The sequence below is a fragment of the Triticum aestivum genome, chromosome 7A (assembly GCF_018294505.1).
Source record: "Triticum aestivum cultivar Chinese Spring chromosome 7A, IWGSC CS RefSeq v2.1, whole genome shotgun sequence".
Taxonomy (NCBI): domain Eukaryota; kingdom Viridiplantae; phylum Streptophyta; class Magnoliopsida; order Poales; family Poaceae; genus Triticum; species Triticum aestivum.
The window spans coordinates 220,658,227-220,730,315 of record NC_057812.1 but is presented as its reverse complement, the minus strand read 5'-3'; positions in this window follow the sequence as shown (position 1 = coordinate 220,730,315).

The window sequence follows — 72,089 nt, the reverse complement described above, 5'->3', positions numbered from 1 at the left end:
CGGTCGGATTTCATATAAACATGCCATATTTCATTACATTTCATACATTCTTCAACTAAAAAGGGGTGCGCTGGAGGTATAATTAATTAACCGAAGCTACCCACCTGTGTCCGGCTGAGCCGAACAGAAGCTTCAGTGACTTAACTGCAGGTGCAGTTGCGCAACTCACATGTGGCCCAGATGCCTGTTGGGCCCACGTGTCAGTTAGCCAACTGCACCAGCAGTTAAGTAGAAGCAGCGTCCTTCTCCAACATAGCTCTCCAACTCCACATCGCCGCCAAGAAGCTAACCGGCCGTCAGTGGTCAACCCGCCTAGCTTGTCATAGCGATTAGGGCAACTAGGAGCCCAATGACCAGGATCCCCACATGACAAACATCTTTCTTCTTGTCATTCTTCTTCTTGAAGTTCGTGTGTTTCACATCCTTGTTCTTCCCATCAAACTTTGCTTTACCATCAAACTTGCCCTTGTTCTTGAACTTGTGGGGCTGGAAGTTCTGCTTCTGTACCAGATTGGCACTAGAGCCTCCCTCAATTCCTCGAGCACGTGTGTCCTTTGCTCTCGCCTTTTCTTCCACATCAAGAGTGCCAATGAGATCGACGAAGGAGGAAGCTTAGTGATGATACCTTTGGCAACAAACTTGTCCGGTAGCATACAAGTGAAGTGCTCAAGTTCTCTAGCAAACGACTGTATCTCATGAGCTTGCTCAATCACGGAGTGCTCTTCAATCATCCTGTAATCATAGAATTGCTCCATGATGTACAGCTCAGTGCCAGCAACCGAAGGGTAGCAGCGGTGGCCTTACTTGGACCTGAGCGGCGGCGACCTACCATGTTCTACTCTTCCTCGTTTCTGTGTGGTGACGCCTCGTTGGCAGCGGGGTGGGGCCTCAGTGGAGCCGGCGATGTCCTCCCCCTCATTGCCGGCGGGCAGCGCTTCGGTGGAGCAGGGGAAATCCTCCCACTCGTTGCCGGCGGGGTGGGGCCTCGGTGGAGCCGGCGGTGTCCTCTGCCTCGTTGTTGGTGCCACGGGGCCTCGGTGGAGCAGGGCCTCGTCGATGCCGGCGGAGTGGGGACTCGTCGGCGCCGGCATTGTCCTCTGCCTCGTCCTCGATCTCGCCAAACAGCGCCTCGCTCGGTTCATTGCCCTCTTTGTAGGCGGTTGCAGCCTCCGCCACCCGCATGCAGTACCGCCCGCGCTCGAGGCGGCCCTCGCGAGCGGAGCGGTACGAGTCGAGCAGCGCCTCCTACTCCGCCCGCTCCGCGGCGATCTGCTCCTCCACTTGCAGGTGCTCCTGGAGGAGATGGTGGTTGTAGGCAGCGTCGGCCTGCGCTTCCCGGAACTGCTCCTTATGCTTCTGCCTCACTGTGTCCATATATTGGGCACGGGCCTCACCGATGGTCATGCTGCAATGCACCGGCGAGGATGGCGCGGAGGAGGGGGTTGGCGCTGGATCGTCGACTACCATGTTCTCCATTAGGACGTCGTCGTCCTCCGGCTGCCTGCCGGCCAGCCAGTCGGCAGCAATGGCTGCCATCTCCTTGTGGTCTATCGTCCGCCCGTCCCGAAGAGCGCTGGAGCGCGAGGAAGCCATGGTGGGCAGTAGTGGTGTGGACAGGAGAATAGGAACGAATGCGGATGACTGCGGCTATGGCCGGCGCAACAGTTTATATAGAAATGGTGGGCGGCAGAGGGATGGATGTGTGGCGCCAGAGTAGCTGCCTTGGCAACTGCGTATCATTAATGTGGGCGGCAGAAGGATGGATGGATGACACTTGTGTCATTTGAAGGTGGAGCAATCGCATGCACCGGGAAGCGGGGCGGGCGGCGCTGACCATTTTGGGCGGAAAGCTAGCATGGGTGAGGGAGGCGGTCTGGGTGGGCCAGGGCAGTCAGACTCGTGCTTGGCAGTGGGTCGGTCCAGCAGCCAGACATGCTGGCTCGCTAGCTACCTCGCCGAGCTGAGCGGCAACAATCAGACGATGGACGTAGCTTTCGACCAGGAGACGGCGCCATTGTCCAAGCCGGTTCATGCCGTGTTCACCATAGAGCATGTGCGGCCGCACTTCGACACCCTAATGGCGAAAGAGCTACCAGCGTAGGAGGACATGTGCTGCAACCTCCGTCTCCTCAACGAGCACCGGTTAACAAGCGAACGACAATGCCATCGCAGACATGTGTCCCTACGATCCTGGCTTCCCGAATGAGTAGCAGGCGTTGTATCAGACCATCCGTAGGGCCCGCGAGGCCCTCTCCGTCGTCCTTCGAGTTGTTGTGCTCATCGTGGTGCCGCTGTCTCGTGTTGTCAACATGGTCAACGGACATGAGGATGAGGAGATGAGTTTACTTGGAGAGGATGACAGTGGGGACCCACCAGGGCCATAGCCGCATGTACGCAAGTGTCTCCTTATTAGTATATAAAACTATGATTTTTTTGCTTCCTCCTGGTTTCCTGACATCACGGTCCCACACCATTGTCAACCTATGTAGTCAATAAATGAGAGAATTGCACAAGAAGCGGCCGACAGCTGGGACCAAGCAGCTCGAGTAGTATTTGTGTTTTTAAGGTGTGAGCACCGCAGAGTTTTTCTTGAGCGATGTTTAGCCCAGGTATTATTTTTTCTCCTCTGAACAACAACGAAAACATTGCTGCAGCTATTAACTAGGCGGGTTGTGGCCCGTCTAGCCCAGGCCAGATATCCAGCCCAGATCTTGATTTTTTTCAAGCCAAAAATGGCTAGCCCAGCTATACTTTTTTTAGGAATACCCAGGCAAGGTCAAGTTGTTATTCTCCGCCCCGCTGGGCTGCAAATCTTTCCTAGGAGGGATGCATTAGGCTTAACAGGAAAATGGGCTTTAAGAAATAATAAATGGGATGTAATTATAAAAACTGGGCAGTAACTATAAAAAATGCACCAAACATATAATTACTTTATAAAATATTATTTTTGGATATCGAAAATTTTAATTTCATTAATTGTTGCGAGGGCAATGTCTCATTAGATTTTTACGTAATATAAATTTATATTGAAATTGTATTTAATATGACTAGAAATTTCGGGATAAAAATATTTCGGATCCCATCAAAATGTGGGAAATTGAACGGTTGGTTGAAATGGGCTGTACTTTTAACAAACTGTAAATGGGCTACAGGAAATTCCATTAGAATTCAGAAATTGGCTACACATTATTACAAATCTCAAATGGGCTATAAGTTCTCTGCCATACACTTGTGGCCTTACTAAGTTGACACGTCCCCTAAAAAAAGAGTTGACGCGTATGCAAGGCTTTGTGGACTTATAGTCAATACACGGTTCTAGCAGTAGTGGTCGCTGGATGTCCATCCAACGGATGCCATGCTTCTTCTTCAATTTCGGATATTCTAGCTTCACCCGCCCAAAAAATGATTCCTCCCCCTGACATCTGGGGCGCACCGTTTCGAAAGCTGACATGTGGGCCTACTAAGTTGACGCGTACCAAGGGCTTTGTCAACTTAGTCAATATAAACGATTCTAGCTGCAGTGAGCGTACGATGTCCATCCAACTACCGGCGTGCTTCTTCAACCTCTGGTCTTCTTGCTCCAGCCGCCCAAAGCAGCACCGGTCGTGCCGCCTTCTCCTGCCTCCCGTGGCCGGCTGTGCTGCCGCACAGGCCTCACCGCCCCCTACTACTCCCACCGCTGGCCAGGGCATCCCTCCACTCACCCACACCCCCTGTTATTCTGCGGCGACAGCAGCCTCACACCGCAGCCGAACTAGTGAACCCTCGTACTCCTCTCTGCGTGGGCATCCACTGCCGCGTCTTCCCCGGCTCCGCGTTGTCCCCTTCCTAGGCCTCGCCGTCGTCCACCGCCCTGGTGCTCTCGGTGCGGCGTGGTCAACGTAGTCAAGGAACGACTTCCATCGGAAGAGTACTGTACATGGAGAGACTGACAGCTGGGTCCACGGCAGCCACAAGGAAGTTCCTCCCTATTACGCAGAAAATAATTATTCCTCCACCTGACAGCAGGGACCCTCTGGACGGGCCACCATATTTGACAAAAAAAGTTTCCCCCTGACTGCTGGGACCCACCAGATGGGCCAACGTATTTCGTGAAAAAATGTTCCCCCCGCTGTCAACTCGGACCCACCGGAGGTGCCTCCTTATTACGCACAAAAAAATGAATACTCCCCCTGCTAGTTGGGACCCACCTTGGTGGGAGGATGACTTGTGGGCCTACTAAGTTGACGGGGACGGAGTGCTTTGTCAACTTAGTCAATATGAATGATTCTACCTCCAGTGACCGTATGATGTCCATCCAATAGCCGTAGTGCTTCTTCAACCTCTGGTGTTCTTGCTTCAGCCGCCCAAAGCAGCGCCGGTCGTGCCGCATGCTCCTGCCTCCCGTGGCCGGCCGTGCTGCCGCAGAGGCCTCACTTTTCTCGCCCCTACTATTCCCACCGCTAGCCAGGCCCTGCGGTGACGGTAGCCTCACACCACAGCCGAACCAGTGAACCCTCGTACTCCTCTCCGCGCGGGCTTCCACTTCCGCGTCTTCCCCGGCTCCGTGTCGTCCCCTTCCTAGGCCTTGCTGTCGTCCACTGCACTGGTGCTCTCGGCGCGGTGTGGTCGAGGAACGACTTCCATCGGAAAAGTACTGTACGTGGAGAGGCTGACAGGTGGGTCCAAGGCGGCCATAAGGAAGTGCCTCCTTATTACGCGCAAAATAATTATTCCTCCACCTGACAGCAAGGACCCACCGGACGGGCAACTATATTTCACGAAAAAAATGTTTCCCCCTGACTGTTGGGACCTACCAGCTACATCTTCGCACGCAAGGAAGTGTGTCCGGGCAAAAAAACGATTCGCCCCCTGACTGCTGGGACCCACCAGCTACATCTTCGCACGCAAGGAAGTGCCTGACAGTCGGGACCCACCTGGTCGAAGCGTACGTAGCGTTGTCATTCTGTTCGCGAACGTGTACGTACATACTGGTCAATGTAGAGGCGTGCATGTGTCGTAGTAGAGGCACGCACGTAGCATATACACGTACGTACAACGGGCCAGTGTGCAAGAAAGAAAATACGACCATGTACGTACATACGGGCAGGGTCTCGAACGCCTACTCACGCATACATGTGGCCAGGGCTCGTGTACATGGCTGGATTGGAACGGAGAAACTGCTCGTCTTCATGTTCCTGGGGAGCCAACCGGCTGGGTCGGAACGGAATGCGTCGTCGTGTTCATCAGGAGGGCTTGGACGGAACAGCCGATGGAAATGAGGCATGGCGTACCATAGAACTGAGGAAACAGCCTTGTGTTCGACTGGCCACGGTCGAAACAGGATCCTGTTCATCCGGAGGGGTCTGGCGTACCGCAAAACGGAGGAAACGGACCTCCTATGGTTGAAACGGGGGCCCTGTTGATCAGGAGGGGTGTGGCGTACCGGAAAATAGAGGAAACAGACTTGTGTTGGAGCGCTACGGTTGAATCAAGCGTCCTGTTCATCGGGGGGGGTGTGGCGTACCACAAAACGGGACTCCACGGGATACTGTTCATCTCCACCGTTGACCCCCTCCAGCCTCCACGGGCTACTGTTCATCCACCGTCGACCTCCTCCAGCCTCCACCTATGACTGTTCATCCACGGGCTCCTGTTCATCTAGCCTCCACCCCGCGCTACTCCACTGACTACTGTTCAACCAGCCCTCTTCATAGGCTCCTGTTCAACCACCCCTCCATGGGCTACTGTTCATCCAGCCCTCCACCGTCTACTGTTCATCCAGCCCTCCACGGGGTGGTCCTGTTCATCCAGCCCCAACCGGCTCGATCGATTGGGGTCCTGTTCATCCAGAGGCAACACCACGGGGTCCTGTTCATCCACCCCCACCGGGAACTGTTCATCCAAAGCCCCCAGCAACGCTCACTGCTCATCCAGAGGCAGCATCGACCGGCTTCAGTTAGCAGCAATAGCGAAGGAATCGCTCGATTGGGTTCAGTTAACAGCCATCGATCGCTCGCTCGGGTTCAGTAATGCGCAGCCTGCAGTGCAATCGCTCGGGTTCAGTTAGAGCCCAACGCCTCGCACCCACGCGCGTGCGTGTACAAGAGAAACGCGCACCGCTCGGCCCCGACCACCCACCGTAACCGAGAACACCCCGATATTTTCCTCGCTCTCGCTTCTACCATGGTTTTTTCCGTCGTGGACGGCCCAAAGAATGTCATGCAGCTGCGTCTCCGGCCCACCCAGGACGAAAAGCCCATTTTCTGTCATGATTTTTTGTCATAGAAGTAGGACCCCACCACATCTATGAGGATACCAGGTTTTGTCACAATTATTGTCATAGAAGTGTCATAAGTATGACAGAAAAAAAATTCGTTCGGCCCAAAATGTCACGGATGTGTCTTTTTTTGTAGTGTAGCCAACGCGTGGCCAAACTAGCCGGGCGGGAAGCTTGCGCAGTAAACAGCGGGGTAGCGTGGGGACAGGCTCAATGACGATATATTTGGCGCCTCTTCGAGCCCACGCGTGCGGTGTGGTGGTGTCAAGCATGCACTGGAATCCTCCGCTATGAACGCCATGAGAAGACGTGATGATTACAGGCCGGACGGCCCCCATTTATTACAGCGGCCATTTAACCTACCCTTGTGTCTCTTCAACTTTTCGATCGCGCCCCAACATTGCAACAAGCACACCCACCACGAGAAATTCTTAGAGGGTATCCTGCACGGCTCCAATGGCGCTCCGAGTGGCTGCCGATGACGAGCAGCAGTTCACCATACGTGCCGTGGTGGACACCCATAGAAGGTTCATGGACCTCTCGGTGGTGTACACCAATGACCCGGTATGGGTAGAGCACTCCATCCACATCATGGAGATGTTGCTTGTCGCGGAGAAGTACAAGGTGGTCGGGTTCGACCTCGAGTACACCCACACTCGTGCGGGTCTCGTCCCAAGGTCGTCGTCGCCCAGATGTGCGTGCGCCACCACGTCCTCGTCTACCACTACTGCCTGGCCACAAGGCCTTGTGAGCATTTCGCTAGGTTTGTCAATAGCCCCCACTACATGTTCGCTACGGTGGACATCACCAACGAAGTAAAGGCGCTCGAGAATTCGGGCATCGCCTGCCAGAATCTTGTCGACATCCAGGGCCAATACAAGATCTGGGGCAGCAAGGAGCATGAGAAGGACTCACTGGTTCACCTCGCCGAGGCCATCATCGAACCCTACTACAGAGACATGAAGGATTCGTGCAACAAGGACAAGCGTGCCTGACACTCGGTCTGGATGGAGAAACTCGACAAAGCTCACGTCGTGTACGCGACCAAGGAGGCGTACACGAGCTACAACATGTACAGGCGGATCATTGACATGAGGAAGTGTCTCCTTCCCCAAAACGGCCAGGGATCCAGCCGGAAGCAGAGCAACGGCAAGCGTCGTCGCAACAATAAGTAGATGATTAGATCCTCGTTTCTCCTACTTTAGTATGCATGTAGTTGCTTTCTTTGGTGTGTGGAAATGTTATGTGTGTAGTCACTTGTGTAATTGTATGCTTAATTTGGTTATGCAATGCTGTCATTTTAAGTATATATGTTGATGCTCTATAGACAGAGCGTAAATGTTGTGCGGACAAAGGAAATCACATAGCACACAAACTAAACTATGGAACCCGTCGGTGATGTTTTCATCAATCACTCACAATTGTATACCAGTAATAGTTTGCTCACAACACACACGGCTTGTTAGCAGTAATCGTCTGTGTTGTTATAAGTCTTCGCACATGTTTCCGATTATAGACCTGTTTGCCTCGTATCACACACATCTTGTTCATTTGAACCACTTCTGTTCTCATGTCTCAACGCAAACAATTCATCCAAGTGAACCGCATGTCGTATATCACACACACCTTTGATCTGGATGACCATTTCTTTTGTGTTGCCTAATCACAAATAGTTCATCCGAGTGAACCGTATATTGCACATCACACATAGCTTCATCTGGCTGCCCGTTTCTTTTGTTCCTCCTCATCGCAAATGGTTAACTGAACTGAACTGTATGCCCTCAATCGCACACGCAACTAAATCTGAACCGTGTTTGATGCATCCTCCATCGCAAACGTTTTGCACCTTTTTTGATGGTTTTTTTTACACCACCGTTTGCGATTATGGCATCGCACACAGTTTCGTCGAAGGGTCTCTGATCATAGTGTCGCGTTAGCAGCATCGTGCAGTAGTGGCCCTACTACACTGGTCATTTCTGATGCCCCAACTCTGCGGACCCCAACTGCAGCAAACAGTATGATGATGCCAGTTGACATAGCACCAGCTCTACGACGCAAAACCCCCATTCCAGCAAAGAGTACACCAAACACAGTTGCCAAATCCTTTTTGAACTAGAGAGATCCCCAATTGCAGCAAATAGGACCCCTGTTCCATTTCTTCCCAGTTTAGAAGACGAAGCATATATTGTTGTTAGGAACTTTGTGCGCATCTTTCCTTCATGGAAAGATCATACCACAGACACGGAACAATTTCCAGTCTTCCTCCGCAACTTACCTAAGTAATGTACTAATGTTATTCATGGTAATTACTGCATATGTTTCTGCCGACAGAAGACACAAGATTTCATTCTTTTAAATAGGCGAGGACCAAATTGGATTGTCAAGATGAGCAAGGGTTGGTTGCAATTTTCAACCACTCGTTGATGAAGTATCGTTCCTACCTGAGGCAAGCGCACTTCGATGGCAGGCCTCTAAACAAAATTTCTGTAAAGTCTCCGGTGCTACATTTATCAAACAGTGACTGGAATAATATTGTTACACATTGGTCTCGTCTGCGGCGTAAGGTACTGTCTATGATATCACATCACAATTTGAACTACTTTTCTGCATTTTCCTTAACATCTCACTTGTACGAAACTGCTAGCAGAAGAACATTCATTCTCAAGGGACCACAGAATCTCGCAACTATTCTGCACACTATATTGCTCTTGTGAGTACCTCTTGCCCTGTATGACCATACTTACTTTTATAGCTGTTTGATTATGTAGCATCACTGCACATGCTAGCCTCGTTATCATCCATTTGGTGGACATTATAAGATCCCTATGGACTCTTACATAAATTTAGAATTAACCCAATGCTTTCGAAGAGGTTTAGCTCTGCAGTCCTCTTGTAAGGACTGAATGTCGTCTATCATTGTACTCACATTAACAGCTACTCCCTCCGTCCCATAATATAGGAACATTTTGTACAGTACACCAGTGTTCAAAACACTCTTGTATTATGGGAAGATGGATTGGTTCATTGTGTAGCATTCTGCATCTTATCTCCCTCGCCAACCATTTACTAAAAAATATCAGATCTATATTTAATCTTACCAAAAAGTTGAATACACAATCAATGCCAGTGCAGAAGTGTAGCTCGTTGCTCTTGTTAGTACATTTTGTCCTGTAACACTTGTACTTCCAGGGATTGGTAGTTGATTATGTAGCATCAATCTGCATCTTATCTTCATTATCCTCTATCCCTTCGAGTATTATCATATCTATAATTACTCTCTACAAAATGTAGAGTATAGGCAATGCTTATGAAGAAGATTATGTACTGAAATTCTTGAGTTATCTTCCCTTGACATGGAGAAGGGCATTATAAAGCCGGTGTTAACTGTTAATGTAAGTCAGTCCTTCTAAAGCCTTTATCCTCAACTGCTGTTTAATTTGCTCATACTCCCTATCGTTAATTGTTGTTTAGTTTGTTATTTCTATCAAAATGCATGTTCGCAACAAACTGTTCCAAGTTTTACTTCTAAAACAAAGTTCCTTATTCATATCATGCACATTACTCAATACGCCCTATATGTATGCTTGTTTTTGTGGATCTATAATCCAGTGTGTGGTGAAGCAGCCCATGTTTGCACCTTATCATCTCCTGTTCTATCTTACTGATGTAGCTGATGATATGAAAAACATCCATGCACATTAACCAAAATAGATACAATGATTGTCTTTGCCCTTCATCTATGCTTGTTATGTTGACATGGTAATCCAGTCGTGTGGTGAAGCTCCCCGCATTATGAACAATGCCAAATTATGCTATTGATATGTTGAACTTACTCTTTATTTTCTAATTTGAAATTGGGTAGAATTGACATCACAATTATCATCTTTGTTTATACACATGCAAAACCTGTCATCTCTCTGCTTGTTTCAGGGTGATATGCCTGATGGCATGCACAAGTCTGCTGAAGGCTGTGAAACAAACCCAACATATATTGCAGCAAAGAAGGCAAAACATCTTGAAGATAGCAAGACAACCCTGAAGTCTTGTCTTGATGCAGTTTTCAAGTTACTTGAGACTAGCAGTCAGACAAGCTCACAGAATTCACTGTCTGAATCAATTCGACTTCTTCAATCCCAAGTTCTAGCAGAAAGGCATTATGCAACTCAACTTCGACTTGAAGTCCTATCTCTAAGAAAGATTGCGGAGAACACCAATGAGAACCTCATTGCTAAACAACTACACCTGGAAGCTATGACCGACATGCTAGGCCGATCTCATAGCCTTGCTCAGCAGCTTGTGCAGCAGTTCCCGTGCAAGGCCGACCATTCTTGAACTATCTTGCAAGTGGTCTCGGTTCAGTATTATTTTCTTACGCTGCAGTCGTGTCCAGTTTTTGTAATCTGCTTCTTCGTTGCGCTTTATGATCACTGGTGGCGACCTTCGATGCCCAGTGGATGTAATATACCATAAATCCTTTATTGTATTGTGTAGGTTTATTCTAAGTTACTATGTCGTAATATCTTTATTGTATAGAGTAGGTTTGTTCTTAATTCCTACTAGTTACTGCCATCATTCGCTATTTGAAAACAAATCTGATGTAGTCGACCGGGCCGAAACATTCGCCTCTAACGGGCCTGGTTTTTAGCGGGCCACAATTGGGACGGCCTGCAACTTTCTTGGGCCATAATGGCCATTGGGGCCTTCACACTTTGCGCCAGGCCCACAACTTACTCCTGCCTATATTCAGCTCAAATTTTAGTTGGGCCTTTTGTGGACCCAGCGCTAAGTTTGGCCCATGTAGCTTTGGGCCATTAACAGGCTGAATATTCTGCTGGCCTCTTACGACCCAGAAGAAACAATGGGCCTTTAGCAGCCCGAAATACATGTTGGGCCTCAATTTTCTCTGTTTGTCGATGGGCCTTCAGCAGGCTGAAGTGTAGACTGGGCCTTTTTGGCCCAGTTATATGACGGGTCGTTACCAGGCTGAAACATATCTCGGGCCTTAGTTGGCCCACTGATATCATGGGCCTTTAAGAGGCCGAAAGCTTAGTACAGGCATCAACGGGACTAATTATACGACACACCTTTAACAGGCCCAAAGTCACGTTGGGCTGAACTGTTGCCACCTTTATCATGGGTCGTTGATGTCACTTGAAGCTACGTTGGTATTTCCCCTAAGAGGAAGGGATGATGCAGCACATCGGCGATAGGTATTTCATTCACATATGAAACCAAGGTTATCGAACCAGCAGGAGAAACAAGCAACACAACGTAAACAACACCTGCATACAAATAACAACTTTTTGTAACCTGATGTGTTAAAGGGGTTGTCAATCCCTTCCGGGGTACGGCGCCTCAAGATAGGCAAACAGACGTGAGGTAAATTTGTAGTAGATTGATAGATCGAACGCCAAACGAATAAATAAGAATAAATTGCAGAAAAGTATTTTTGGGTTTTTGGATTAATAGATCTGAAAATAAAAGCAAATAAAAGTAGATCGCAAAGGCAACTAATATGAGAAAGAGACCTGGGGGCCGTAGGTTTCACTAGTGGCTTCTCTCGATAAAAATAGCAAAGTGATGGGTGAACAAATTAATGTTGGGCAATTGATAGAACTTCAAATACTCACGACGATATCCAGGCAATGGTCATTACATAGGCATCACGTCCAAGATTAGTAGACCGACTCTTGCCTGCATCTACTACTATTACTCCACACATCGACCGCTATCCAGCATGCATCTAGTGTATTAAGTTCATGCTGAAACGGAATAATATAATAAGAACTATGACATGATGTAGACAAGATCTATCTATGTAGAGATAGACCCCATCATTTTATCCTTAGTATTAACGATACATACGTGTCGGTTCCCCTTCTATCACTGGGATCAAGCACCGTAAAATCGAACCCACTACAAAGCACCTCTTCCCATTGCAAGATAAATATATCAAGTTGGCCAAACAAAACCCAAATATCGGAGAAGAAATATTAGGCTATAAGCAATCATGCATAAAAGAGATCAAAGAAACTCAAATACTTTCGTGGATATAAAAAGATAGATCTGATCATAAACTCAAAGTTCATCCATCCCAACAAACACACCGCAAAAGAGTTACATCATATGGATCTCCAAGAGACCATTGTATTGAGAATAAAGAGAGAGAGAGGAAGCCATCTAGATACTAACTACGGACCTGAAGGTATACAAAGAACTACTCACGCATCATCGAAGAGGCACCAATGGAGGTGGTGAACCCCATCTGAGATGGTGTCTAGATTGGATCTGGTGGTTCTGGACTCTGCGGAGGCTGGATGAATATTTCGTCGACTCCCCTAGGGTTCTGGAAATATTGGGGTATTTATAGAGCAAAGAGGCGGTCCGAGGGGCACCCGAGGTGGGCACAACTAACCAGGGCGCGCCTGGGCCTCCTGGCGCGCCCTGGTGGGTTGTGCCTTCCTCAGGGCACTCCCCCAGGCGCAGCCAGGGCCTGTTGTGTTCCTTTTGGCCCATAAAATTCTCCATAAAGTTTCGTGGCATTTGGACTCCGTTTGATATTGATTTTCTGCGATGGAAAAAACATGGAAAAAACAGCAACTGGCACTTGGCACTATGTCAATAGGTTAGTGCCAAAAAATGATATAAAATGACTATAAAATGATTATAAAACATCCAAGATTGATAATATAACAACATGGAACAATAAAAAATTATAGATACGTTGGAGACGTATCAGCATCCCTAAGCTTAGCTCCTACTCGTCCTCGAGTAGGGAAGTGATAAAAACAGAATTTTTGATGTGGAATGCTGCATAACATGTCATATCACATTTCTTTCTTTATAGCATGGACATTTGGACTTTTATATTGTTCAAAGCAATAGTCTAGTTTTGACCTAATAATTTAAATACTCAAGCATATCAACAAGCAACCATGTCTTTCAAAATATCAACGCTAAAATAAGCTATCCGAAGCCCATCATGCTCAACCATTGATCCATTCATGAAACACACTCGCATATCAGCTATGTCCAATACTCAATACGATTATATTTCCTCCTAGTTGGTGCTTTTATAATAGAAGATGGAGACTCAAATTCAAAATAAAAATTGCATAAAGTAAAAGAAAGGCCCTTCGCAGAGGGATGTAGGGATTTGTAGAGGTGCTAGAGCTCGAAGCGAAAAACTTAGAGATAAAAACATTTCGCGAGGTGTATCCATCCCACCAACGAAAATGATTTAGAGTTCCCAATACTTTCCATGCTTATATATCATAGGCGGTTCCCAAACAGAAAATAAAGTTTATTCATTTTTACACCATACTTTCACTTTCCATGGCTAGTTGTATCCACGGTTGCCCTCCATACCAACACTTTCCAAGGAATTTATTATTTGACAACATAAAGTAAATTCATGTTTTGATTTCGGGACTGGGCATCCCTAATACCTTTGCCTTACTCTCGTGCAATGACAAGTGAATAAACACTCATCTTGAGAATAACACATCTAGCATGGAAAATATTAGCCACCCCTCACCGCTCCGCGAGCGAAACAAACACACAAAAGAGAAGTTTATTTTTGAAAATTAGAGATGGCACATGCAAATTTGCTTAGGACGGCAAAAGAATACCGCATATAGGTAGATATAGTGGACTCATGTGGCAAAATTGATTTAAAGGTTTTTGGATGCACAAGTAGAGATCATACTTAGTGCAAAATGAAGTCTAGCAAAAGATTAGGAAGCGACCAACCAAGAAACGAATAATCTCATAAGCGAGCATTAAGCATAACTAACACCGAATAATGCACCACAAGTAGGATATAATTTCATTGCATAACTATTGACTTTTGTGCTTGCATAGGGAATCACAAACCTTAACACAAATATTCTTAATAAAGCATAATTACTCATCAAGATGACTCACATATCACATCATCATATCTCAAAACTATTACTAAGAATCAAGTATATTTTGTACAATGATCTTCATGAAAGTTTTTATTATATCCTTCTTGGATATCTATCACTTTGGGACTAATTTTTATATGTTTCTTTCGACAAGCTCAAACAAATATAAGTGAAGATCATGAGCATAATATTTCTTTCTCTCAAATTAATTTAGGGGGTGTTTGTTTCCAGGGAATTTTTTGTGTAGGAACTAGAAAAAGTCCCTCTTAGAGACTTTTTTACCAAACGGGAGGGACTTTTTAGGGACTAAACTAGGCATTTGGGACTAAATGAAGAAAACTCTCAAGGAGAGTCTTTTTGGGACTTTTTGGGACTTTTCCAACAATGCCCCTCCATGCACCCATTGGCCCGCCACCCCATGGTGTTGTTTGATTGTTATTTTTCTATATATTAGGGGCAACATGGTCATTTAATAACCTCTAGGAAGGGACTAGGGACTTTTTAGTCTCTGGAAACAAACAGGGAGGGACTTTTTAGGGACTAGGGACTTTTTAGTTGGGACTAGAAAAAGTCCTAGGACTAGAGAACCAAACACCACCTTAAGTGAAGCAAGAGAGAATTTCTTGAAAATTTTACTAACTCTCAAATAAATAAAAGTGAAGCAAAAGAGCATTTCTTCAAAAATACTAAGCACACCATGCTCAAAAAGATATAAGTGAAGTACTAGAGCAAGTCCCTGGCTCATAAAAATTTAAGTGAAGCATAGAGAGCAATTCTAACAAGTCATGACATAATTTTGGCTCTCTCAAATAGGTGTTTCCAGCAAGGGATCCAGACTAAAAACAAAAAATAAAACAAGCAAAGACTCATATCATACAAGATGCTTCAAGCAAAACACATAGTATGTGATGAATAAAAATATAGGTTCAACTAAAATACCGATGGTCGTTAGAAGAAAGAGGGGATGCCACTCGGGGGCATCCCCAAGCGTAGTTGGTTGCTCATTTTTGGATAATAGCTTGGGATGCCGGGGCATCCCCAAGCTTAGGCTCTTCTACTCCTTATTTCTTCATCCATCGTAAGATAACCCAAAACTTGAAAACTTCAATCACACAAAACTCAACAAAATCTTCGCGAGATCCGTTAGTATAAGAATAATAAATCACTACTATAAGTGTTGTATCAAACCAATTCATATTTTTTTCTTGCATTATATCTATTGTATTCCAACTTTTCTACGGCAAAAACTAATCAAAGAAAACCATAGAGCCATCAAAATAAGCACACAACACAAAGAAAACAGAATCTGTCAAAACAGAACAGACTGTAGCAACATGACCATTTCGAATACTTCTGTAACTCCAAACATTCTGAAAAATTAGGACGACCTGAGAAATTTGTATATTGATCTACTGCAATTGGAATGGGTATTTTATTGCTCTCTGGTAAAAAACAAAAATTAATTTTGTGAGCATAAAAGTTTCTGTTTTTTCCAGCAAGATCAAACAACTATCACCCAAGAAGATCCTAAAGGCTTTCCTTGGCACAAACACTAACTAAAACATAAATAACACAATCATAACATTGGCATAATTGTGCTAACACTTAAAAACAGAAAGCAAAAAGCAAAAATAAATTTTATTCATTGGGTTGCCTCCCAACAAGCGCTATAGTTTTACGCCCTTAGCTAGGCATAAAGCAAGGATCTAAGTTTTGTCATCTTTGGTTCGAGATCCATAAGATGCCCTCATGATTGATTCATATGGTGGCCTAATTATTGTTCTAGGAAAGTGTTCCATACCCTTCCTCAAAGGAAATTGGAACTTAATATTGCCTTCTTTCATATCAATCACGGCACCGATGGTGCGTAAAAACGGTCTACCAAGAATAATTGGACAGGACGGATTGCAATCAATATCAAGAACAATAAAATCTATGGGCACATAATTCCTATTTGCAATAATAAGAACATCATTAATTCTTCACATAGGCTTTTTAATAGTAGAATCTGCAAAGTGCAAATTCAAATAACACGGTTCAAGATCGATAAGACTAAGCACATCGCATAAAGATTTCGGAACAGAAGAAACACTAGCACCCAAGTCACACAAAGCAAAACACTCATAATTTTTAATCTTGACTTTGATAGCAGGTTCCCACTCATCATGCAATTTTCTAGGAATTGAAACTTCTAATTCCAACTTTTCTTCAAAAGCTTTCATCATAGCATCAACAATATGTTTAGTAAAAGCTTTATTTTGTTCATAAGCATGGGGTGAATTTATCATGGATTTGCAACAAATAAATGCAATCAATCAAAGAGCAACTATCATAATTAAAGTCTTTGTAATCCAAAAGAGTGGGTACATCACTAGCTAAAGTTTTGACCTCTTCAAACCCACTTTATCAATTTTCTCAACAAGATTTTAACCCTCTGAATCATTGGGACGCCTTCTACCTAAAGTTGACTCTTCTCCAGTCCCTTTTTCATCAATATTAATTTTACTAAACAAGGAATCAATAGAAGAAACACTAATCATTTTAATATCTTCATCACTTTTATCCTCTAGTGAGATTGGTTTAGCGGCCATTTGATTAACTAGAGTAGCTTGTGCATTAGATATTTTTCCTAGCAAACTTTCAGCAAAAGCATACTTAGATCAGAGATTGCAAACTTCTCTACTAATATAACCAAGTTGTTTTGTTATAGCATCAAGCACAACGGAGTGTTCCTTAAGTTCTTCGGTAAAATAATTACTATACTCAAATTGTGTAGTCATATATTCCTTAGTACTTTTCACAATTTCAAGTAAAATATTGGGGTAAGGAACATCATAATATTTTCTTTGAGGAATCATGATTACGCAAACAAGAATGCACACAAAAACAGATCCGGCAAGAAAACGGCGAACGAAAAAGAGAGGCGAGAAAAACGGCAAATTTTTGTGAAGTGTGGGAGAGGAAAATGATAGGCAAATGGCAAATAATGTAAATTGCGAGGAGATGAGATTTGTGATTAGGAACCTGGTATATGTTGAAGATCCTCCCAGGCAATGGCGCCAGAAATGGCGTGTTGATGGGAGGCTATCTTGACTTGATTCTCCCCGGCAACGGCGCCAGAAATTCCTTTTGATGTCGCTTGAAGCTACGTCGGTATTTCCCCAAAGAGGAAGGGACGATGCAGCACAGTGATGACCCACAAGTGTAGGGGATCTATCATAGCTTTTTCGATAAGTAAGAGTGTCGAACCCAATGAGGAGCAGAAGGAAATGATAAGCGGTTTTCAGCAAGGTATTCTCTGCAAGCACTGAAATTATCGGTAACAGATAGTTTTGTGATAATGTAATTTCTAACGGGTAACAAGTAATAAAAGTAAATAAGGTGCAGCAAAATGGCCCAATCCTTTTTGTAGCAAAGGACAAGCCTGGACAAACTCGTATATAAAGGAAAGAGCTCCCGAGGACACATGGGAATTATCGTCAAGCTAGTTTTCATCACGCTCATATGATTCGCGTTCGGTACTTTGATAATTTGATATGTGGGTGGACTGGTGCTTGGGTACTGCCCTTACTTGGACAAGCATCCCACTTATGATTAACCCCTATTGCAAGCATTCGCAACTACAACAGAAGTATTAAGGTAAACCTAACCATAGCATGAAACATATGGATCCAAATCAGCCCCTTACGAAGCAACACATAAACTAGGGTTTAAGCTTTTGTCACTCTAGCAAACCATCATCTACTTATTACTTCCCAATGCCTCCCTCTAGGCCCAAACAATGGTGAAGTTTCATGTAGTCGAAGTTCACATGACACCACTAGAGGGATGACAACATACATCTCATCAAAATATCGAACGAATACCAAATTCACATGACTACTTATAGCAAGACTTCTCCCATGTCCCCAGGAACAAACGTAACTACTCACAAAGCATATTCATGTTCATAATCAGAGGGGTATTAATATGCATAATGGATTTGAACATATGATCTTCCACCAAGTAAACCAACTAGCATCAACTACAAGGAGTAATCAACACTACTAGCAACCCACAGGTACCAATCTGAGGTTTGGATACAAAGATTGGATACAAGAGATGAACTAGGGTTTGAGATGAGATGGTGCTGGTGAAGATGTTGATGGAGATTGACCCCCTCCCGATGATAGGATCGTTGGTGATGACGATGGTTATGATTTACCCCTCCCGGAGGGAAGTTTCCCCGGCAGAACAACTCTGCAGGAGCCCTAGATTGGTTCCGCCAAGGTCCCGCCTCGTGGCGGCGGAGTTTCTTTCTGAAAGCTTTCTCTGTTTTTTCCTCGACGAAAGACTCCATATAGCCAAAGATGGGCATCAGAGGGCCACCAGGGGGCCCATGAGGCAGGGGGCATGCCCCCACCCTCGTGGCCAGGGTGTGGGCCCCCTCTAGTACTTTCTTCGCTCAATATTTTTTTATTAATTCGAAAAATGACTTCCGTGAAGTTTCAGAACTTTTGGAGCTGTGCAGAATAGGTCTCTAATATTTGCTCCTTTTCCAGCCTAGAATTCCAGCTGCCGGCATTCCCCCTCTTCATGTAAACCTTGTAAAATAAGAGAGAATAGGCATAAGTATTGTGACATAATGTGTAATAACAGCCCACAATGCAATAAATATTGATATAAAAGCATGATGCAAAATGGACGTATCGACTCCCCCAAGCTTAGACCTCGCTTGTCCTCAAGCGAAAGCCGAAATTTAAAAATATGTCCACATGTTTGGAGATGGAGGTGTCGATTAAAATAAAATACAGACATGAGGGCATCATGATCATTCTTAGAACAACAACATATATATATATACATATATATATATATTGTCATATGATCTCTTATGCTAAAGTAACAATTCAATCACATACTCAAGTATGAATCAGAAACTTCATTGAAAAACTAACAAACTATAATCTCAGTTATTGAAGCAATTGCAATTTATCATAACATAGGGAAGAGTCAATATAAGAGCTTTTCAGAAAGTCCACATACTCAACTATCATTTAGTCTTTCATAATTGCTAACACTCACGCAATACTTATGGGCATGGAGTTTTAATCGGACAAAGAGAAAGATAGGGGCTTTATAGTGTTGCCTTCCAATTTTTTACCTCAAGGGGTAATGTCAACAATAATAGTTCATGAAAACTCACATCCAATTAGCTATATATATCTGGATCTTTCCATCACATTGTGCTTCCCAAAGGATAATGTAAAAAGGAAAGGTAAAGACCACCGTGACTCTTTGCATGAAGTAAAAGACAAGAATAAAAGATAGGCCCTTCGCAGAGGGAAGCAGAGGTTGTCATGTGCTTTTATGGTTGGATGCACAAAGTCTTAATGCAAAAGAACGTCACTTTATATTGCCACTTGTGATATGGACCTTTATTATGCAGTCCGTCGCTTTTATTTCTTCCATATCACAAGATCGTAAAAAGCTTATTTTCTCTGCACTAATAAATCATACATATTTAGAGAGCAATTTTTATTTCTTGCAACGATGACAACTTACTTGAAGGATCTTACTCAATCCATAGGTAGATATGGTGGACTCTCATGGCAAAACTGGGTTTAAGGACATTTGGAAGCACAAGTAGTATCTCTACTTGGTGCAAAGAATTTGGCTAACATGAGAGGGAAAGGCTAGCTCAACATGTTGGATGATCCAGACAATCTAATTTATCTCAAATGTAAGAAAACATAACCCATTACGTTATCTTCCTTGTCCTACATCAACTCTTTAGCATGTCATATTTTAATGAGTGCTCACAATCATAAAAGATGTCCAAGATAGTATATTTATATGTGAAAACCTCTCTTTCTTTATTACTTACTATTAATTGGAACGATGACCAAAACTATGCTTGTCAACTCTCAACAACTTTTATTCATCACACTCTTTATATGTGAAGTCATTACTCTCCATAAGATCCATATGATCTCTTTAGTTCTTTTTATTCTTTTTCTTTTATTTTATTCCCTCAAGATCATAGCAAGATAAACAAGCCCTTGACTCAACACTAATCTTTATTATATTTAGCTCACGGACTCGATTACATAGAAGGATCATAAAGCAAAACTCAAAACTAAATCATACTAAAACTTTATTCTACTAGATCAAGATATAACCAAAAGGATCAAACTAAGAAAAATGGTAAAGATAAAAGTGATGGTGACACGATACCGGGGCACTCCCTCAAGCTTGGCAGTTGCCAAGGGGAGTGCCCATACCCATGTGTTTATGTATCCTTCCTCGGAGGTGGTGATGATGGAGTTGTTGATGATGTGTGCTTCTTCCTTAATTTGCGCTTGAGGATATAATTTTTCTCCCTTACGTCCTCGATCTCCCTCTCAAGGCTTAATACCTTTTTGCATAGTTCTTGTTTGTTCTCCTGCAGGAGGCGAAAAGGGATAAACTCGATCTTAGGTTTCTTTGCTCGGTCGGTGAGGCTTGACTTTTTGAACTCCACATGCATGTCCCCAGGTTGAGGTAGTGGGACTTCATCTTCATCTGAGCTCTTCTCCTCCTTTCCCCTAGGCTCATAGTCTTCTTCTTCCTCTGTGGTCCAACCACAATGCTGCAAGTCCCCATAGGCCTTATGATCTGCAAGGTAATCAGCCACATAGCTTTCTCCCTATGAATCTTCAGATGACATATTGCTCTAATCTGCAGCAGAAATAGCTCGAAACAAAAACAGAGGATATTTGCATGGTACGATTGTCAAAACCTTCGGGAGATTATATAATGATTTTTTCCCGAACAAAAGAAGTATCGTGCAAGAAAACAGAGTCAGGAGAGCACACAAGGTGCCCATGTGGCAGGGGCGTGCCTAAGGGGGTAGGGCGCGCCCTCCACCCTTGTGGAAGCCTCGTGTCCTTTCCGGACTACTTCTTATTTTCCTATTTTCTTAAATATTCCAAAATGGAGAAAAATTGCCGTTAGAACTGTTTTGGAGTCGGTTTACTTACCATACCACGTACCTATTCCTTTTCGGAGTCTGAAACGTTCTGGAAAGTGTACCTTGTATATTCCTCCGGGGTTACGGTTTCAATAACATTAGTTTCAACATTTACAGGATTACCTGAGATATAATGTTTAATTCTTTGACCATTCACCACCCTCGGATTTGTGCCTTCGAAGTTGTTGATTTTTATGGCACCAGAACGATAGACCTCCTCGATGATGTAAGGACCTTCCCGTTTTGAGAGGAGTTTGCCTGCAAAAAATCTTAAACGGGAGTTGTATAACAATACATAATCACCTACAATAAACTCACATTTTTGTATCCTTTTGTCATGCCATCTTTTAACTTTTTCTTTAAACAGTTTGGCATTCTCATAAGCCCGGGTTCTCCATTCATCAAGTGAGCTAATGTCATATAACCTCTTCTCACCGGCAAGTTTGAAGTCATAGTTGAGCTCTTTAATGGCCCAATATGCCTTATGTTCTAGTTCAAGAGGTAAGTGACAAGCTTTACCATAAATCTTCTTATACGGAGACATACCCATAGGATTTTTGTATGCAGTTCTATAAGCCCATAATGCATCATCAGGATTCTTGGACCAATTCTTCCTAGATCTATTAACAGTCTTATGCAAAATTAGTTTAAGCTCTCTATTTGTCAGTTCTACTTGACCACTAGACTGTGGATGATAAGGAGATGCAATTCTATGGCTAACATCATACTTAGCAAGCATTTTACGAAAAGCGCCATGAATAAAATGTGAACCACCATCAACCATTAAATATCTAGGGACTCCAAACCTTGGAAAAATAACTTCTTTAAGCATCTTAATAGAGGTGTTATGATCGACACTACTAGTTGGAATAGCTTCTACCCACTTAGTAACGTAATCAACAACAACTAAAATATGTGTATACCCATTAGAGGAAGGAAATGGTCCCATATAATTAAAGACCCAAACATCAAATGGTTCAATAACAAGTGAATAATTCATAGGCATTTCTTGACTTCTACTAATATTACCAATTCTTTGACATTCATCACAAGACAAAACAAACTTACAGGCATCCTTGAAGAGAGTAGGCCAATAAAAACCGGATTGCAACACCTTATGTGTAGTTCTATCCCCAGCATGGTGTCCTCCATAAGCTTCGGAGTGACACTTGCGTAGGATCTGTTCATGTTCATGCTCAGGTAGAACAACGTCTAATAACACCATCTACTCCTTTATAAAGATGTGGGTCATCCCAGAAGTAATGTCTTAAATAATAGAAGAACTTTTTCTTTCGCCGGTATGTGAAACTAGGTGGTATAAATTTAGCAACAATATAATTAGCATAATCAGCATACCATGGAGCAGTACGAGAAGCATTTATGATAGCTAATTGTTCATCAGGAAAGCTATCATCAATAGGTAGTGGGTCATCAAGAACATTCTCTAACCTGGACAAGTTGTCTGCAACGGGGTTCTCAGCTCCCTTTCTATCAATAATATGAAAATCAAATTCTTGTAGAAGGAGAACCCATCTAATAAGTCTAGGTTTAGCATCTTTCTTTTCCATAAGATATTTAATAGCAGCATGATCAGTGTGAACATTTACTTTAGAATCAACAATGTAAGATCTGAACTTATCACAAGCAAACACAACTGCTAAAAATTCTTTTTCAGTAGTAGCATAATTTCTTTGAGCACTGTCTAGAGTTTTGCTAGCATATTGAATAACATTTAATTTCTTATCAACTCTTTGTCCTAGAACAACCCCTACAACATAATCACTAGCATCACACATGATTTCAAATGGTAAATTCCAATCAGGAGGCTGAACAATAGGTGCAGAAATCAAAGCTTTCTTAAGTATTTCAAATGCGTCTACACAATCATCTTCAAAGACAAAAGGAACATCTTTTTGTAAGAGATTAGTCAGAGGCCGAGAGATTTTAGAGAAGTCCTTAATGAAGCTCCTATAAAAACTGGCAGGACCAAGGAAACTTCTTATACCTTTAATGTCCTTAGGACACGACATCTTTTCAATAGCATCAACTTTAGCTTTATCAACTTCAATACCTCTTTCAGAAATTTTATGCCCCAAGACAATACCTTCATTAACCATAAAGTGGCACTTCTCCCAATTCAAGACAAGATTAGTTTCTTCACATCTCTGCAAAACTCGATCAAGATTACTTAAGCAATCATCAAAAGAAGTTCCGTAAATGGAGAAATCATCCATGAAAACCTCTGAAAGGATCGATATGGTTGACTAGAGGGGGGTGAATAGGCAACTAACAATTTTTAGCTTTTCTTTAACAATTTAAACTTTGCATCAAAGTAGGTTGCCTAGATATGCAACTAGGTGAGCAACCTATATGATGCAACAAGGATAGAAACACAAGCAAGCAAGAGATATAACACAAATAAGCTTGCACAAGTAAAGGCACGAGATAACCAAGAGTGGAGCCGATGGAGACGAGGATGTGTTACCGAAGTTCCTTCCCTTTAAGGGGAAGTACGTCTCCGTTGGAGCGGTGTGGAGGCACAATGCTCCCGAAGAAGCCACTAGGGCCACCGTATTCTCCTCACGCCCTCACACAATGTGAGATGCCGTGATTCCACTATTGGTGCCCTTGGAGGCGGCAACCGAACCTTTACAAACAAGGTTGGGGCAATCTCCACAACTCAATTGGAGGCTCCCAAAGACACCACGAAGCTTCACCACAATGGACTATGGCTCCGCGGTGACCTCAACCGTCTAGGATGCTCAAACACCCAAGAGTAACAAGATCCGCAAGGGATTAGTGGGGGAATCAAATTTCTCTTGGTGGAAGTGTGGATCGAGGCCTTCTCAACCACTCCCGAGCAAATCAACAAGTTTGATTGGCTGGGGAGTGAGATCGGGCGAAAATGGAGCTTAGAGCAACAATGCAGCTTAGGGTTGGAAGAGTTAAGTCAACGGGGAAGAAGGGGACCCCTTTTATAGTGAGGGACAAAGATCCAACCGTTATCCACCTACCAGCCCACGGCCAGCGGTACTATCGCACCAGGCCAGCGGTACTACCGCAGGGCCACGCGGTACTTCCGCTTGCTGCCAAGCGGTACTACCGCAAGGTCACGCGGTACAACCGTGCAGGCCCGCGGTACTACCACTGCACCAGCAACAGCTAGGGCAGACCTGTAGCACAAGTGCTGAGGGCAGTACTTCCGCGAGCGCGGTACTACCGCTCCCCCTTGTGGTACTACCGCAAGGCAGGAACCCCCTAGCCTGGGAAGAGTGTGCATAAGGAAACATCCGTGCCTACTTCCGCTGAAAAACGGAAGAAGCAAAAACCCGACACAGTACTACCGCAGAGGGGCCGTACTACCGCCTGACAGCTGAGCACGGTACTACCGCGGAAGGGATGTGGTACTACTGTGGTAGGCGCGGATGTAAAAAATTACATCCGCCCCTACTACCGCGAGGGAGTGGTACTAGCCTGGTGGGCCACGGTAGTGCAGCTCCAGAGGAGCGGTACTACCGCTGGAGCCTACGGTACTACCGCTCACCTAGGAGCAGTACTACCGCGGGCCAACACAGCAGCCAGAAATAAGGTGACGAGATAACAACGGAGGAATCTCCAAGGTGCAAGGGAAAGGAGGGGACTAGGAAGAAACGTGTACGTGATGATTCCACCCAAACCTTTCCGACGCGGACCCCTCTTAATAGTACGGCTTTCCTACGACTCAAATCCACCAAAAAGAAACATAGAAAAGACGTCGTCTTCAACAGTCTTCGAGGGGCACCCAACCGTCTTGTGCCTAGCGATGAAACGTCTGGGATACTCAAGGCACACGATTAGTCCGCAAACGCATTGTCATCAATCACCAAAACACCTTAGGGATAAATATGCCCTTACAACCTCAACAATCTTTTCACAAAAGTCAGAGAATATAGTAGTCATACATCTTTGAAAAGTAGCAGGTGCATTGCATAGACCAACATGCATACGTCTATAAGAAAAGGTATCGAAAGGGCAAGTAAAAGTTGTCTTTTCTTGATCCTCTTTTGAGACAGGTATTTGAGAGAAACCAGAATAACCATCTAGAAAGCAAAGATGTGTGTGTTTGGATAATATTTCTAGCATTTGATCAATAAAAGGTAAATGGTAGTGATCCTTTTTAGTAGCTTTATTTAATTTGCGGAAATCAATTACCATTCTATAACCTGTAACAATTCTTTGCGGGATCAATTCATCTTTATCATTAGGAACAACAGTAATACCTCCCTTCTTAGGGACACAATGGACAGGGCTTACCCACTGACTTTCAGCAACGGATAAATTATACCTGCCTCCAGAAGCTTTAGTATTTCTTTTCTTACCACTTCTTTCATCTTAGGATTTAATCATCGTTGGTGATCAACAACCGGTTTCGCGTCTTTCTCCAATTTTATTTTGTGCTGGCATAGAGTGGGACTAATGCCCTTAAGATCATCAAGAGTATATGCAATAGCAGCACGGTGCTTCTTCAAAGTTTTCAATAATTTATTTTCTTCATGCTTTGAAAGGTTAGCACTAACAGGATATATCTCTTTCTCATCAAAATAAGCATATTTAAGAGTATCAGGTAAAGGTTTAGGCTCAAACACGGGATCACCCTTGGGTGGAGGAGGATCCCCTAGAATTTCAGCAAGCAAGTTGTGTTTCAAAATAGGTCCCTGTTTAAAGAATACTTCATCCATTTCCCTTCTTTCATTCATAAACATATCATTTTCATGGTCTAGCAAATATTGTTCTAAAGGATCACTAGGAGGCACAACAATAGAAGCAAGACCAATAATTTCATCTTTACTAGGCAATTCTTTATCATGGGTTTGTCTACGAAATTTAGCAAAATTAAATTCATGAGACATATCCCCTAAACCAACAGAAACAATATCCTTATTGTAGTCTATCTTAGCATTAACAGTATTCAAGAAGGGTCTACCAAATATAATGGGACAAAAGTCATCTTGTGGGGAACCAAGAACAAGAAAATCAGCAGGATATTTAACTTTCCCACACAATACTTCAACATCTCTAACAATCCCAACTGGTGAAATAGTATCTCTATTGGCAAGCTTAATTGTAACATCAATTTCCTCTATCTCAGCAGGTGCAATATCACATACGGAATGAGGTATTGCACTTGCACTAGCACCCATATCACATAAGCCATGGTAGCAATGATCTCCTATTTTAACAGAAATAACAGGCATGCCTACAACTGGTCTATATTTATTTTTAGTATCAGGTCTAGCAATTCTAGTGCTACTCTTACGAACCATAGTTGAAGCTTTAGCATGATCCTTTATTCTAATAGGGAAAGGTGGTTTCTCAATATAAGCAGTGGGAACAACAGGATCATTATAAGTGATAGTCTTTTCTTCAACTTTAATAGGTGCAACTACTTTTACTTCAATGGGAGGATTATATTTAAACCACTTCTCCTTAGGGAGATCAACATGAGTAGCAAAGAATTCACAAAAAGAAGCTACTATCTCAGAGTCAAGTCCATATTTAGTTCTAAATTCACGGAAAGCATCAGTATCCATAAAAGACTTAACACAATCCAACTTAGGTGTTATACCTGACTCCTTACCTTCGTTGAGATCCCAATCTTCAGAGTTGTGTTTTATTCTTTCCAATAAATCCCATTTGAATTCAATAGTCTTCATCATAAAAGAACCAGTACAAGAAGTATCGAGCATGGAGCGATTACTCAGAGAAAGCCGAGCATAAATTTTTTGAATAATCATTTCTCTTGAGAGCTTATGATTGGGGCATGAATATAACATTGACTTAAGCCTCCCCCAAGCTTGAGCGATGCTTTCTCCTTCGCGAGCCCAAAATATATATATATAATTAAGATCACAATGAACAAGATGCATAGGATAAAACTTCTGATGAAATTCCAATTTCAATCATTTGTAGTTCCATGATCCCATATCATCACATAGCCTAAACCATGTCAATGCATCTCCCTTCAAAGATAAAGGGAAGACCTTTTTCTTGATTACATCCTCGGGCATACCTACAAGCTTAAATAATCCACAAACTTCATCCACATAGATTAGGTGTAAATCGGGATGTAATGTTTCATCACCTATGAAAGGATTAGCTAGCAGTTTCTCTATCATACCCGAAGGGATTTCAAAGTAAACATTTTCAGTAGGTTCAGTAGGTTGAGGAGCAACTCTTTGCTCTACTGCTTGGGGTGAAGATACCCCGAACAAGCCCCTCAAAGGATTATGTTCCAAAGTAACAAGTGACAGTAAATTTCAGCACACTATATAAAATTTTCCTTACCAAATTCCACCTACAAAAGGCGCTTCACTCCCCGGCAACGACACCAGAATAGAGTCTTGATGACCCACAAGTGTAGGGGATCTATCGTAGCCTTTTCGATAAGTAAGAGTGTCGAACCCAACAAGGAGCAGAAGGAAATAATAAGTGGTTTTTAGCAAGGTATTCTCTGCAAGGACTGAAATTATCGGTAACAAATAGTTCTGTGATAAGGTAATTTGTAACGGGTAACAAGTAATAAAAGTAAATAAGGTGCAGCAAGATGGCCCAATCCTTTCTGTAGCAAAGTACAAGCCTGGACAAACTCGTATATAAAGAAAAGAGCTCCCGAGGACACATGGGAATTATCGTCAAGCTAGTTTTCATCACGCTCATATGATTCGCGTTCGGTACTTTGATAATTTGATATGTGGGTGGACCGGTGCTTGGGTACTGCCCTTACTTGGACAAGCATCCCACTTATGATTAACCCCTATTGCAAGCATCCACAACTACAACAGAAGTATTAAGGTAAACCTAGCCATAGCTTGAAACATATGGATCCAAATCAGCCCCTTACGAAGCAACGCATAAACTAGGGTTTTAGCTTCTGTCACTCTAGCAACCCATCATCTACTTATTACTTCCCAATGCCTCCCTCTAGGCCTAAACAATGGTGAAGTGTCATGTAGTCGACGTTCACATGGCACCACGAGAGGGATGACAACATACATCTCATCAAAATATCGAGCGAATACCAAATTCACATGACTACTTATAGCGAAACTTATCCCATGTCCTCAGGAACAAACGTAACTACTCACAAAGCATATTCATGTTCATAATCAGAGGGGTATTAATATGCATAGTGGATCTGAACATATGATCTTCCACCAAGTAAACCAACTAGCATCAACTACAAGGAGTAATCAACACTACTAGCAACCCACGGGTATCAATATGAGGCTTTGGGACAAAGATTGGATACAAGAGATGAACTAGGGTTTGAGATGAGATGGTGCTGGTGAAGATGTTGATGGAGATTGACCCCCTCCCGATGATAGGATTGTTGGTTATGATGATGGTGATGATTTCCCCCTCCCAAAGGGAAGTTTCCCTGGCAGAATAGCTCCGTCGGAGCCCTAGATTGGTTCCGCCAAGGTTCCGCCTCGTGGCGGTGGAGTTTCGTCCCGTGAGCTTGCTTATGATTTTTTCCTCGATGAAAGACTCCATATAGCCAAAGATGGGGATTAGAGGGCCACCAGCGGGCCCACGAGGCAGGGGCACGCCCAGGGGGTAGGGCGCGCCCCCACCCTCATGGACGGTGGGTGGCCCCCCTGGTACTTCTTTTGCCCAATATTTTTTATATATTCCGAAACATGCTCCCGTGAAGTTTCAGGACTTTTGGAGTTGGGCAGAATAGGTCTCTAATATTTGCTCCTTTTCCAGCCCAGAATTCCAGCTGTCGGTATTCCCCCTCTTCATGTAAACCTTGTAAAATAAGAGAGAATAGGCATAAGTATTGTGATATAATGTGTAATAACATCCCATAATGCAATAAATATTGATATGAAAGCATGATGCAAAATGGACGTATCACACAGCGGCGGTAGGTATTTCCCTCAGATATGAAACCAAGGTTATCGAACCATTAGGAGAACCAAGCAACACAACGTAAACAGCACCTGCACACAAATAATAACTTCTCGCAACCTGGCGTGTTAAAGGGGTTGTCAATCCCTTCCGGGGTACGGCGCCTCAAGATAGGCAAACGGACGTGAGGTAAATTTTTAGTAGATTGATAGATCGAACGCCAAACAAATAAATAAGAATAAATTTCAGCAAAGTATTTTTGGGTTTTTGGATTAATAGATCTGAAAATAAAAGCAAATAAAAGTAGATCGCAAAGGCAAATAATATGGTAAAGAGACCCGGGGGGGCGTAGGTTTCACTAGTGGCTTCTCTCGAGAAAAATAGCAAAGCAGTGGGTGAACAAATTACTGTTGGGATATTGATAGAACGTCAAATACTCATGACGATATCCAGGCAATGATCATTATATAGGCATCACGTCTAAGATTAGTAGACCGACTCCTGCCTGCATCTACTACTATTACTCCACACATCGACCACTATCCAGCATGCATCTAGTGTATTAAGTTCATGGAGAAACAGAGTAATGCAATAAGAATGATGACATGATGTAGACAAGATCTATCTATGTAGAGATAGACCCCATCGTTTTATCCTTAGTAGCAACGATACATACGTGTCGGTTCCCTTTCTGTCACTGGGATCAAGCACCGTAAGATCAAACCCACTACAAAGCATCTCTTCCCATTGGAAGATAAATAGATCAAGTTGGCCAAACAAAACCCAAATATCAGGGAAGAAATACGAGGCTATAAGAGATCATACATAAAAGAGATCAAAGAAACTTAAATACTTTCATGGCTATAAAAAGATAGATCTGATCATAAACTCAAAGTTCATCGATCCCAACAAACACACCGTAAAAAGAGTTACATCATATGGATCTCCAAGAGACCATTGTATTGAGAATCAAGAGAGAGAGATTAAGCCATCTAGCTACTAACTACGGACCCGAAGGTCTACAAAGAACTACTCACGCATCATCGGAGAGGCACCAATGGAGGTGGTGAACCCCATCCGAGATGGTGTCTAGATTGGATCTGGTGGTTCTGGACTCTGTGGCGGCTGGATGAATATTTCGTCGACTCCCCTTGGGTTCTAGAAATATTGGGGTATTTATAGAGCAAAGAGGCGGTCTGGGGGGCACCCGAGGTGCGCACAACCCACCAGGGCGCTCCTAGGCCTCCTGCCGCGCCCTTGTGGGTTGTGCAGGTGGCAAGTGGATGGCTTCTTCTATTAAGAAGAAAGACATCAAGGAGCTTCGAGAGGCCGGATACCTAGACAAGGAGATCGTTCACCGTCTCCCGACCGAAGGATAGATCGTCCCTACCCAAGAGCCCCATGAGAGGGTTGTGTTTCTTGCACATTTCGTTCGTGGGCTGGGATTCCCTCTCCACCCGTTTGTCCGCGGACTAATGTTTTACTACGGGCTAGACTTCCATGATCTAGCCCCCAACTTTGTCCTCGACATCTTGGCATTTATAGTCATTTGCGAGGCCTTCCCCCGTATCTCGCCTCACTTTGGCCTATGGCTGAAGACTTTCAATGTAAAGCCGAAGGTGGTGAGAGGCCAACAGGTAGAGTGCGGAGGCGCCATGGTGGGCAAGATGCCCAACATTATACGACCCAAAGGCTCCTTCGTGGAGACAGTGAAGGGGTGGCAGTCGGGATGGTTCTACATCACCGAGTCACGCGACACTAACTGGGCGGTGGCCCCCGAATTTCAATCCGGAGCTCCACTACGGCTCACCTCCTGGCAAGAGAAGGGCCTCACCTGGGGCTCTTAGAGCGATTTGACTGGGATCCAGACATGCGTTCAGAACATGATAACCAATAGGATCAAACTCGTTAACGTGATCCAGGTTATGCTCATTCCCCGGATCCTTCCATGCCAACGCCGGACTTGCTATTTGTGGGAGTTTGATCCGGCCAAGCACCTGACTCTACTAGAGCTCTTCGGCACAACGCACGAAGATATCTGGAAAGTGCTCTTCAAGGCCGGTGAGACTCCACCGCCCACGACCGAAGATCGTGGGCTCAGCTTAAAGCACCAGGCCAATTCGGTAAGTTCTTTCATGTATTCAAGGTATAGCCTTTACAGGCATATATCGGGAAGGAGTATAAGCCTTCCTATCAATTTTCAGGCCTGGATCAACATAGCGGGGTGGATTAATTGTCCAGCTCCACTTCCCGAAGATGAGGAAACCCCACTCCTAATGAAGATGCTATTTTCGGCGCCTTATGATGTGCTGGAGAAGAAGGCCAAGAAGACGGCCAAAGGGAGCAGGAGTGGCCTTCGCCGAAAGGGCACTTCGGATATGTCGTCCAAAGATGAGACTGACTCTTTGGTCGCCGAAGACGAGGCGAGGAGGAAGAATAAGGCGGCTTCCCCCGGAGGGGGGAAAGAAGAAAAGAGATGCATCCACGAATCTGGAGATGAAGGCGCCCAAGAGGGGGAAGGGCTCCCTTGCGGATAACTCTGCATGGGATGTCGAAAGCAGTCCAGAGCGAATGCCACAGACCAAGCCTCGGGCTGCCTTGTAAGTACCAAAACCCTATGCACCTCCCAATACCTGGCCTTTCTAGTTCATAATATTAACATGTTTAAACTATGCCATTAGAGTCCGGCCCGCGACGGCTCCCCGCGATCCTTGATAGAGGATTCACTAGACTCAAAGGAGATGGCTAGCATTTCTCTGCCGCCCGCTCATTCTGCCTCACCCAAGGGTGATGACGAGGTGGCGTCCCAAAGAATCTTCCCCGACCAGGGGGAGATTCCAGAAATCGTTAAGGTGGCGCCACAGGATGACTCCTCGGCTGTCGGACACATGGGGGAAAAAGCCCCCATGGGGACTGGCAGTGGGGGCCAAGTTCTCTTCGGCCCTCAGCCGAATACCATTCTGGAGACCTACACGGCTCCGGAGTCCAGCGAACGGCCTTCCCCAAAAGGAGGAGGTGTGCCTGTTCCACTGATGACCTTTGTCCAACCAGAGGCACCGGACAATCTGCTGGAAGCACTGCAAGGCGTCTCCATTGTGGATGAGCACCGTGTCCTTATGGGTACGGTGATCGAAAAGGTTCAGTCCGCCAAAAGCAGACTGACCGAGGCCTGCACTAGCCTTTTAACACGCTTTGAGGTAACAATTGTAGAAAAAATATCACAATGTGGACAGTAGCCCCTGATGCTCTGTTCGGTGTCCGGAAAGGAAAGGCCGAACAGGGGATCAAAATAATTTTTGCAGGAGTCTAACATAATATGTCTTTCTGAATAAGCAGGTGCTGCTGCTGGCTATTGCCGCTCACACTGCGAGGTCTCCGGACTGAAGCAGAATCTAGAGCGGGCCGAGAAAGAGCTCGGCCTCGTGAAGAAGCAGCTGGAGGATATCAAAGGTATGCAGCAACCTGTGTGTATGTTTAGGAAGGATGAATGGTTCATGCTGACTAAAGTGCCATGAACTTTATTAGGGGCCACGACCGAGGTGGTGGCCCTCAAGAAGGCATTAGAGAAGGCCGGGGACAAAGCGGCCAAGGAACGGACAGCGCGCGAGAAGCACGAGGCCCGGGTCGGCGAGGTTCAGCAAGAGCTCCAGGACGCCGTCAAGAAGTGCGAGTCCTTAGAGCGTGATTCTAAGACGCAAGCATTCGAACTTGCGAAGGCCCTCCAAAGCGCGCAAGAGGCTCGAGCCGAAGTCCAGAGTGCCCTTTAGGAAATCCAGGCGGCCCGGAAGATCGCGGCGGGTAAGGCTTTCATTATGCAAAGCAAGTCTGTGAAGGAAGCGTTCCTTTTACTTACCCGAATTTGGAGCTCTCCAGGGGCATTTACGGATTTGTCATGCAGTGTATCAGACGCTGCCGAGTTCTATCGAGCCAAAGAAGGGAGTTCTACGGAGAAGTTGTTCTGGTCTCAATATCTTCGACTCGAACATCCGGTTTCCTTCAGCGACCAGCTGAAACAGCTGGTCGAGCTGCACAAGGCGGCCAAGCTAGCCATGAAGGAGCTGATAGTCCGACTATGACCTGTCACGCCGATACCTAGCAGCTACTTCGGATTTGTGAAGCGACTTGTTGATGCTTGCCCCCGGCTTGAGGTTATAAAGCGGTCGGTCTGTATCGAAGGTGCACGGATGGCCTTTGCCTGCGTCAAAATGCACTGGGCGAAGATGGATGCCAAGAAGCTAATGACCAAGGGGCCACCTCAGGGCAAGGAGCACTGCCGACCCGAGTTGTATTTTGATGGTGTCCTGGAGGGATCCCGTATTGTTGTGGATCCCTGTTCCAAAGACACTATCTTTGAGTGAATGTATGCGAGCTCCTTCTGCCTTGTATGATGAAACAAAGAGTTTATGCAATATAATGCTTATTATGTTTTTATATTTTTACTTCATGTGCGGCCGTGTTATATGAAATCTGAGGGTTAACCAATCGTCGGCTTCTGCCCCCACGTAGGTAGTACGGGGGTGTTCGGGATGGAATCTAAACAATCTTGATCCAATTAGATGGTCCTTGAAGGAGTTGTTTAGCACAACGAACCAGGCAACCAGACTATGCGGCTGTAACGCCCTCTGTCGGTGTCAAAACCGGTGGATCTCGGGTAGGAGGTCCCTAACTATGCGTCTAAGGCGGATGGTAATAGGAGGCAGGGGACACGATGTTTTACCCAGGTTCGGGCCCTCTTGATGGAGGTAAAACCCTACGTCCTGCTTGATTATTCTTGATAATATGAGTAGTACAAGAGTTGATCTACCACGAGATCAAAGAGGATAAACCCTAGAAGCTAGCCTATGATATGATTGTATGTTGTCCTACGGACTAAAACCCTTCGCTTTATATAGACACCGGAGGGGGCTAGGGTTACACAAGGTCAATTACAAAGGAAGAGATATACATATCTGCATTGCCTAGCTTGCCTTCCATGCCAAGTAGAGTCCCATCCGGACATGGGACAAAGTCTTCAATCTCGTATCTTCATAGTCCATCAGTCCGGCCAAACGATATAATCCGGCTGTTCGGATACCCCCTAATCCAGGACTGCCTCAGTAGCCCCTGAACCAGGCTTCAATGATGATGAGTCGGGCGCGCAGTGTTGTCTTCGGCATTGCAAGGCGGGTTCTTCTCCAAATTTCGAATGTTTGTTAAGCAGTGTCCGGCCCCATAAATGTTGGACCTCTTGGCTTCTGCGCCCAATAAGGGCTATCTCCCACGCATCGAATGAATACGAGGCGCCAGGGCATTTTTACATTTGCCCCCCTGGCCAGATAAATAAATTGTCTATTAAAGGGATGGGGATTCTTAGATCCAATCCATATCATCCTCCCCTAGCGAGAACCCATCGGAGCGCGCTTCGGAAAAATCCACTCCAACATGGCCGACCTCCGCAGCTCCTCCTCCCGCCCTCGTAGCCCTAAGCCCGGTGATTGGGAGAGGTGTTCAGTCCCACACAGTCGATTAGTCGAACTGCAGACTAAGGGATTTCTCCCTCCAGCGTATATGGTTCCTGTCCGAGCCGGGCTCGCCACCTACAATGGCGGGGAGCAAGCGGAGAGCTTCCCCAGCCCCTCTACGAGGGAGCGGGTATGCCTTGTTCCTTATTTATTAAGGGGACTCGGATTTCCAATTCATCCGTTCCTCCGCGGGCTCCTGGAGTTTTACGGCCTCCAACTGCATAATTTCACCCCTGCTTCCATATTACACATCGCCGGCTATGTTGCCCTTTGCGAGTTATTCCTGGGCTGCGAGGCTCATTTCGAGCTGTGGAAAAGGTTATTTTGCCTCATCCCCCACACACAGAAGGGGTCACTTTATCAAGTGGGCGAAGCCGAAATATGGCGCAACGCTGAAACCGGATACATGTCCAGTACTCCGAAGAAGACGTCCGAAGACTGGCCTTCGGAATGGTTTTATATGGAGGACGTCTCCCTTCCGGACCCTGTTCGGCGGGGTCTTCCTGAGTTCAACAATGCTCCTCTGAAGAAACGCCGAAGTTGGCGCCCACAGAGCCCCCAGGAGGAAGACAACAGAGAAGTCCTTTACCTGATGAACCGGATTAAAGCGCTGGCTCAATCAGGATTGACAGTAATCGAGGTTATGTCAATATGCATTATGCGGGGAGTGCAGCCACTTCAATATCGAGGGCACCCCCTATGGTGTTTTAACGGGGAAGACGATGCCACCCGTTGCGGGTGTAAGGGTCCGGACAACGCTACCGCTTTAGCAAAAAATCTGTCTGGTTTGTTCAAGGGAGAGGAAGAGGAGTTCATCCGCATCAAGCCACGGGGCGGATTCTCTATGTACAACCCTCCAAGCTGGGTGAGTTATATCTCCCTACTCCCATTCTTCCCGCATTCTTTGTCGTAGGTATTCACCTCGCCATTGTGCAGCAGGAACTGCGAAAAGCCATAAGGGAGGTCAATAGCCCATCCCCACAACCAGAGGACCCTGACCGGGCCCTTGGTCCCGGACTCGAAGAAGATCCGGACATATTCGTGGAGCTGATAGACCGGCAGTTCTATCAATTAAGCTGTGATGACGCCATCGTGGCCATTATGGCCGACTATCCCAGACTGCTTCCTGCGTCGCACGTAAGAAAAACTAAAAATCCCAACTCCAGAAACTAGGATCCCCTTTTAGACACTTCACCTACCATATACATATGGTGTTTTACAGGGAAGGCCTTCGGGACGCCGTGCCAAACCCGCAGCAACTCGCCAACAAGAGGCACCGAGGTCGGGCAGGCCAAAAAGGAAGGCGGTCGGGACGGAGACGCCGGCGCAGAGGTATGACAAAAACCCCGCGCCGTGGTTGTCGTCTTTCTCAAAATGTAATGATGTCCATGTTTCTTTAACAGAAAAAACGCTCGCCGGGATGTGTCCGGTGAGGCTGCTGATCATGCTTCCACCAGTCGGGCTCTAGGACCGGACATAGAGGCAGAAGCCGACATGGGGCGGACGCCGAATACTCCTCCTACAGAGGATGCGGATAGACTATCCACTACAAATTCAGAAGTGGAGAGCGCCATGAATCATAGGCGTCGCCGGGCCGTACTTCGTGACGCCTGCTTCTCACCAGAGGCATTTGATGCCTTCAATTCTGGAGATGCGTACCTCCATGCTGCTCAAAATGGTCTAGCCAGAGCCATGAACCAGTATGTAAGGGATGTACGGGTAAGTAAATCTGACGATTATATGTATCAGTAGCCCCTGAGACTTGAAACAGTTGGCAGAACTGATTTAAGGATCATCTATTGTGCAGGTTCTTACAGAGAAGAATACTTGACTGTCACAGCAGCTAGAGGAATGCAAGACCCAACTTCAGGCCATCGTTGCTGCATTGAAGGAACCTAAAAAGTCCCCGGCTGGTAACATTTGTTTCAAAGAATGATGGGTACCATATAGTGTGCGGCATGGCTGCAAATCTAACAATAGATATTGCAGATGAATCTAGAGATAATCCAGAGGACCAGCATGTCGTACGACAGCTAAAGGCTGGCGAACGTGTGCTAACTGAGGTCCGGTGGGAGAAAAACAATCTCCAAGATGCCAATACCAAGCTAAGCGTGGAACTAAAAGATGTTCGAGCCCAGCTTGCGGACTCCAAGAAGGAGAATAAGCGGCTTCGACACGGCATTTTCAATAAGTGCTTGAACGAACCCTTAAAAAGGGGTCGGCGGAGAAGCCGCTAACAGATTTATGTCTACAGGTATGCTGACGGGTTGTCCCGCGGAGGAGATGCCTGGGTCTGCGGGTGATCTTCTATCTGAGCTCTCACAACTGCACGAACAAGTTCGGCAGGTGATGCAAGGTGTTGCCCAGGCCTTGTGGCCAGCCGTCTCCCTGCCAGAAGGCATTGGAGAGCTTGCGGAGAAGCTCAAGGGAGCACGACGGCGCTTCCGATTATGGAAGATATCGGCCTACCGTCAAGGTGCCAGGGAAGCCTAGGCCATGGTGAAGACGCGGTATACCAAGACTGACCCGAACCACATGGCCGAGGTCAGACCTGTGGGGCCCGATGGGAAAGAGATCCCTGTTAGCTTAGTGTATGGGCAAGTAGAATTAGCCGCAAAGTATTCCCAACAGGATTGTAGGCTAGACCGCCTGTTGGATGGTATAGAAGAGGAATTTAGTCAGTCTACATGACTATGTAATTAAAGTGACATGTATAATGCCTTCTAGCCGGATTGTAGATCATTTGTCATGGCGGACCTTTTTGCTTCAACCTCGGGACCCGATAGTCCGGAGTATGTCCGAATACCCGCTCAGTTATATAAGAACCGGGGTATGCGTGGAAACCAAGCGTAGGGGTCATTAGTGCTTAAACAGACAAGTACCCAACTAGTTATGTTATATTACATGGGTAGTAAGAAACATCTTCCAGGGAGAATAGTTCCGTTAGGGGTTCCTTTCCCTGGGTACGCATGCCCTAAAGTGCATGTCCAGACTGCGAGCGGAGATGCAGGCAAAAACATCTGGGGGCATATATGGAGAATAAAATAAAAATCATCTTTTGTTCGCCGACCGAATATTCCCTTAAGAACGCTAGCTTTCGGCTTCACCCAGTCTGAGGTGCACATCCGGCTGACCCGACAGTAACAATCGCAGAGGTGCTCCCCTTATGCCCTAGCCGAATTAACGGGAATGTAGGGCATAAATAAAAGAGCCAGGCAACCCAGCTTGGCCAAAACTTAAGTCATATCGATGCATATAATGGCGAAGAAAAGGTACATGCGGAAGAATAACACATGTGTGGGGCATAAAGCCCAGAAATATAATTAAGCTTCTGTGTAAGAAGCCCCCAGGTATAATGAGTGCGGTTAGCACGTCTATAGTGTGCAAGCGAGGCACAAGTTGGCCCTTGAAGGCCTTGAAAAAGAATAAAAGAAAGAAAGATAAAAAAGACAGATAATGTATATGCAAAAAATGGACAAAGGAAGGAGACGAACATAGAGTCCGGCGCTAGGCGTAGAATCTTCGGAGCCTGGCTGCGTTCCATGGGTTCGGCTCAAGTCGATTATTCGATGCATCCCGCAGACGGTACGCTCCACCGATCAGAACTTGGTCAATAATGAAGGGACCTTCCCATTTGGGCTCGAGCTTGGTCTTTTTCTTCTCCGGCGGGCATAGAACTAACTCGCCAACGTTATAAGTTTTGGCCCGTACTTCTCTACTTTGGTATCTGTGAGCCTGTTGCTGATAAAAGGGCTTTTGCCACGTCGCGCTCCTCCTCCAGAGTGTCCAGACTGTCCTGCCGATCGAGCTCGGCTTCTCTTTCTTCGTACATGCGCACTCGAGGTGAGTCATGAATTATGTCGCAGGGCAGAACTGCCTCTGCACCGTACATCATAAAGAAGGGTGTGTATCCGGTAGTACGATTCGGCATGGTCCGCAGCCCCCAGAGTACGGAGTCGAGCTCCTCTACCCAGTGCGTGTTAGACTCCTTTAAGGACCGCACTAATCTGGGTTTGATGCCACTCATGATAAGACCATTTTCTCGCTCAACTTGGTCGTTGGTTTGTGGGTGATAGACAGAAGCATAATCGAGCTTGATGCCCATGTTGCTGCACCAGAGTTTTACCTCGTCGGCCATGAAGTTCGTGCCATTGTCAGTGATGATGCTATGGGGGACGCCATAACGGTGTAAAACCCCGGATATGAAGTCTATCACCGGTCCGGATTCGGCTGTTTTAACAGGTTTAGCTTCTATCCATTTGGTGAATTTATCCACTATGACCAGTAAGTATTTTTTTCTTACGGGTTCCCCCTTTAAGGGTTCCAACCATGTCAAGCCCCCAGACCGCGAAGGGCCAGGTAATGGGGATTGTTTGGAGGGCGGTGGGTTGCATGTGGCTTTGGTTTGCAAAAAGCTGGCAACTGGCGCAGCGTTGGACCAGGTCACGTGCGTCTGCCCGGGCCATCAGCTAATAAAAACCTGTACGGAAGGCCTTGCTTACAAGGGCCCGGGCTGCGGCATGGTGGCCGCCGAGTCCGGCGTGAATTTCTACCAAAAGCTTCCGCCCTTCCTCTTCGGAGATGCACCTTTGAAGGACTCCGGTAGTGCTTTTTTTATACAGCTCTCCCTCGTGGACCCTGTAGGCTTTAGAGCCGCACTATGCAGCGTGCCTCATTTTGGTCCTTGGGAAGTTCCTGCCTAGTTAGGTAGGCCAAGAATGGTTCTGTCCACGGGGCAATGATGGCCATTATGACGTGGGCTGAAGGTGTTATTTCGGTGGCAGAGCCTCCGATTATGTCAGAGTGTTTGGTATCGGGCATTGTGGCTGGGTCCGGACTATTGCTACCGGTGTCCCCTTCCCATACCACGGATGGTTTAAACAACCTCTCCAAAAAGATGTTGGGGGACCGCATCGCGTTTTGCGCCGGTGCAGGCGAGGATATCCGCCGCCTGATTGTTTTCTCGAGCCGCATGGTGAAATTCGAGCCCCTCGAACCGAGACATCTTTAGGATGGCATTTCGATAGGCCGCCATCTTCGGATCCTTGGCTTCAAAGTCTCCATTTATTTGGGATATTGCGAGGTTCGAATCCCCATGCACCTCTAGGCGTTGAATGCCCATGGAGACTGCCATCCGAAGACCATGCAACAGGGCTTCGTATTCGGCTGTGTTGTTGGAGTCTGTATACAGTATCTGCAGTACGTATTGAACGATATCTCTGGTTGGGGACGTCAGGACGATGCCATCCCCCAGACCGGCCAGCATTTTGGAGCCGTCGAAGTGCATGATCCAATTGGAGTATGCGTCATACTCTTTAGGGAGTTCGGCTTCCGTCCATTCGGCGACAAAGTCGGCCAATACTTGCGATTTAATGCCTCACCAAGGTTTGTATGTTATGTCGAACGGGAGGGGCTCAATGGCCCATTTGGCAATCCGGTCCGTGGCGTCGCGGTTGTTTATAATATCATTAAGTGGCACTTCCGAGGCTGCTGTAATCGAACACTCTTGAAAGTAGTGTCGCAGCTTCCGGGGTGCCATGAATACCGCATAGGGTATCTTTTGATAATGTGGGTACCGTGATTTGCATGGAGTGAGGACAGTGGATACATAATATACCGGCTTTTGAAGAGGGAATTTATGTCCGTCTGCTTCTCGTTCGATGACGAGCACTGCGCTTACAACCTGATGAGTTGTCGCAATGTATAACAGCATTGGTTCACCAATGTTTGGCGCGGCCAGGATTGGGTTGGTTGCCAGTATGGCTTTTATTTCTTCCAATCCGGCCGTGGCCGCGTCTGTCCACTCGAAGTGTTCGGGGTGCCGAAGGAGGCGATAAAGGGGTAATTCCTTTTCTCCTAAGTGGGAGATAAAGCGGCTTAGAGCCACCACACATCCAGTTAATTTCTGCATTTGTTTGAGGTCTATTGGGGTAGCCAACTATGACAAAGCTCGGATTTTGGCCGGATTAGCTTCAATTCCTCTACTGGAGACAATGAAGCCCAGGAGCTTTCCGGCTGGTACGCCGAAAATGCATTTTTCTGGATTGTGCTTGATGTCGTATGTTCGGAGGTTGTCGAATGTGAGCCTCAAGTCATCTATTAGAGAGTCGACGTGTTTGGTTTTGATGACCACATCGTCTACGTATGCCTCTACTGTTTTGCCGATCTGTTTCTCCAGACATGTCTGAATCATGCGCTGATATGTCAAGCTGGTGTTTTTGAGCCCAAAAGGCATTGTGTTGAAACAGAAGGGGCCGTATGGTGTGATAAAAGCCGTTGCGGCTTGGTCGGACTCCGCCATCTTGATTTGGTGGTAGCCGGAGTATGCGTCAAGGAAACACAATGACTCGTGTCCTACGGTGGCATCGATAATTTGATCAATGTGGGGGAGGGGGAAGGGATCCTTTGGGCAAGCCTTGTTGAGGTCCTTGAAATCGACGCATAGGCGCCAGGATTTGTCCTTCTTTGGTACCATCACCAAGTTTGCTAGCCAGTCCGGGTGTTTTATTTCTCTAATGAATCCGGCCTCCAATAACTTGGCTAGTTCCTCTCCCATAGCTTGTCTCTTAGGTTCAGAGAAACGCCGAAGAGCCTGCTTGACCGACTTGAATCCCTTTAGGACATTAAGGCTGTGCTCGGCCAGCCTGCGTGGGATTCCTGGCATGTCTGAGGGGTGCCAGGCGAATATTTCCCAATTCTCGCGCAGGAACTCTCGTAGTGCGGCGTCCACAGTGGGGTTTAACTATGCCCCGATGGAGGCTGTTTTTGTAGGGTCCGTTGGGTGGACTTGGAATTTGACTATTTCTTCCGCTGGTTTAAAAGAGGTGGACTTGGATCTCTTGTCAAGTATCACATCGTCCCTATCCACTGTGGAGCGTAGCGCAGTTAATTCCTCGGCCGAAAGGGCTTCGGATAATGCCTCGAGGGCCAATGCGGTTGTTTTGTTTTCGGTGCGGAGTGCTATGTCCGGATCACTAGCGAGAGTGATGATTCCGTTGGGCCCGGGCATTTTGAGCTTCATGTACCTATAATGGGGTATGGCTTGGAAGATCCTGAACGCCTCCCGTCCTAAAAGGGTGTGGTATCCGCTACTGAAAGGGGCCACTTGGAATGTAATTTCTTCGGACCTATAGTTCTCCGGCGTGCCGAATACCACATCTAGTGTGATTTTCCCAGCACAGCGTGCTTCCTGACTAGGGATGATTCCTCTGAAGGTTGTGCTGCTTTGCTCAATGCGGTTCCAGTCTATTTCCATTTTTTGAAGAGTTTCCTCATAGATGAGGTTTAATCCACTGTCGCCGTCCATGAGTACTTTGGTGAGTCGAAAGCCGTCCACAATTGGGCTGAGGACCAGTGCAGCTGGTGCTCGGGCTGTTTGGAATTTAGGTTCGTCACTGGCATTGAAGGTAATAGCCGTGTCACTCCATGGATTCATTGCTGCCACGTGGCAGATTTCGGCGAGGCTGCGGAGTGTGCGCTTGCGCCTATTATTTGATGCGAACGTTTCAAAGACTGTTAATACCGTATGTTATCCACGGGATGGTGCTCTGTGGCATTTGGGACGAGAAGATCCTCACCACTTTTGGCCACCTGCCGGAGTATCCAACATGCTCTAAGGCTATGTGTTGGTATGGTATCCACTGTACTATGAATTTTGCAGGATCCGTTAAGCCATCCCTCCAATACGGTTCTATGCCCTGTAGAGGGTTTTTGTCTCTTTATAACTAACTCGGGTGTTTTGTGATAGTGCACCCTTTTACTTCGGACTGGGTGTATATTCCGAGCCGGATAATCCCAAAATTTTGTTTCGGTTTTCCAGGCGCTTTCCATCGCACGGTACTTTCATACTATGGACGCCAAGTCAGCGAAGCGTGATATGTCACGGCGACTTAAGGCGTTAAGGATTCCCTTGTCCGTGCAATTATTGCAGAAAAATGAGACTGCGTCTACCTTGCGACAGTCCTTAACCTTGTTCATCACAAGGAGGAATCTGGCCCAATAATGATGTACTGTTTCATGGGGCTCTTGCCTGATGTGGGAAAGATCGTTTATGTCTGGGCGGGTGGGTGGATTTGAGTCCGAACCCCTACCCGATCTGAGACCCAGGGGCCGAGGAGTTTCCAATCTTGGAAGTTTGGATTCCAGAGTGTTGCCCGATGAGTCTGGCCCGCTGCCTGACTCTAGGTTCTGGGCTTGGGTGATGTCTTCCCGTGAACGGGTATCCGGCTCAGAGAGCTCAGGAATCCGGACATAGTTAGTCCTCAGGGTAGAGGAAGAATCGTTGCATTGTTCCTCCACCACCGCAATATGATGGGTGACCGGTGGAGATATAATCTCCCTCTAATCGGGTTTAAGCCCAATCCGATCATAGTCTGTAGCGACTCCCAAGGAGGCGATACGATCCAAGAGCTTGTTTAGGGAAGAGAGCTCTATTGGATCCATCTGCTCAGCGAATTCCGAGCCGGCGTGGAGGTTGTTTTTGATGACCCGAGAAGTCATCGTCGGTGCGGTGGCCGAACTGGCGGTCATGACGAAACTGCCAAGCCGGAGAGTTTAGCAGACAACCAGGGCTCCTCCAACAGTGATGTTGTTTTTAACAACGAGACGAGGCATCCTACCTTACGGCGACGGCACAGTGGAACTCTCAACGAAAGCACCAATGTCGGTGTCAAAACCGGCGGATCTCGGGTTGGGGGTCCCGAACTGTGCGTCTAAGGCGGATGGTAACACGAGGCAGGGACACGATGTTTTACCCAGGTTCGGGCCCTCTTGATGGAGGTAAAACTCTATGTCCTGCTTGATTATTCTTGATAATATGAGTAGTACAAGAGTTGATCTACCACGAGATCGAAGAGGCTAAACCCTAGAAGCTAGCCTATGGTATGATTGTATGTTGTCCTACGGACTAAAACCCTCCGGTTTATATAGACACCGGAGGGGGCTAGGGTTACACAAGGTCGGTTACAAAGGAGGAGATATACATATCCGTATTGCCTAGCTTGCCTTCCACGCCAAGTAGAGTCCCATCCGGACACGGGACGAAGTCTTCAATCTCGTATCTTCATAGTCCATCAGTCCGGCCAAAGGATATAATCCGGCTATCCGGATACCCCCTAATCCAGGACTCCCTCACCCTCACTTAGCCATAGGAGTGCGACAATAAAAACATGGGCGCAGCCCCTAGTATCTGAACTAGAGTGCTATAAGCGTGTGATCGGGAAGTACCAATCCTTCGCGTAATGCAGAAGAAATCTCCAACGATTTGCAACCTCCGAACAGCTGACCGGCTCTCACCGCATCATGACAGTCAGTTTTCGGCTTTCTCTACTGAGGTGCTCCTTTGGATAAACCAAGGCATGATTGCAGTAGTTCTCCCTTTACTACCTTAGCCGATATAGCGGAACGTAAGGTAGCAAGCACAGGAGCCGGGCAACCCAACTATTGACCAAAGACATGATCGGAGCCAATGCATATAATGCTAAATTCAGGGTGCCGAACTATACTTATAGAAAGTGTTCAGGCTTTTGTTGCCATAGTGTGGGGTGCTGTGCAGCCCCTGGCGAACGTGAAACGTACCAAAGTGTACGGGTGCTGCCTGATAGGGTTATCCACAGGGCAGCTGAAAAAAGAAAGAAAACAGAAAAGGTACGAAGGTAAAAAGTTGGAGTCCTATAGCTCCAACCACAAACTATTCTCATTGTAATTTAATTAGTACGTCAAGGCGCATTAATACAGGTAGTGCGATAAGCAACAGGCTATTTGACATGCTAAAACCAAGGTAGAGCTGCATGCGGGTCCTGAAAAACAGGTAGAGTTATCGTTAATGGAATCACCTAAAAAGTCCCCCATATGTCTGCGTTTCTTGCCGTCTTGGTGTGTTTATCCTTCAAGAGGACCGACGACCAGACCACCAGATGGTGCCTGTGGGATTGAGACCTAAAAAGGAAACAAGTAAAAGTGAAAGTATGTGTGTATCTGATGTCGGTTGAGCTGTACTACAGACCACAAGCTAGCTATGCCTTCGTCGATGCCCATGGGATTTTGAGTGCGTAGTTATGTACGCGCGGCACGAATGCCACCACTTGATCGGAATTGCAACGAAGGCCGGATTGCTAGTCGAGCTCCTGACGAGCCGAGCTCTCCTGCTGTAGAGTAGTTCAGACCCTCTTAACAGTGTTCGTGGGCACGGCAGCCAAATTAAGGTTCTGCTTGAGAAGGCCGCTCTGTACTTCTGCTTCTAAGGCAGTTGTGTGCTCTTCTGTATGGAGGGAGCATTTCGTATTTCCGTTGACTGTTATGACACCACGTGGACCGGGCATCTTGAGCTTGAGATAAGCATAGTGTGGTACTGTGTTGAATCGAGCAAACGCAGTTTGTCCAAGCAGTGCGTGATAGCCGCTACGGAAAGGGACGGTATCAAAGATTAACTCCTCGCTTCGGAAGTTGTCCAGAGATCCAAAGACAACCTCTAGTGTGATTGAGCCCATACGCGGGCCTCTACACCTGGTATGACTCCTTTGAATGTAGTCCTAGTGGGCTTAATCCGAGATGGGTTAATGCCCATTTTTCATGATGTATCCTGATAGAGCAGATTAAGGCTGCTACCTCCGTCTATAAGGACACGAGTCAAGTGGAACCCATCAATTATTGGGTCTAGGACAAGTGCGGCAGAGCCACCGTGACGGATATTGGTCGAATGATCCCGACGATCAAAGGTGATCGGGCATGACGACCATGGATTAAATTTTGGGGCGACTGGCTCTATCGCGTAAACGTCCCTGAGCGCACGCTTGCGCTCTCTCTTGGGGATGTGGGTAGCGTATATCATATTCACTGTTTTGACCTAAGGGGAAAATTTCTTCTGTCCCCCTGTGTTCGGTTGCTAGGGCTCTTCGTCATCGTCCTCGCTTTGCGATCCATTTTCCCTGTTCTCGGTGTTTAATTTGCCGGCCTGTTTAAAAACCCAGCAATCTCTATTTGTATGATTGGGTGGTTTGTCTGGGGTGCCATGAATCTGGCACGGACGATCAAGTATGTGGTCCAAGCTGGATGGGCCTGAATTGTTCTTTTGGAACGGCTTCTTCCGCTGACCAGACTTAGAGCCCCTGAATCCGGCATTGACTGTCGTGTCCTCAGTGTTATCACTGTTGTTTCGATGTTTATATCTGTTGCGTCGAGACTTGTCTTTGCTAGTTTTAGCTTCAGAGGTGTCGGCGTCGCTTGCATTGCTTTTGCTACGGGCCAACCAACTGTCCTCGCCCGCACAAAAGCGGGTCATGAGTGCCATGAGGGCTGCCATGTATTTTGGCTTTTCTTGGCCGAGGTGGCGAGCGAGCCATTCGTCGCGGATGCTGTGTTTGAAGGCTGCTAGGGCTTCGACACCCGGACAATCGATGATTTGGTTCTTTTTAGTTAAGAACCTATTCCAGAATTTCCTGGAGGACTCTCCGGGCTGTTGAACTATATGGCTTAAGTCATCAGCGTCCGAAGGTCGAACATATGTACCTTGGAAGTTATCGAGGAAGGCCTCTTCCAAGTCTTCCCAGTTGCCAGTAGAATTTGCAGGTAGACTGTTGAGCCAGTGCCGAGCTGGCCCCATGAGTTTTAAAGGGAGGTATTTGATGGCGTGGAGGTCATCGCCATGGGCCATATGAATGTGGAGAATGAACTCTTCGATCCACACCGCGGGGTCCGTGGTTCCATCGTATGATTCTATATTCACGGGTTTGAACCCTTCTGGGAATTCAAGATCCAGGACCTCATCGGTGAAGCAATGAGGGTGTGCAGCGCCTCTATATCAGGCTGTATCGCGACGTAGCTCTGATGGAGTCCGTCTATGGTTTTCAGCCCGCTCATGACTAAATTTGTCACGTCCGAATAGGTGGCCGTCATCGCGTGTCGAGGCACGTCCTCGCGATCCGTAGATTGATCTAGTATGTCCTGCTTTATTGTTCAGGTTTTGCCGAATGACCATGGGCTAATTTACCTCTACCTGTGCGCTGAGGCGGGGGCTGGCTGGTGTTCGGCATGAATTGTTGTTTTGTCTCGACCACGTGGTGGTCGGTCAGCCGCATTGTAAGATGGAGGTATGTATTCCGGCGCCTCCTCGTCAAATTGAGGTAGCAATTTGCGCTTTGGGTAGCTTTTGGTTGGGCGCTTGAGGCCGTATTCTTCGGCTGCTAGGACGTCGGTCCTTTTATCATTGAGCAGATCTTGGTCAGCTTGAAGTTGTTGCTGCTTCTTTTTTAGGCTCCTTGCAGTGGCAATTAGCTGGCGCTTGAAGCGCTCCTGCTCAAGAGGTTCCTCAGGCATGATGAAATACTCGGTGCCGAGGCTCACCTCGTCCTCGGAGAGCGGAAGGTAATTATCGTCCTCTGAATCTTCATGCGTGGCCTGTTTACCGGGGTTAACCTGCCCGCCTTCCCGTTCATCTTGTTCATTAACTGCATCGACGGGGTCTTCATTGTCTTCGGCACCTTCTGGAGTGTTATCTTCTCATGTGCCAGTGTTGCTGTCTTTACTACGGCGTGACTTAGAGCGGAGCCGCTGACGCAAGCGCTTGGACTGTATTTCAGAAGGTTTATCCTCAGCTGGATCTTCCTTGTCCTCGCCGTTGTTCTCCTTTGGTGCATCCACCATGTATACATCATACGGGAAGTGGCCATCCAGCGTCCGGTGAACAGCGGGTTATGGGCCTCTTCTTCTCCGGCATCGTCGTCCATACCGTCGATGTCTTCAGAGTCGTAATCAAGTTCGTCGGTCAAATCCTCGACCATGGCTATGAAGTGGGTGGCGGGTGGGAAGCAAAATTCTCCACCGTCAGCCCCTAGTTTAAGCCGGATATAGTTCGGTTGTGAGTCCTCCGCCAAGGATAGGTTTTTTAATGAGTTTAGCACATCGCCCAAAGGCGAGTGCTGGAAGATGTATGCGGCGCTGAATTCGAAGATCGACAAACGATCGAGCTCGGCGTCCGAGGGCTCACATGGTTCCGAACTTAAGACTGGAGACGAGTCCGGAGTTCCGCTGACAAAAACGTCGTGAGAGGTTAAGTCTATGTGCGGCTCCAACGCCGTGGAATCTGTGGCCTCCAGAGTGGGGTTGATCCTCCCGTCCTTGGATGGCGCTGCTTGCTCCGGATCTAGGGGTAGAGCAGTTACAGGAGCAATCTCCTGGATGCGTCCAGATGACAAATTTAGGTTATGATCATCGGGGTGACCGGGAGCGGCTACCACGGTCTCAAATCCGGTGAAGATCAAGTCTCCACGGATGTTCGCAACATAGTTCAAGCTCCCAAATCTAACCTGATGGTCAGGGGCGTAGCTTTTGATCTGCTCTAGATGGCCAAATGAGTTGGCCCGTAGTGCGGAGCCGCCAAACACAAAGATCTATCCGGGGACGAAAGTTTCTCCTTGGACAGTGTCATTATTGACGATCGAAGGGGCCATCAAACCTTTTGGCGACAACACAGTGGAACTCTCAATGAAAGAACCAATGTCGGTGTCAAAACCGGCGGATCTTGGGTAGGGGGTCCCGAACTGTGCACCTAAGGTCGATGGTAACAGGAGGCAAGGGACACGATGTTTACCCAGGTTTGGGCCCTCTCTATGGAAGTAATACCCGACGTCCTGCTTGATTGATATTGATGAAAATGAGTAGTACAAGAGTTGATCTACCTCGAGATCGTAATGGCTAAACCCTAGAGGTCTAGCTTGTATGGGTATGATAATGAGTCTCTTGTCCAAACTAAGTCCTCCGGTTTATATAGACACCGGGAGGATCTAGGGTTACACAAGGTCGGTTACAAAGAAAGGAATCTACATATCCGGTAGCTAAGCTTGCCTTCCACACCAAGGAGAGTCCCATCCGGACATGGGTACAGTCTTCGGTCTTCGTATCTTCATAGCCAATCAATCCGGCCCATGGCTAACAGGACGGACGCCCGAGGACCCCTTAGTCCAGGACTCCCTCAACAACCATCACCAACGATCGAATGTATACACCACGTGGGCTGAGAGTTTTTAAAGAAAAGACTCGACAAACTGATGGTCAACCCGTGATGAATAATAATGATCTAATTTAGTTTTTGTAGTACATATATTTAATTGTACAAGTTTAATGTTTCAATTATGAACATAGGAAATGCCGTCAATGTCGTCGTCGGACGACGAAAGTCTCCCGGTGGAGTGCGACTGGTGTGGCGACGACCGGGGTCAGTGCGACATGCCTTAGCTGGTAGAAGGTCGGCGCTTTAGCATTAAGCTCCAGGAGACCTTCGATTTTGAAATGGTACGCAATGACGACAAGTGTTTTTTTGTAATTAAGCATGACTTCTGCTTCTTCAACGTGTAATTTTCGTCTTTTACAATCCGACTAGCTTATCCCATGCCATGCAAGACACTATCTCTTGAAGAGGATGGATTTTCAAGATCATGAAAGTATGGAAACAAAGATAATTCAGCTAAGGACCCATCAGGGTAAGGATTTCGATGTAAATCTATACAATTCTGAGAGCGTAACCCATTTTGGTTGCCTGAATTCGGAAGCACTTTGCAAGACGTATGCTTTTCATGCGGGTATGATTGTCACCATGGATCTTAGTGATCTTGACATCGAGCAAGATAATATGGACATTTGGGTCCTTATTGATACGCTTCCAATTCTACCGCCATGTGAGTTTCTCAAACATAGTTATTAAGTAATTTATATTATTTATTTCAAAATAGTTGATAGCTTATTTCCATTGATAACTTATTTTCATTCTTCAAAGAATGTGTGGAAGATGGTAGACATAACCTACTACATAGATGGCTCAGAATTAACTTATCAGGAGAAAAATCATCTGATATCATTTATTAGTGATCTTGAGAATTACAATATCTATTATCAAATTCCTCCACATTATGGTCAATACGTGTCACTAATGCACGTGTTGAACTATGGTAACATCCATGGAGATGCCATGGTAAGATTCTTTACTATTACGACATCCATGCATCATTTGCATAAATTTTTCTAAAACTCAACTACATTGCTAACTACAACATTATTGCTATGTTTTTCAACAGAAAATCCAAAGGATTGTGTGTCTCATCTGATGTTTCCGAAAGGTCGCCTTGATGTTTTGAACTTACGGCCATGTCATCCTACAAATCACTCCTGTTCATACCAGATTTCTAAAACTAATGAAGACATGACAATCAAAGATTGTAAAAAATGTATGGTCAATCGTAGGGAGCTACTTGGAAGCAACGTTGTGCGAAGGGCGAGAATTGGAGACAGGATAATCTCCATTCTCCATAATGGAGAGTCAGGGCCTACCTTGTTTTATGTTATTTTAACTAAGAGAGGGTAGTAGGTCCTAGGTACAATGTGTTATTATGTGCTACATTGTGTTGGAGTTAATGAGGAGGAGGAGGAGTTGTGATTATGACTGGTGACCAACTTGCTATATGATGTCTCATTGATGAAAATGATGATCATGAGGAGGTGTTATATGACAATTATGTATTATGATGATAAGTTGTTAATGATATGATGATGATGATGATGATTTATTATATCATTGGGTGAAAGAACCGCAGATTAGTTTCAAGTGGATGGATCCATCCACTTGAAACTAGTCCACGGTTCTTTCACCCAGTGATGTAGTAACTCATTATAATGTAAAAAGAATCTCTAAATTGCTACTGTATGAAAACTTGTATAATGGTGTATGAAATGACATAAAATGAAAAAGAAATAGAATACGCAATAATAGTAGTAGCGCGGGCGCGGAGGTGCGCTGCTAGTACTTACCAGTAGCGTGCTGTGAAAAAAGTGCTGCTACTAAGGGCATATAGCAGTAGCGTGTGTTGACCAACGCTACTGCTAACCTTTAGCTGTAACGCCTTATCAGTAGCGCGGTAACCCGCGCTACTGCTAGGCCAAAAACCAGTGCTACTGCTAGGCTTTTCCCTAGTAGTGTATAGTCACCTACTATGTGTTATGATCCGGCAACCCTGGAGTGACAATAGTCGGGACACTTCCCGGTGATTACCGTAGTTTGAGGAGTTCATGTATTCACTAAGTGCTAATGCTTTGGTCCAGTACTCTATTAAAAGGAGGCCTTAATATCCCTTAGTTTCCAATAGGACCCTGCTGCCACGAGAGGGTAGGACAAAAGATGTCATGCAAGTTCTTTTCCATAAGCACGTATGACTATATTCGGAATATATGCCTACATTATATTGATGAATTGGAGCTAGTTCTGTGTCACCCTATGTTATAACGGTTGCATGATGAATGCCATCCAACATAATTATCCATCATTGATCCATTGCCTATGAGCTTTTCACATATTGATCTTTGCTCCATCACTTTTCTGTTTCCACTGTTACGACTCTACCAAACTGCTACTGTTACTTTTGCTACTGTTACTGTTACTTCCATACTACTTTGCTACTAAATACTTTGCTGCAGATATTAAGTCTTTTAGGTGTGGTTGAATTGACAACTCAGCTGCTAATACTTGAGAATATTCTTTGGCTCCCCTTGTGTCGAATCAATAAATTTGGGTTGAATACTCTACCCTTGAAAACTGTTGCAATTCCCTATACTTGTGGGTTATCAGTACACCAAAAACACATTTGGCCAGGTTAAGCATCATCTTGTAGACCCGGAGATTGTCAAAGGTTTCCTTCAAATCATCCAATGGAGTCTCTTTCTTCCTGGACTTTACAACAATATCATCCACATAAGAATGAACATTGCGTCCAATTTGATTATGAAGACAGTTTTGGACACAATGTTGATAAGTCGCCTGCGCACTCTTGAGCCCAAAAGGCATAGATACATAGCAGAAAGCTCCAAAAGGTGTGATGAAAGCCGTCTTATCTTGGTCTTTAACTGCCATTTTAATCTGATGATAACCAGAATAAGCATCCAGGAAACTCAAATGCTCACAACCCTCCGTGGCATCGATGATCTGATCAATGCGGGGAAGAGCAAAAGGATCAGACGGATAGGCTTTATTAAGATCTGTATAATCCACACACATATGCCAAGTGCCATTTTTCTTAAGCACCAGCACTGGGTTAGTCAACCACTCAGGGTGAAAAACTTCAACAATGAACCCGGCCGCTAAGAGCCGGGCCACCTCTTCTCTTATGGCCTTGTGTCACTCTTCATTGAAACGGTGAAGGAATTGCTTGACCGGCTTAAACTTAGGATCAATATTGAGAGTGTGCTCAGCGAGTTCTCTCATTACACCTGGCATGTCTGAAGGCTTCCACGCAAAGATGTCCCGATTCTCATGGATGAACTCGATGAGCGTGCTTTCCTATTTCGGATCCATATTAGCACTGATAGTGAACTGTTGAGATGAGTCGCCCGGAACAAAATCAACTTGTTTGGTGTCATCCGCCGACTTAAATTTCAACAGAGGGTCTTGCTCCGTGGTAGGTTTCTTCAAGGGGGTCATATCAGCCAGGTCAACATTATATTTATAAAACTTGAGCTCCTTCATGGCACAAGCAGACTCGGCATAAGCAGCATCACCTTCTTCACACTCCAAGGCAACCTTCCTATTGCCATGGACTGTAATGGTACCCTTACGTCCTGGCATCTTAAGCTACAAATATACATAACAAGGTTGTGCCATAAACTTGGCATAAGCCGGGCGACCAAACAAGGCATGGTAAGGGCTTTCAATCTTAACCACTTCAAACCACAATGTCTCTGCCATGTAATCATAATCATCGCCAAAGGTCACTTCCAAGGCGATCTTACCAACTGGGTATGCCGACTTACCAGGTACAACACAGTGAAAGACTGTAGAGGATGGCTAAAGGTCCTTATCAGTTAAGTTCATACGGCGAAAAGTATCATAATAAAGGACATTGATGCTGCTTCCACCATCCATGAGCACTTTAGTGAATTTATAACCCCCAACTTGAGGGGAAACCACCGATGCCAGCTGACCCAGATTATCAACCCAAGGCAGGTGATCCTCATACTCCATACAATTGGCTATTCTGACCACTGCAAATATCGAGGCACTGCTGGCTCAACTACATTGACTGCATGTTTATGAACATTCTGATCTCGCTTGCAAAGGCTTGTGGTGAAAACATGATATTGGCCACTGTTAAGCTGCTTGGGATTACTCTGATATCCTAACTGTTGTTGCTGGTTACCCTGACTGGGCTGTTGATTATAACCGCCCTGATTACCCTGTCCTTGATATCCAGAACTTGGGTCGCCGCCCCCAAAGCCTGGCCCGTGTGAGCCGAATCCTGACCCGCCATGCGGGCCATTATTGTTACTATGATTCTGATGAAAGCCAGAGTTCTTGTATTCATTCATAATAAAGCAATCCTTCCAGAGGTGAGTTGATGGTTTATCCGGGAAACTATGTTTTGGGCAAGGTTCATTCAATATCGCCTCCAGATTAAATCTCGGTCCTCCAAACTGCGGCTTACCCTTATGACGCTGATTATTACGTTGTGTATTGGTGTTAGCCACAAAGTCTAACCCACCATCGGATTGCTTGCGTTTGCCACCATTGCCCTGGTTGAGACCTGTCATGTTTTGCTGTTGACCCTTGTTATTACCATTCTTCTTCCCCTTGCTAGACTTCTCATCATCAGATACAAGATCTTTGGTGCTGTCTGATTCAGTATATTTGATGAGAGCTTCCATAAGCTCTCCCATGTCATTGCAGTGACGTTTAAGCCGCCCCAACTTCTGCTCGAGGGGGGTAAAATGGTAACTTTTATCTAAAATCAAAACAACAGACCCGACGTTGATACTATCCGAGGAGTGGAGAATGGTTGAAACCCTGCGAACCCAGTGGTGGGAAGACTCATCCTCTCGCCGCACACAAGCATCCAGATCAATAATCAATAGGGGTTGTTTACATGTGTCTTTAAAATTCTGAAAAAGCGCGCCTTCAACTCAGCCCATGAATTGATAGAATTGGCGGGTAACCCCTTCAACTAGGTTTGAGGCGGCCCATCCAGCATCATGGCGAAGTACTTGGCGCATACAACATCCTTCACATCTAACATCTCCATCGCTAGCTCTTAGCTCTCAATCCAGGATTCGGGTGGAAGATCAGTTGTGTAATTATCTAACCTACGAGGGCCTTTAAAATCCTTAGGCAGATGCTCATTACATAGAGCCGGCACTAGACACGGTACACCAACAATCCTGGAAGTCATCCCAGCCTCCACAAATGCCGAAGGGTTTCGTTGAAGCTACTCATGAGCTGCTAATTGAGCTTCTAGTTCCGCCTCTTGATGTGCCCTCACCTGATCCCTAAGGGCCTGAACATTGTTATCATCATGGGGCAGGTTATGCCCATGAGGCGGGTTACGATGCCGCTCGCTATTGGAAACTGCTGGCGACTCAATGCGCCGGCTGTAGCTTCGGCTCTGGCGTGGAGTTGAATGAATTCGCTCACGACTGTATGAGTAAGTCGCCTGCTGAGCCACAACCATCTGAAGAAGTTCCACAGCGTTCTGGGTCTCTATCACAGCCGAGGACTCGCCTTCAACTAGAAGAGCCACCAGCCGCGAAACCGCGACAATCATGTTATCCAGTGGGTTGGAGTAATGACCCGGAGGTGTTGGTACTCGCTGAGGAGGGGTCAAATCCATTCGAGGCGGGTCTATTACACGAGGCTGAACCGCCGCCCCGGTCACAGGTGCCTCAGCAGCCGGGGTCAGACCGGGCGGGTTACTTGGTCATGCTCCGGGTGTATTAAAAAGATTCCTCCCCTCAAACTGTGGAGGTAAATGGCTCTGGTGCCTCCTTCGTTGGATAGTGTTCGACGCGTTCTGCTCCAGACTTAAACAAAAGGCCTCTTCCCTTATCCGCTGCGTCTCAGCCTCCAAGGCGTCTCACTCCATGGCCATCCTGACATTTTCTGCCTCAAGATCCTCCTGGACCTTGGTCACCTTGTCCCGTAGCTTTGCAACATCCACTTTATGTTGTACCTGATTCACCGGAGTCACCTCCGTGGCTAACAGAGTCACCAAAGCATCCAAGAGTTCAAACAGGAGTTGAGCCGGTGAACATGCAGATCCACTCGCTCCAGTTGTTGCAGCAGCAGTTGAGCCAGACGTCATGGCCGCAACAATTGAAGATTGTAACACTGGTTGTGTGCAAGCCATGAAAATTGCAGCCCTGCTTGGTGGCTCATAGGGCTCCGAAATGTTGTCACCATCGGAATAGCCCCCAAGCCCGTCGTCTTGCAGTTGATAGATTGATTTGGTTTCGCCGGTTGAAGACTCATCACCTAAATAGATGGATGTCTTTCCACCAGACATAGAACCTTCCTCAAGATCCGCCCCATGAACAAAGCCAACGAAAACATGCTTTCGGGCGGGTTGGACCTTGGCAGGTCATGCGCGGTGAGCCGTCTCGATGATGTTGGTGTAGGCGTCCGGCTTAGGCTCTGCTTCACCGATCTTGCCGATGAAGACGTGAATTCCGCCAAAGGGGACCCGGTAACCATACTCAATAGAGTCAGCCTCAGGACCCCAGCCAACGTTGTCGATGTAGATCTTACCGCAGCGACTCTTGGTCATCTAGCCCACGGCGTATCCCTTGATCCATGAGAAGCTGCCCTTCAAGAATTCTAAACCATCGTGCTCAGGCCCCATGGTGGGCGCCAACTGTCGTGGTTTTGTCGCCGCAGATGCCCTTCTGAAAGGACTTAGGTGTGGAGCCATTGCAGTGTAGGTTAGCTCGAAGGGGTTGAATGGGACAAAGGACACAAAGGATTTACCTAGGTTCGACCCCTCACAACGAGGTAAAAGCCTATGTCCTGCTTCTAGTTGTATTGCTTGAGTTTCGATTACAAGGGAGCAAATACACTTGACCTAGTTCTCGATTGATTGTCTCTTGGCCTAAGCCGCCGCCAGGTCTCACCTTTATATACACAAGTCGAAGCCCGACGCTTACAAGAGTCCGAGCCGGATCACACAACGTGCCCGACCTGGTTTCTAAATCGCCTTGCCTTAACAGGCAATCCACCATATGGTGGTTCACACGTTCGGATCTTGGGCCTCCACTAGGCCTGCCTGTGTGAGTCGTCGTCTTCATAGTTCTTCTTGGGCCTCCTTGAATCTTCTTTGTATTAAACCGCCAACGGTGTAACCCGGCCCCAGCATGGCGGGTCATACCTTGGGGGTATATCCCCAACACTGCTCATAAGAAACAAGCTGCCTTACAGGAAATATTTAACTTTGTGCAAATTGAAGAAGAGAGTCTCCCACAAGCTTGGGGGAGGCTTCTCCAATTGCTTAATGCTTTGCCTGATCATCCTCTTAAGAAAAATGAAATACTTGATATATTCTATAATGGACTAACCGATGCTTCTAGGGACTTCCTAGATAGTTGTGCTAGTTGTGTTTTCAGGGAACGAACTATTGAACAAGTTGAGGAATTATTGAATAATATATTGAAAAATTATGATGATTGGACTCTTCCTGAACCACCGCATAAGCCCACTCCGAATAATAGGGGTATCTTATATCTAAGTCCTGAATATATGCAAGAGGCAAAGAAATCTATGAAGGAAAAAGGTATTAAAGCAGAGGATGTTAAAATTTTACCTCCTGTTGAAGAAATACATGGGCTTGATACACCACCACCCAAGGTGCTAAAGGTAAACTCCTTAATGAAATTTAATGAAAAGGACAATCCTTATAATATGCATCCTAGTCAATGCCTTTATGAGTTTATAATTATATTAGAAAGCAAGATCACTTCAATGAAAATGTTATGAAACAATTCAAATACAACTCTGATATGATTGCTCGCTTGAGTGACTTGTTATTTAGAATCGCTAATGATGTTAGAGGTGTAGGAAAATGTGCTTCTATGGTTCATACTCAGTTAGAACAAGTTGCTAAATCTCAAAGAGAATTGCTTGATGAAATGAACAATAATATCAATGATCATGCCATTAGAGTAGTAACTAGAGGAGGAAGAATGACTCAAGAACCACTTTATCCTAAGGGACGCCCTAAAATAAGTGAACAAGACTCTCAAAGAGTTAACACTGATGCACCTAGTCCTTCTAAAAAGAAAAAGAAAAAGGATAGGACCTTGCATACCTCTAGTGAACCTAAAATAGAAAAACCTCGTGAAGATAGTAATGATGTTTCTATCTCTGATGCTGAAACTCAATCTGGTAATGAACATTCACCTAGTGATAATGAAAAATATAATGAGGATGTTCATGAAGATACTCCACCAGACAATGATAAAGAACCAGATAATGATGTTGAGATAGAACCAGCTCTTGATCTTGATAACCCACAACCTAAAAATAAATGATATGACAAAAGAGACTTTGTTGCTAGAAAACATGGAAAAGAAAGAGAACCATGGGTTCAAAAAACCATGCCCTTTCCACCTAAATCAACTAAGAAAAAAGATGATGAAGAATTTGAACGCTTTGCTGAAATGCTTAGGCCAGTCTTTTTGCGCACTCGCTTGACTGATATTTTAAAGATGGCCCCTTATGCAAAATACATGAAAGACATCATCTCTAATAAAAGAAAGATACCTGAAGCTGAAATCTCCACCGTGTTTGCTAATTATTCTTTTAAGGATGGAGTCTAATGTTGCTTGAAGCTATGTTGGTATTTCCCCAAAGAGGAAGGGATGATGCAGTACAGCGACGGTAGGTATTTCCCTCAGATATGAAACCAAGGTTATCGAACCAGTAGGAGAACCAAGCAACACAACATAAACAACACCTACACACAAATAACAAATACTTGCAACCCGAAGTGTACAACGGGGTTGTCAATCCCTTTCGGGTAACGACGCCAGAAATTGGCAAACAGACGTAAGAGACTTCTAGATATTGATAGATCGAACACCAAATAAAAGAAATTATAGCAAGGTATTTTTGCATTTTTGGTTTAGTAGATATGAAAATAAAAGGCAAATAAAATAGATCGCGAAGGCAAATAATTTGAGAAAGAGACCCGAGGGGCGTAGGTTTCACTAGTGGCTTCTCTCGAGAAAAATAGCAAACGGTGGGTAAACAAATTACTGTTGGGCAATTGATAGAACTTCAAATAATCATGACGATATCCAGGCAATGATCATTATATAGGCATCACGTCCAAGATTAGTAGACCGACTCCTGCCTGCATCTACTACTATTACTCCACACATCGACCGCTATCTAGCATGCATCTAGTGTATTAAGTTAATGGAGAAACGGAGTAATGCAATAAGAACAATGACGTGATGTAGACAATATCTATCTATGTAGATATAGACCCCATCGTTTTATCCTTAATAGCAACGATACATACGTGTCGGTTCCCTTTCTGTCACTGGGATCAAGCACCGTAAGATCGAACCCACTACAAAGCACCTCTTCCCATTGCAAGATAAATAGATCAAGTTGGCCAAACAAAACCCAAATATCGAAGAAGAAATATGAGGCTATAAGCAATCATGCATATAAGAAATCAAAGAAGATTCTGATCATAAACTCAAAGTTCATCTGATCCCAACAAACACACCGCAAAAAGAGTTACATCATATGGATCTCCAAGAGACCATTGTATTGATAATCAAACGAGGGAGAGGAAGCCATCTAGCTACTAACTACGGACCCGGAGGTCTACAAAGAACTACTCACGCATCATCGGAGAGGCACCAATGTAAGTGGTGAACCCCTCAGTGATGGTGTCTAGATTGGATCTGGTGGTTCTGGACTCTGCGGCGACTGGAATTGCTTTTCATCGACTCCCCTAGGGTTTCTAGAATATTGGGGTATTTATAGAGCAAAGAGGCGCTCCGGGGGCACCCGAGGTAGGCACAACCCACTAGGGCGCACCTGGGCCTCCTGGCGCGCCCTAGTGGGTTGTGCTCTCCTCAGAGCACCCCCCCAGTCGCAGCCTTAGCCCATTAGGGGCCATCTGGTCCATGAAAAATCTCCGTAAATTTTTGTTGCATTTGGACTCCGTTTGGTATTGATTTTCTACGATGTAAAAACATGCAAAAAACAGCAACTAGCACTTGGCACTATGTCAACAGGTTAGTACCAAAAATGATATAAAATGAGTATAAAACATCCAAGATTGATAATATAACAGCATGGAACAATCAAAAATTATAGATACGTTGGAGACGTATCATAGTCCCTAAAAAACTTGGAGATCCGAGAATTCCAACTATACCTTGCTCCATCAAAAGAAACTATGGTAAAACTATTTTGTGTGATTTAGGAGCCGGTGTTAGTGTTATGCATTTCTCCTTATGTAAAAGAGTTTATTTGAATAAACTCACACCTACTGAAATAACTTTGCAAATGTTGATAATCAACTGCCCTACCTATCTATGTGCCCCTTGTTGTTGCAAATGTTACTATCTTAACTGACTTTGTTATACTTGAGAGGCCCGAGGACGACAACATGTTGATTATCCTTGGTAGACCCTTCTTGAATACTGCAGGGGTTGTTATTGATTGCAATAAAAGCAAGGTCACTTTTCATATCAATGGCAATGAGCATACGGTGAACTTTCCGAAGAAACAATTCCAAGTGAATGGTACTAATGTTATTGAAAAATCTTCGACAATCATGATACGTCTCCAACATATCAATAATTTTTTATTGTTCCATGTTGTTATATTATCATTCTTGGATGTTTTACAATCATTTTATAAAAACCTTATATCATTTTTTGGGACTAACCTATTGACATAGTGACCAGTGCCAATTGTTGTTTTTGCTTGTTTTTTACTTCGCAGAAAATCAATACCAAATGGAGTCCAAACACAGCGAAACTTTTTGGAGATTTTTTCTGGACCAGCAGACACCTGTTGGGCCAAAGAAGTACCAGAGGGGGGCTCCGAGGGGAGCACAACCCACTAGGGCGTGCTTGGGGGCCCAGGCGCGCCCAAGTGGGTTGTGCCCACCTCGATGGACTCCCACACCGCCTCTTTGCTCTATAAATACCCCAATATTTCAGAAACCCTAGGGGAATTGACGAAAATCAATTCCAGCCGTCGCAACTTCCAGAACCACCAGATCCAATCTAAATACCATCACAGAGGGGTTCATCATCCTCATTGGTGCCTCTCCGATGATGCGTGAGTAGTTCATTGTAGACCTTCGGGTCCATAGTTAGTAGCTAGATGGCTTCCTCTCTCTCTCTCTCTCTTTTAATTCTCAATACAATGGTCTCTTGGAGATCTATTTGATGTAAGTCTTTTTGCAGTGTGTTTGTTGGGATCTGATGAACTTTAAGTTTGTGATCAGATCTATATATGTTTTTGTCCATGAAGGTTATTTGAGTTTCTTTGATCTCTTATATGCATGATTACTTATAGCCTCGTATTTCTTCTTCGAATCTTTGGTTTAGTTAAGCCAACTAGATCGATTTTTCTTGCCATGGGAAGAGGTGCTTTATGATGGGTTCGATCTTACGGTGCTTGATCCTAGTGACAGAAGGGGAACCGACACGTATGTATTGTTGCTATTAAGGATAACAAGATGGGGTCTATTTCTACATAAATAGATCTTGTCTACATCATGTCATTATTCTCATTGCATTACTCCATTTCTCCATGAACTTAATACATTAGATGCATGCTGGATAGCGGTCGATGTGTGGAGTAATAGTAGTAGATGCAGGCAGGAGTCGGTCTACTAATCTTGGACGTGATGCCTATATAATGATCATTGCTTGGATATCGTCACGATTATTTGAAGTTATATCAATTGCCCAACAGTAATTTGTTTGCCCACCGTATGCTATTTTTCTTGAGAGAAGACACTAGTGAAATATACGGCCCCCGCATCTCTTCTTTATTATATTTACCTTCGTGATCTATTTTTATTTGCTTTTATTTTCAGATCTATTAATCTAAAAATACAAAAACATGTTGCTGCAATTTATTATTATTTATTTAATCTCGCGTTCCCGTGAAATCTATTTATCCAATCTACTACAATTTTACCTATCTTTTTACCCGTGAGGGATTGACAACCCCTCTCTTACGTCTGGTTGCAAGTATTTATTCTTTGTGTGCAGGAGCTATTTATGTGGTGTTGCATGGTTCTCCTACTAGTTCGATGACTTTGGTCTCATCACTGAGGGAAATACCTACCATAGCTATGTTGCATCATCCCTTCCTCTTTGGGGAAATATCGACGTAGTTCAAGCCGCATCAAATCACTATTGGAAGTTTTTCAACTACCTCTACCAACTGCCAAAAACAAATATGAAATCCTTATTGTTGGGGACATGCATATCCCCATTGAGGTAACTTAGTGTTTTACGAAAGTTCTTCGGTTTCATGCTAATCGAAAGTGGTTGTTAATAAGACTTGATCAACCTTATTAATGGATCGTTTTTTAGAGGTATGAAGTTGATGAATTTAATAAGAACTACCTTCTGTCCCTACCTTTTGTTTTATGTTTTTCTTTGTTAAATAAAATAAAATGACATGTTTATCTTGTTTTCTGGATTTTTCGTGCAATAAAAAATGACCCACATATAAAATTTCTCAAAATGCCCTAAAAAATTAATATGATTTTTTTTGAATCTTTCTGAATTTTTGATGCAAATAACATCAGAGGGGAGTGCACCAGGTGGGCACAACCCACCTGGGCGCGCCAGTAGCCCCAGGCGTGCCCTGGTGGGTTTTGGTCCCCATGTGGCCCCCTCACTTATCTCTTTAGCCCATGTGATCACCTACCTCCAGAAAAAATCACCATTGCTCTCTCTCTCTCTCTCTCGTGTTCTTGCCCTCAAACCGCGGATATCGATCTCTTTGCTCGAAGCTCCATTTCCGAAACTATTTTGGGGGATTACTACTTGGTATGTGACTCTTCCATTGGTCCAATTAGTTTTTGCTTTAGTGGTTTATATTTTGAATAATTAGCTACTCTTGGTGCTGTTGTAGATGAGCTTGCATGTTGAATTCTTAGAGTTCTAAGTAGTTTGAATGCTTGATATGGCCTATATCCATCCCTATGAGTAGTTGCTATCAATCTTGTGAAGTTTTGTTGACAAAACTTTTGTGACCCAAAATTTTTCAGAAAATTGTACGCAAATATGATGAACCTCTTTGGAAGGAGTTCTTCGAGGCGGAGGTCCTCGGAGGCATCTTTTAGTAGCAGCTCAGTTTGTCGGTCTTATGTTGAACCAATTGCAAATTCCATATGGGATGCTGCCACCAAATCATGTTTATGGCCATGCGATGATTTCATGATGATGGCCGGTATTAAAGAGGAATTTGATCAATATATCCACAATGCCGAGCTCGGTCCCTACATTGAAGATAAGTGCAACCAACATCTCAGCCTCGCGAAATCATTTACCAAAGAATTTAAATTTCATCCTCGTGAGTCTAGAGTGTCGTTTAAACTGTATGACCATCCATTTACTTTACCTCTAGAGACATTTTCTAATTACTGCAAAATCCCATTTTGGGGTTCATTGGACGAACCACCAAGATCTGAGTATGAGATATTCTTGACTAGCCTTTGCTATGGTGAGACTAGAGTGACGCAAGGTAGAATAAAGCGCATTCATTTCCCTTTGATTCAATACTTTGCACTATTTAATGGAAAATGCATCGTAGGCAAACAAGACTGCAGTACACTTTGTGCTCCTGTCTTGAGTCTCATACGCACCTCTCTCACTGATGTCAAATGTCATAACCTTGGAGCGATTATTGCACGCAGATTGCAACACAACGCTGGTAGTGGATATTTTTATGGCGGGATTTATGCCTCACGTTTAGCACGGGAGTTGGGTGTATCACCTTGGCCTTACGACCCTATTCTTCCCACGCAGTACTTAGACTTTGACGCCATGAAGCGCCATAAGTTCCTTAGTGGTGAAACCCATAATTATACATATAACATGTTGTTTAATAAAAAGTCCATTGTGGACACCTTTTTGCCTGCGCCTTCTCTCTTTGATTTTCAAAGCAAGGGAATGTATTATGTTCTTGAGAGCGAGGCCCACGCACACAACGCAGAGGTTGTGGTTGCTCGGCAGGCTGAGGAGGTTGCACCAAGAGCCTCCATGAGTTATCACTCTGATTGTTATGCGGGCTACAGACGGTGATTACCAAGCTAGGCCAAAAGCCTAAGCTTGGGGGAGTATGTATTTCCACCAACATTTATTTCATGTTTACACATTTCATTCCATTTGTCGGTGTCCGCACTTTTATTGCAGTATCCATGCTAGATTTATTTTTTCTCGCTTTATTCTTGTGTGTTTGAAAAACTTTGAGAAAACCCCCCAAAAAAGATGCTTTCTTATTTTCAATTTTTCTTGCTAAAATAGTTAGTGGTGGTCTTAAAAACAAAACCCAAAAATATTTCTCGATTCTTATTTTGCTTGTTGGGAGCTCTCCCTATAAATAGTTTTTCTCTCTTTTGTTTTTCTTTCTTTAATTTGCTTCCTTCTAGAAAAACAAAAAAAGTACAAAAATATTTCAGTGTGCTTCTCTGAAATTCATTTCTTTTTATTGAGTCATACCGAGGAGAAGACCACGATGAAAATGGTGAGTGGCTCTCATATGCATTGTTATTGATCCAATGAAAGGCCCAAATTGCCTTGTCTTCTCCTTTTAAATAAAATTGTTTGCAGATTCTAGCTTAGTCCGTGGCACTATTGCACTATTATTATTTTCATATCATTCGGTCGTGCAAGTGAAAGGCAATAATGATAATATTTGATGAACTGGCTGTGGCAGAGAGAAACAGGTATGAACTCGACTTGTTCTATTTTTGTAAATATATTTAACCTAGTATCCATGATTCAACTTATCATGATTAAACATGTTTGCAATGACCATAAGAGATTATTGTTTCTCATGCCATGCTTAAGTAGCTAGGAGTGGATAATGATTTATCTTGGATGTCAAAATTGCGTTAAAATGATTGTGATGTAGTATGATGATATGGTATCCTCCTCCGAATGTTCGAGTGGCTTGACTAGGCACATGTTCATGCATGTAGTTGAATCAAAACCAACATAACCTCTATGATATTTATGTTCATGGTGTTCATATCCTACTCATGCTAGTATCCAATGTTACTTATGCATAATGCATGTTCATGACCGTTTTCGCTCTCTAGTTGGCCGCTTCTCAACCTATTTGCTAGCCTTCGCCTGCACTAAGAGGGAATACTGCTTGTGCATCAAAATCCTGAAACCCAAGTTATTCCAGATGAGTCCACCATATATCTACCTATATGCGGTATTACCCTGCCATTCCAAGTAAATTTCCATGTGCCACATCTAAAAACTTCAAATAAACATTCGTTTTTGTGTGCCTGGATTGTTCATAGAGTGACAGGAGGTAGTCAGTATCTTCCATGCTAAGCGAATTATTCTCATGATGAGTGTTTATTCACTCGTCCTTGCAAGAGAGGGGCGGTAATAGGGATTCCTAGTCTTGAATTCAAAATTGCAACTAATTAAACAAAACTCTCCCAGGATTGTTGTTGGTATGGACGGTACCCGTGGATTCGGCTAGCCATGGAGTGTGTTTGTTGGTGGAGGGGGAGTAAACCTTTACTTTTATCGCTTGGGAACCGCCACTAATGTGTTTAGCATGGAAGATACTGATAACTAATGGTCGCGAAGTAAATAGGAAGGGTGCATTTCTCAAAATTTCATTTATCTCTGTTTTAAAAAAAAATTGAGCTCTGGCACCGCTGCAAATCACTACTTCCCTCTGCGAAGGGACTATCTATTTACTTTTATGTTGTGTCATCACCTTATCAAATAAGCGCCAGATCTGGGAGCACTATTGTCATCCTCATGCATTGTGTATAGCTAATGTTGGGTGCATCATGACTGGATCTTTTCTACCATGAATTACAATGTTTAGTCGCAGCTTGAACTTTGGAGGTGCTCTGCATTTATGTTTTGCGGTATCAGAAAGGGCTAGCGACATACCACTATTGGCATATTATATCATGGTTGTTTTGACAAAGTGTTGTCATTTGAGATATCCTATTATTGCTCGCTAGTTGACTATGCCATTGATATGAGTTAATATAATTTTTAAGAGTAATTGTTGACATGGTTAGTCATGATATTTGCTGAAAACATGGGTGCTACTTAAGCTTATTTATGTAAACAAGAGCAAAAGAGTTTGTAAAAGTTTTTCTTTTTCACTTTCAGTTTACCAACTGAATTGCTTGAGGACAAGCAAAGGTTTAAGCTTGGGGGAGTTGATACATCTCCGTCGTATCTACTTTTCCTAACGCTTTTCCTCTTGTTTTGGACTCTAATTTGCACGATTTGAATGAAACTAACCTAGACTGGTGTTGTTTTTAGCAGAACTACCATGGTGTTGTTTTTGTGCAGAAATAAAACTTCTCAGAATGGCACAAAACTTTTTGGAGTTTTTTATGGAATAAAAGAAAAATACTGGAGCCAAGAACCACCGGAGGGGGCCCCTGGGTGAGCACAACCCACCAGGGTGCACCCCCCTCCTGGCGCGCCCAGGTGGGTTATGACCACCTGGTTGCCCCGCAGAACCTGATTCCAACTCTATAAAATCTTATTTTCGGAGAAAAATCGGGGAGAAAGAATTATCGTGTTTCACGAGACGGAGCTGCCGCCACCTCCTGTTCTTCATCGGGAGGCCAGATCTGGAGTCTGTTTGGGGCTCTGGAGAGGGGGGTCTTCGATCTTCGTTATCACCAACCCTTCTCCATCGCCAATTCCATGATGCTCCCCACCGGGAGTGAGTAATTCCTTCGTAGGCTCGCTGGTCGGTGAGGAGTTGGATGAGATTCATCATGTGATCGAGTTAGTTCTGTTAGGGCTTGATCCCTATTATCCATTATGTTCTGATATTGATGTTGCTATGACTTTGCCATGCTTAATGCTTTTCACTTTGGGCCCGGGTGCCATGATTTCAGATCTGAACCGTTTATGTTATCACCATTATATCTATGTTCTAGATCCGATCTTGCAAGTTATAGTCACCTACTACGTGTTATGATCCGTAAATCCCGGAGTGACAGTATTCGAGATACTTTCCAGTGATGACCGTAGTTTGAGGAGTTCATGTATTCACTATGTGCTAATTCTTTGTTCTAATTCTCTATTAAAAGGAGGCCTTAATATCCCTTAGTTTCAATATCGACCCCGCTACCACGGGAGGGTAGGACAAAATATGTCATGCAAGTTCTTTTCATAAGCACGTATGACAATTTACGGAATACATGCCTACATTATATTTATGAACTGGAGCTAGTTTTGTATCGCCCTAGGTTATGACTGTTATATGATGAATATCATCCAACGAATTCATAGATCCAATGCCTACGAAATTTCCACATATTGTTTCTTCTAAGTACTATTGCTACTGTTACTGTTACGCTTGCTACAAAACCATTGCGTTCACTGTTACCATTACTATTACTATTACCACTGCTATCAAAATTATCATATTACTGTGCTACTAATCATATAGTTGTAGATAATTAATCTCCAGGTGAGGTTGAATTGACAACTCAACTACTAATACTTGCAAATATTCTTTGGCTCCCCTTGTGTCGAATCTATAAATTTGGGTTAAATACTCTACCCTCAAAAACTGTTGTGATCACCTATACTTGTGGGTTATAAACTAGTCGTATGCTTCATGATGCTCCCATTATGTTTCAATTCATATCTTTTATGTGAGCATCATTGAAATCATCATGCCTAGCTAAAAAGGCATTAAAGAAAAGCACTTGTTGGGAGACAACCCAATATTTATACCTACTATTTTTGTGTGTTCACCTGCTTAAGCTACTGTAGTAATCATGTTTTATAGCTTTTGTTTCAATAAAGTGCCAAGTAAAGCCTTTGGGATAGTGTGGATGATAGTTGACTTGATTCTGTGCAAAAACATAAACATTTGCTTCCAGTAACAAAATTGTTTAAATTCACTAGAGCGTGATAAAATACTGAATTTTTTACACAAGATTGATATACAGATTGCCTACTTTTTCCTAATTTTTCAGAATTGTTGGAGTAACTTAAGTATGGTTGTTGTTCACATCATTATAGACTGTTCCGTTTTTGACAAATTCTATTTTCAATGCATAGTTTGCTTGTTTTAGTGTTTCCATAACTTACATTAAGTGATATAAATTATGCAAATGATAAGGTACAGTAGGCATTGTGTGAGAACAATTATGAATCTTATCTTGATAGTACCGAAGTGAATGATTTGTCTTTATCATACTAACCCATCTCACGAAGTTCCGTTAAGTTTTGTGTGATTGAAGTTTTCAAGTTTTGGGTGAGATATCGATATGAGGAGAATAAGGAGTGGAAAGACACTAAGCTTGGGGATATCCAAGGCACCCCAAGGTAATATTCAAGGAAGATCTAAGCAACTAAGCTTCGGGATGCCCCGGAAGGCATCTCCTCTTTCGTCTTCAACATTATCAGTAACCTTACTTGGAGCTATATTTTTATTCATCACATGATATGAGTTTTTCTTGGAGCATCATTTATTTAAGTTTTATTTTCTTTCTGCTATTTAGAATAATGTTTCGCATCTTTTAGTTCAATAAAAAGGTCAAGTATAGCCTTTACCATGCTTATTCCGCAAGTTTATATGTTGTTATTTTGAAAACAGAAAAAATTCTATCATTGTCTGAATTCTTGTGGAATGTCACAATGAGATAAAATCTTTAAACTTCTACACAATGAGTAACAACAAATTTTCTACAGTGTGCTAATTTTTCAGAATTTTTGAAGTTGGAGAAGTATGAATATTCTTGCATTCTTTATAGATTATTTTGTTTAGATAGATTATTGTTATGTTTGCATATGTTTGCTTGTTTAATGATTCTATTTGAGGATATGAGTATTAAATATGCAGAGGTGTTTAGTATGCAATGTTAAATAATAATTTTAGTGATTTTCTACAGTAGAGAATGATAAGGTTTTGCATTTGATTTATACTAACTTATCTCACGAGTTCTTGTTGAGTTTTGTGTGGATGAAGTTTTTAAGAATTAGGGTGTGATATGAAAGGAATTAATGAGACACAAGAGCTCAAGCTTGGGGATGCCCAAGGCATCCCAAAATAATATTTCAAGAAGTCTCAAGCATCTAAGCTCGGGGATGCCCCGGTTGGAACCCCACCTTTCTTCTTCAACAATGCTCGGTCAGTTTTGGTTGAGCCTAAGTTTTTGCTTCTTCACATGAGTTGTGCTATCCTTGGAATGTCATTTTATTATGTTTTGCTTGATGTTTGAATAAAATAATTAAGACCTATTTTTTTCCTAAATGAGAGAGTGAGTCATCACATAGCTACTTAATTATTTGACTACTCATTGATCTTCACTTATATCTTTTTGGAGTAGTTTGTCAGTTGCTCTAGTGCTTCACTTATATCTTTTTAGAGCACGGCGGTGGTTTTATTTTGAATAAATTGATGAACTCTCGTGCTTCACTTATATTATTTTGAGAGTCTTATAAATAATATGGCAATTTGCTTAGGTTATGAATTTAGTCCTAATATGATGGGTATTCAAGAGGGATATAATAAAAACTTCCATATAAAGAGAATTGAATATATGAGAAGTTTGTTTCTTTGAATTTGTTTTGACACATAAAAATGGTGATATTAGAGTCATGCTAGTTGATAACCCACAAGTATAGGGGATCGCAACAGTTTTCGATAAGAGTGTCGAACCCAAAGAGGAGCTAAAGGTAGAATAAATATTCCCTCAAGTTCTATCGACCACCGATACAACTCTACGCACGCTTGACGTTCTCTTTACCTAGAACAAGTATGAAACTAGAAGTACTTTGTAGGTGTTGTTGGATAGGTTTGCAAGATAATAAAGAGTACGTAAATAAAAAGTAGGGGCTGTTTAGATAAAGAAACAATAAAGTAAATATAGCGAGTGTGGAAAAGTGGTGGTAGGAGTTGTGAAATTGCCCCTAAGCAATTGACTACTTTACTAGACCGATAGCAAGTATTATGTGGGAGAGGCCACTGCTAGCATGTCATCCCTGACTTGGAATTCTATGCACTTATGATTGGAACTATTAGCAAGCAATCCGCAACTACTAACGTTCATTAAGGTAAAACCCAACCATAGCATTAAGATATATTGGTCCCCCTTCAATCCCGTATGCATCAATTTCTATGCTAGGTTGAAGCAACATACAACTATCACTCTTGCCCTCCAATACATAGTCCTATCAACATACAACTAACCCTATGGTGTGATCCACGCGTGCAATCATATGATGGGCACCAAAGGACAGCAACATAACCACAAGCAAATTAAATCAATCATAGCGATTCATCAACCACTGATAGGACAACGAAAATCTACTCAGACATCTGTAGCGACCTGACCCGAATGGATCACGTCTACTGTGCTACGATGTCATCCCTGGATCAGTAATGCTGACACCACACAGTACATCGAGGATTTATAGCAGAGTTGCAATCACACTCTTATTACATCGATGGCTCAAAAAGAACTTATTACAATAATCATGGCTTAAGGCCATCTAATAATGATAACAGCGGAAGACTTGGAAGATAAGTGAGTCCATCAACTCCAATGGCATCACTGAGTATAGAACCACGACCTAAAACGGCACCTTAATCGTCGTCTGAAAAGTCTGCAACATGAAAAGTTGCAGCCCGAAAACGGGTCAGCACATGGAATATGCTGGCAATGTAACACATAGAGAGAGGTAATGAGTATTGACTATACTACATGCATATTTGGCTGGTGGAAAAAGCTCTATGGTTACAGTTTTGCATAAAGCCAGTTTTTCCCTACTGCAAAGGAATAAATTTGTTTAACTATCATGGTGGTTGTTATACATTGAGAATGGTTGACAGCATCCTCAATCCCAATTAAAAGTACTCATTAAAAACCCAACAATATTAATTAGAGTAACATGTTGAGATTCACATGATATTCAAGTACTAGATACTCAAGATGTCCATAACCAGGGACACGGCTAATCATGATTAGTTTGTACACTCTGCAGAGGTTTGCGCACTTTTCCCCATAAGACTCGATCGCCTCCGTTTGGTTTCTCGCACTACATGGTGTTTGAGAAACGGATGACCGAGACACAGTCTTTCAGAAGCGCTAGCACCTTACATGTGGGTAGACCTGTACACCTACATCCCCTACATCTGCTAGCCTACCCGTAAGAGTTCGCACAACTTACTCCACTATGCCAGAGCCCATAATGGCTTGTGGCTGCACACGTAAGTTACTAGTATGAATTATCTTATGATCCCTTTGAGCCTGGGTGGCGGTCCCAAAAAAACAGGCAAGTCCTGATAGACATCAGGTGCCTCAATCCACCCAGATGTGTGTTTAAGTTGCCACCTTAGATAAACCATTAAAATTATCAATCTCACATCTGTCATGGATATCACTCACCCAATCCACGTCTACTAGCATAGCATGGCAATATAAGCAAACGTAGAGTAACTCCCAAAGGTTTCATAATAATATAGGTAATAGGTACTACCTCATCTACTTCCCATCCCACAATTTAATTAGATCCTAATCATGCAATGTGTGAGGATTGATCTAATGCATAAAAACTGGGTTGTAGAAAAGGTATGATCAAAGTGTTACTTGCCTTGCTGACGATCCGCGAAACCTAGAGACTCGAAGTAACAAGCGGCGCACTCCGGGTGATCTATCGCAGACAAACAACAAGCATACAATAAGTACTCATCTAATGCACAGGTAAATCTCGAATAGAAGATCTAACCAGAAAGTTCAACTTAAGAACCCTGGTTGCAAAAAGAATCGAATCAAAATTAGCAACAAAAGTCAAACGATGAAAGATAACAACTCGGTTCTAGCAAGTTAAAACTAAGTCAAATTTTACAGTAGCAAAACTTTGTTTAAGTTGATTAGTCGGAATGGCGGTTTCGAAACGAAACTCCAGGCGCTTGAATCACCTGATTTCGATAAACGAGTGGAAAGATAGACTAGAAAGAAGATCGGATCTGAAATCACGATCGGAAGAATCGCGGAATAAATCCGACGAGAAAAGAGAACGACGAACGATTAAACGAACAGACGTTCATTAACCGAGGCGATCCGGTGATCACGTTCGTTAAGACGAACGGTCCGGCGAACGCTCGCTAAACAAAACCGGAAAGAAAAACCGGCGAGAAAAACCGATCTAGGGTTTCAGAAAGAAAACTGAAACGAAAAACCGATCTAGAAAACCGGAACGGAAAACCGGAACGATTACGAAAAACCGAACCGAGGAAAAGAAAAGGTGACGCGGCGCGGCTAGTACCTCGAAGAGGTGAGGGGCTCCGGCGGCGGCGGCGTTGGGTGGCGGCGGCGGTGAGGGGCGGCGGCGGTGGTGAGGGGCGGCGGCGCTGGGTGGGGCGGCGGCGCTGGGTGGGGCGGCGGCGTAGGTGGTGGTGAGGAGAGGAGAGGAGGGGTTTGGTTTAATGGTTTAGAGGGGGGGTGCTTGGGTATTTATATTGGGGAGGGGAGGGTTTTGCTTGGGGTAGGGGGCAAGAAATAGATTAGGATTAGGAAACAAGAGGAAAAGATCTAGGAATAGATACGGAATAAACGAAGTAGGAAAAGAGTCCTACTAGGACTAGGCAAAAGAAGCGGCGGCAGCTCCCTGGCTTGGCGCGCGCGCTAGCCTTGGCCTCTTGGCCGGCCGGCGGCTAGCGGCTTGGGCCTTTGGCCCAAAGGCGCTGCAGTTTTTTTTTATAAATAGTTTCCGCGCGCAGAAAAAAAAAGAGATCTAAACGAACTCCGGAAAAAATCTAAAGTAAATTTTCCCCGACTCCTAAAAATGAGCCGAACAAAATGAACTTTTCTCCGGACCTAAAATGCAATTTTTTAAAACGCGCATTTTTCCCTATCCAAATAAAATGCAAATAAAACTCCGGCAAACAAAAATTGATCTATTTATTAAATCTTCATTTCCCTAAATTTTGGGAAAGTCATATTATTTCCTCTCTCATATTTTGACACCGGAAAATTTATTGAAGATAAAACAAATAAATCAAACGATCCTCTTTTCAAAATTTGAGAAACTCTCAAATATGAAAATAACGAAATCTCCAACTCTCTCCGGAGGTCCTTGAGTTGCGTGAAATTTCTAGGATCAACAAAATGCAAGAAAATATGACATGCATGATGATCTTATGTATAACATTCCAAATTGAAAATTTGGGATGTTACAAACCTACCCCCCTTAAGATGAATCTCGCCCTCGAGATTCGGGTTGGCTAGAAAATAGGTGAGGGTGGTCCTTGAGCAAATCTTCTTCTCTCTCCCAGGTGGCTTCATCCTCAGTGTGGTGGCTCCACTGAACCTTGCAGAACTTGATAACCTTGCTGCGAGTAACTCTGCTGGCAAAATCGAGAATCCTGACTGGTTTCTCCTCATATGTTAAGTCATCCTTCAACTGAATTGCCTCAAGTGGCACTGTATCTCTTAGCGGTACTTCCATCATCTCGGCGTGACATTTCTTCAGCTGGGAAACATGGAATACATCAT